We start from the raw sequence: 72,089 nt of genomic DNA, 5'->3' as shown, positions 1-72,089 counted from the left end.
TTAGAGGCATCTCCATTGAAATAACCCCTGAATTCATCCGTAGGGTCACTACCCATCCTCTTGGGTTGCCTTGGAGTAAAGATGAGAAAATTATTGGCCAGGCTACCAAGAGGAAATGTTTCCTAGATAATGAAACCCTTGATGAAGACAAAAATGGAATTAGGAGGGTTACTGTACCATATCCTTGGGATGAGGTTAGACGCCAAGTGATCAAATACATTTCTTGTGAGGGGAGGCACAACATTGTTTATGGATATCATTTCAGAATCCTCCAAGAATTGAGATATGGCATGGATACTCCATCACATCAAAAGTTCAATATCCCTTACTTTCCCCTTCAGTCCCTCATTGACTCCAGCACCAAGGTACAAGATAGAAATTCACAGCAGCTAGCTCACCATGGCCTAATCAAGATCCTAGTAGAAGGAGCCCTCCATACCCTTACAATCCCTATAGCGTGGGAAGTTTTCAGAGATATGATAGCTGAGGATGACATCGAGGCATTAACCTATGATGTCAGTCCTACTGCCAGTGAGGAGGGAGAACAACAAGGAGGAGAAGATGAAGCCAGTGGTGACATAGCAGAGTAAGAGAGGAAGGAGGAAAGAAAAGAAATAGAGGAGGGGAGAGTTGAAGAGACAGAATAGGAGGTAGAAAAGGAGACAGAGTAGGTGGAGGAAAAAGGGACAGAAGAGGGAGAAGAGGACGGAGAGAGGGTAGAGCAAAGAGAAGAGTCCCCTAAAACTCTGGAAAGAGAAGCACCAGCTATCATCACTACCCTCCGTACACCAGTCAAGCAGAAGCAGAAGATGAAAAGAAAAACCTCCATGTATTTCACGGCAAGGAAGAGTACCAGAATTAAAAGAGGCAAATTTTAGCCCTCATCAAAGACTCCCATTAACATTGAAGATTCACCATCTTCCAAGGTGAAATAATATCCTTCTAAGACACCCATAACCTATGAAAGGAGGACTACAAGATATTCTACATGCAAGGGAAAGGCAATTCTACAATACCCCAAACTAGACCTACAGGAGGCTAAAACAGTCCTATAGGAGACACTGTCCAAACTACAGGAGACACAAAAACTTGAGGAAAAGATAGGAGTATAGACAGGGGTGAAAGAGGAAGCACAAGAGATACAAGAACCTCACCCCCGGCCTAATCTTGACTCCTATTACAGACTACTTGAGGGAGGCAAGATAATACCATAAAAATTTGCAATTCCATTATTTTTTGAATTGGAGAAAGAGAGAGTGAGAAAACATAGGTGGATGCAGATAGTCAAGTCCAAAGAAGTTGAGGATATTGGCCACATGGAAGACAAACTCAAGGAAATGGGTAGGGAATTGAGTGGTCTCAAAGATAGAGAGGCCATTACAAGAAGTCACCTTGAGAATGAGAATGAATTTCTAAGGACGCAGCTGCAGGAGAAAGAGACTCATTTTGCATACATGTCCAGCTTATCCATAGAAGCATTACAGTGCAGAACACCAACCAAATCTTATCATCTCTATCTAAAGGATCAATGGCTTCAATTCCAAATAAAAACTTTGGCAAAAAGAGGCACAGTGCCTTTCCAAGACTACAGGAAGTTAATGGATTTGTCTGACCAAAGCACCTTTGAGGACAAAGCAAAGATGGGAGAGTTCTATCTACATAAAATGGCCCTCGTAGACCTGAATGTGTGGGACCCCAATGCCAAGCTAGGGGATCTACAATTAATGGCCATGGCCTCATGGATGAACCATGAAGAATTGAGGGCAGCAGAAATGAAAAGATTGTTAATAAAATAGTAGAATGAACCATTGATGATAAGAGCTGAGCCATCAAATCCTATGTCACTCATCAGCACATACAACCTGCTTTCCAATGACCATCAGATTTCCCCTAAATATCTAGCCAATGAGAAATAAGCCATTGCACACATTGAAGATATGCATAGGCTACTTGGGGATGACTCTGTGCATGCATGCATGAGAAGATTGAACACCCTACCCCAAAACTTGCAGATCAGAGAATACCATTCCCCCATGAGGCTGAAGGAGGCATTAGAAAGAGTGCCAATGTATAAGCACTCCATGCAAAGGCTGAAGGTCAACTGGATTGGCCTCAAACTGAGTCCTCCACTCATATTAGGCATGTTGGAAGGCAGAAGAGAAGAATAAGAGAAGGAGTAGTGGCAGGACATAGAAAAAAAGGTGGGATTTTATGGAGAACATGGGCAGACCACATCAGAATCCTGTAATGCTAAGGAGGCCACCATGGCCATGAAACACCAAGAGATTAACTAGGTTGCTCAGAGAATGAGCAACACCTTCAGTAGGGGGTGATGATGAGCCTCATAAATGGGTAATTATATCGGCTCATTTTACCTCCTAACCTAGTCAAATCAACCATTCTCTTAGCTTATTGTATGATTTTCTTATTATATTTATGCTGATAGGGTGAGTTGATTTGGTTATTATGCCATGTGGTCTAACATGTATTTAATGCACATTATTGATGGATTTCAAGGTCAAAGTCAAGGATATAGTGGTCAAACTGTAGCAGTAACTCGACGTAGATAGAGGATAGTACTTATAGGAGGGAATCCCCCTAATATATTGCTCCTCACTTCGAATTCCCCTTCATTCAGCTCGGAGTACAAGCAGCTGAATCATGCACTAGAAGGCAGCCGAGAAAGTGGAAGATGATTGATAGTTATCTCGAGTTTTGGTAGCCAAGCCTCCCTGATTTTAAGGAAGTTGTTCATAGCTTCATATGCATAAGTAGAGATGCCTAGGGCATCACTAGGATCGACTTTTTTCTTGTGTAAATTCTGCTCAAATTTCGAGCTTACTATTTTATGAGAGTTTTATGTAATCTTGCTATTTCTTGATAATGAAGATGGAATATTTTTTGAGCTAGCACTGAGTTACCTCAGAGGGGTGAAGCTCTTGGGTTAGGGCCTAATCCAAGCAGCCAAGCTTCTCTTTAGTTTTATTTGTATGCATTACTTCAGTTTGTAGATTAGTTTGTTGTTAGATGTATTTCTCTTATTGTTAAGAATAGGTTGCTTTTGATGATTTAGTAGCTTGCTTCCGTTTGTGCTTTTTGTAGCAGGTTAAGCAGTGATTGGAGAAGATTCAAAAGGCTATCAATAGTGCCTTGGCCTCTCTTCCTCCCTCTAAGACCATGATTTTAGGCAAAGACTCTCTTGCTTCCCCAAAAACTCAAATTTTCTTCGTTCCTAGGACTTCTAGTGTTTGCAACACCTTAGTAGGTTAATAGTCAAGTTTTGCTTTGCTTTAGATCTTATTTATCATGTTCACTTCCTGATTTGCAATATTTTTTTTGCATGCTTTCCTTTCTTACGACATTTCCTAGCATTTCCTTTTATACATCATAGTTTAGGCCATTTTAATGCAAAACTCTATTTTTCCTTGGATGCACTCATTTCATTGATTGCTTGATTTTCTTGGTTTACTGTCAGTTTCTATGCATTAGATATCTTCCAAAAGTAGGCCAGCTTACTAGCAATCACACCCTCCATCTGATCCATGCCCTATAGGTCTCCCAAACCTCACCTCAATTGTGACATAGTTTCCTTCATATTTCATAGAATTTCTTCCTCTCTCCTTGATCAAACCCAATCATCTTTCTCTCTCATGGTGATTCATGGTAGACCTTAGGTGCCCTAAACCTCATTCCAACCTTCATCCACCTTTTTCACCCACTCTCACACCCTCAAAACAGAAAAAATTGCTCTCGGCCTCCTCCTGTAGGCCTCCTGTATTTTCCTTGTTTTCCTCATGTAGTTTTCCTATGTCCTCCTATAAGTTTTCCTGTAGGCTTTCTTTTGAAGGCTGAGTGTGGGAAAAGCCTCCACAAGGCAACCTAAGACCTCCTAGGACCCATTCAAACCATCTTAAATTCTCCCAAGCTCCAAAGCCACCCTCTAACGTCACCTGTTCGTTGCCACACTCACACACAACAAATTAGATGCATGTTAAATTCACATAAAAACACATAAAAGTCCAAAAATATGTTTTTTTCTTATTTACTTCCAGAAATAGCATGGTTAGTTGTTTTTTACTTCCTTGAGTAGGTAATGGCATTTCTTTCATGGTTTTAATAGTGTTTTTGGCAAAATTAGAATTAGCTTGTTAATTAGGGTTTACTAGGTTTTGCTTTACATTCCATTCTTTCTCCTTTCTGCAGTTAGAACAACATCTGTAGAATGATATTCCTTTCCTTTCATCACACATAAAGCTTCTTTTGAAATATATAGATGTTGGCTTGAGCTCCTATTGATCTCACGCTTGCTGACCAAGTGACAACCTGTAGTGAGAACTAGTACTTGTGCATATAGCACCGACGCTTCCATGATTGTTACGAATTACTGGGTTGATGAAAGTAAAGTTGGCAGCCCAGGAGTTGCAACATTCTTGTTGCAATATTGGCGCTCACCACATAGTGGAAGTGATACAAGCAACCAATTATTTATTCTTTAGTTGCAATTACATCATAACATTATATGGATCCTTAAATTTTTTCTCTAGGGGAAAGGAAAATATTTTTTGAAGCATACTTGTAGTAGAAGGTGACATCCCTAATCCCCTCTCAAATAGGTTCATGTAGAGATATTTATTGAATTGGTCATCAGAGACATAGAAAGGGCTGAAGTAAAGAACAAAGACAAAAATGTCCTACACTAGGAAGAGGTAACAATAGCCCCTGACTCACAATAGCTAGAGCTTCTACAAGAATCACCTGTATCTATATCAATTTCCCTTATAAGCACCCAAATAGTACCCTATAGAACTAGAGGTGATTGTTCATGACATGCCATGAAGGTTAGCCTTGAAAATAGTAGGGTTTGAAGAGTGGAAATTCCCACAAAATAAGAAAAAGTAGATATAAAAAGGAAACACTTCATTGCAATAGTGAGAAAATAAATCCCTACCACCCTTTTCCTTGAGCCATCAATTATATCACCTTCGCCCCCATCGATTTTCCCTATCCTTTCCCAATAGAGAGACCAGAGTACTAGAGCATAGTAGTCAACTCAAAATCAAAAACCTCGAACACATAACAACATGCCAAGACAGAGCCCTTCTATAATTCCATTCATTTAGTCCCAAGTCTTGGAGAGGTCTTATTTGCCTAAGGAGAAAATGGAAATTTCACCTTCAGGAGCTTAAACTTACTACTAGTTTCCATGAGAGATGGATTCCATATAACTTGCATCATCCCAATTAAAAATTTTCCCTAATGAAATTTCCATAGGAAGGTAGCATGTCCTCATTTTCATTATAGATGGATTTCTATTTACCTCATATACAAAATTGAAACTCGTGTGGCTCATCATGTAGCTCATCCTTGAGCATAGGCAGATAGCTAATTCAGCTCTCAACCATCCCTAACTATCACCCCCATTTGTCTCCATCAAGGCATTAAGTGATGAGTCAACCCATCACTAAGAAAAAGGGTTCTTGCCTAATACATTATCACCTTTCTTACCAATAAATCCCCTTCAATAATATTTTTCCTAAGAACTTGCCATAATTTAATCTCTTACATCAAATATATATGAAATATAATCCATTTAAGGAGAGTGTAGAGCTTTAAATCAAATGAATATGTGTCAAATTATAATCTGTGAATCCCTAAATATGATCACCTTTTGGATGTGTAATGAAATTCCATGGATAACACTTTGGAGGAGAGCATAACCTTCCAGTTGCTTATTGCAATCCTTTCCCAACCTCCATGCATACGAAAATTTCAATTTTCCTTTGAAGCATACTATGACACCCATCGACCTACCATCCTTGTACATGTAGGTATTGTTGTACAATAACTAATTGAGGGTATAATTAGGAAATAAGTGTTCGGAATTGTATGTTTATCAGAGATACATGAAACATTTCATGTGAAAATGGTCTCTAATGTCATTGGTAATGAGGAAAACAACAATGATATTTAAAATATTTGGTTTCATCTAGAAACCTTTTAAATGATATTTTTGGTGTTATTTTGTTTTTAGTCCAAATATGATATGTTTAAGTGACTTTAATTTTAGTACCATAACATTGAGAACATATGTTGAACAATAATACGCAATTGCATAAATGGAAGAGCTAATATTTAGAGAAGTAGATGAATTTTAGATAACTCATGCCGATGGTAAGTTAGCTATTGTAAAAAATAGAGTCTCTTAATAAAACTCTTGCTTATAAATCCTTATTTCTATATTCTCATTTCTATGTATTTCTACAATCACGTGAGTTAAATTTTTTAGGTATAGAATATTAAGATTGTTTAGGTAGAGTAAAGTTGTAATAAGAGTGGTAATTTTCTATTGTATTAGTGAATTTATTGAATGTATTGAATTAGTTAACCATGGTTGTATTCACTTAGAAATTAACTTATGTTACTTAGAAACCACCATGTAGTTTCACACCTAAGACAACTTTGAGAGAACATGTGAAGAATATCATAATATGGTAGACAATTTTGAGGGAGGATTTCATGTTTTGATGGGGAGAAATCAATGAAGTGAAGGGGGATGGAATGGGAAAGAAATATATTTTAAGTAGTCTAGGATGCTTGTAGAGTGAAAATGATATACCTCATTTGGGATTATGAAACATACATGTGGCTATTGCTTTTCTCAATCATAACTAAAAATATAATATTAATAATTTTTGCATTGTATGTAGAATTACATCCTAGTTACAAAAATTGGCTTGCAGACCCATCAATTACCAATTGTTGATAGTGACAATGGTGCTAGCATAGATTTGAGTAAAAAATACTACACTATAAATATGTGTAATATACAAAGTCAAAATACACATAACAAATAAAACAAAATTTCTACGCAATCATTACCATTATGTGGAAGACTTCACTTCCTTCTTGGAAGAAACGTGTTCATGGGTAGGAGATGACACACTTAAAGTGAAAAAGGAAAACCTAAAATCCATTAAAAATATAATTATAGAAAATGAGGGATTCTTACCCATAATAGTAGTATGTTGGAGCTCTTCAATTTTTGACCCACTGATACTAATCTAATTTTCCATCCTCTAAAGTTGTAGTTTCAATTCAATTAACATGTCCACAGTGGAAGTGTTGCATGCAACTGATTTCTTGTTCTTGAGTTACAACTGCACCATAACATCATATAGATCCTTCAATTTTTGTTCTAGGGGAAGGGAAGAGTTTTTTCGAAGCATACTTGCAATAGGAGGTCACTTAACAAATCCCTTGTCAAAGGGGTGCACATAGAGAAATTTCTTGAACTAAACATCAAAGACATAAAAATCACTTGAATAAAGAGAAGTGAGGAAAATTTCTTGGCCCAAGAAGAGGGGAAAATATTTGTTGATTCACAATTCCTAAAGCTTGAACACAAAACACTTGCACTGGCATTAATTTTCCTTTTGAGGTCCTGAATAGTACCCTACACAACAAAAGGTGGCTCTTTATGATATAACATGAAAGTTACCCCCATCAATACTAGGGTGGATAGAGTGGAAACTCCAATAGAATAATACAAAGGAGATAGAAAAAGTAAATACTCTTTTCTAATAGAGAGAAAATAATTCCTTATTGTTATGCAACAAGATCAAAAAATAGAAGAAAAGATAGACCAATGACTTGAAAATTAGCCTCTTCGATGGGGAAACCTTCATTACATCACATAAATGAACAATTATTGGATGATGCAAATGGCAAGGGTTCCTTGGTCTATATAGGAGTCTAAGGAGTCACAATATAATCATAGCCTACATAAAAAAAATAATATAAGGGCACAACAATAACAGTAATGGGGTTCTATCAGGTACAACAATAAAAATATGGGGGATACAAGGGCACAACCATAAGAATATGTGGGATACACGAGCACAACGATAACAAGAAGGGGGATACATTAGAGTTATAGGGACCTAACACTTACCACCATTTCCCTTGAGCCATATCTTTTATCACCATCTTTTCCATTAATTTCCATATCCTTGCCCAGCAAACAACCCAAAGTACTAGAGTGCAATGGTTAACTCGCCATGGAAAACCCCAAACACAGATCAACATTCTAGGACAAAGGCCTTCTACAATACCACACATTTATTGTCAAATCCAAAATAGTCATTATCCATCTAAGGACAAAATTGAAATTTCACCTTTGGTAGATCAATTTTACTGTCATTTTCCATGAGGAAAGGATTTTGTCTAACTTGCGTCATCCCAATCAAACACTTCCCCTAAAAAAATTTGCATAGGAAGGTATCATGCCCTCATTTTCATTTTAAATTGAGTAATATTTAATGCATATACCATATTGAAACTTGCATGACTCATTATAAATTTAATCTTTAAGAACATGCATATAAATAATGCACCTCCCAATCACCCCTAACTATCACCACCAGTTATCTCCATCAACGGAATAGGTTATGAGTTACCCTACCATTGTTATAGCATCATTTAGTACCTTTATATACTTGATGCTCTAAGTCATGGCCTTGAGAAGCCCTTTTCCTTCAAATTTGGTCCAATTATTAGAAAACATTATTTTAAATTCCATACGTGACTATGCCCTTCCAAAAACACGTGCGCACATGGGTCCAGCTATACCCAACTGGTGTATATGATTTAAAATATGAAAAATATAAAATCCCTAATTTTTTTTCCAAGATTTACGAGTTACACTAGAAGCCTACCTACAGTAGCATGTGCCCTAGCTGTATCACAACTCAAAAAATTGTTTTGAGGTGATACAAATAGAACTCATGGGGAAGGCCCAAGGGGATAGAAAGATAGGATCTTGAAATTTTATCCGATTGGTCCCTGATCAAGTATGATTTATGCATGTGCCTTTTGCATTCCTAGCTATAGGAAACCCTTATTTCCTCATTGAGATGTCCATCTCCTTTATATGGCATCAATCTGTATGCATTTTAAAGAGGATTGTTGAGGCTTGGGTTGGACAGATTTGGAGGAAGGTTTTGTTTCGATCCATGGACAGATCAGGTTGTATTCTTCTACATTCTTTTGCATTCATCAATAAATAAGCTTTGTCTTGTTCTCGATGTTATGATCTTAATGCTTTAATTCATGTTATAATCTAATGATCTATGATTTCATGTTTTATATTTATATGCTTATCTGATTAACATCTATATCACGAATATGATTTGAACTACTGCTAGTATATATTATTTTCTTGAATGAGTTGCAGGTTTTAAAGCATTGGAGGAAGCAGAAGGTTTGCACCCTACGTGAATAGCCTCAAACTTACGAACTTCAGGTACTATCTCTTCTTCCTACTTTAGTAGTTTTAACATTAAGGCTGCTTGTTTTCTTGCTTCTTGGTGTATGCCCTTTGTTCTGTTGGGGTGCTCAACCTATACCCTAGGGTGTATTATTCCCGTAACATAATTGGCGACTCCTTTGGGGAATACATATAGTATTTCCTAGTTTGGGTTGTTTCTCTCTTGATTTGGCACTTCTTGTTTGGTTTTTTTTCTAGTATCTTTGACTTGTCTACAACCTTGGAAAAAAGTTTGATCTTCTAGATTAGGCCTAAATTTTTTATTTTTCTTTGTTGAATTTTCTATACATGAGCTTTAGTTTACATAGTTGCATATACACACAGTTTTGTCCAAAGAAACACGCATATACACGTGTTTCCTTGAGAACAATCACGTATACACACGGGCTTTTCACTACACAGTCACATATGCTTGGTTTTGAATGACTTTTTCAAATGTTGAGTCGAGTCAATGGTTTTGACTGATTTGTATTGCTTTTGTCTAGTCATTTCTTGTTTGGGAGAGTCTTGCTTCTTGCGAATTTTCAGTTTCCTATCTCTCTTTGACGAAGGACCTAGTCAACCTAGGGTTTCCTTTTTGGTAAAGTGTTGGTTTCTATGTTTGGGTTTAAGGCTTCTCAGTGAATTTCTTGGCTATTCTGAGCCTCTAGAACATAGAATTTGTTTCAATTCGCTTATAACCGAGCCCTTATATTACTTTGCCTTGATTTCTTGAAAGTTGGCATCTTTGGTTTTTTCTCGGCTTTTGAAAAAGTCTTCCTTGCAATCTGGAAATGTTTTCTTTGTCTTCTTTGAATATTTCGTGTTTGTTGGAGTTTTTGTGCTACTGTTCAGATAGTTTTGTTTGAGTTTGTGACCTCTTTTCACTTTAAGTCTTATCATGCTTATGATTTTTGTGGCTTGTGAAATTTGAGGTTCTTTATGTTTGAATTTGATCTTGAAGCATTTAGTAGCTTTTGTTTCTCAAGAACTCTTTGTGTCCCTAAAAAGGAAAAATATAAAAACATCTTTTGTTACCTTTCTTTTTCTTTTTGGTTTTGGTTTTTGTCTTCTTATCATTTAGAGCAAGCGTGAAATCTTTTCATTAGGTTGAATTTGCTTGATTTTGGGAAAAAGTTTGTGATTGAATTTGTTCTTAATTTTCTCAAGTTTTGGCCTCTTGATCGTTTTGAGAAACATATTTTCTTTCTTTAAGAGTAGTCCTTAAAATATTGCATTAAGAAATTTATTTTTCATTAGGATAGTTACATTGTAAGAATTTTTAGTTTTTGGTAGATTTTGAGTGTGTAAGCATGTGTTTTGAAAAAGAAAAAATATTTTTTTCTTTCATAGTTTGTTCATAGAACCTAGTAGAAATCTCTTTCATGGAAGAAAAAATTTGCATTTACATGTAGCCAGGTTTTCTATTGATTTCTTTTTGCGTCCATAACATCATAAATTTACACTTCTATTTTACCCCTGACTTAAGAAAATCCTTTTAAATCAAGAGCTAAAATTAAAATGAACTAGAATTTTTTGATTTGTCATAAGAACATCAACTAATCTAGGTCATTTAGGGCCTTCGAATACATGTGTGGAGGGTTAACTCTCCAAGTCCAATCTAAATTTAAACATAGAAGTTGATTAAAAGAGTGAAATCCAATGTCGTGAAGTTGACTGGGAAAGCTCTTCTCTTCAAGGAGTTAAGCATGAATGTGAATGAAGGGAAGGAAGAGAGATACCCCCTCTCTGACTTGCTCTATATTGACCAAATACTGTTCCACCTGATTGCCAATAGGAACTGGTGACCTTAGTTTCCTTTCCTAGGGACCACATAGGTGGCTAGGGGGGTGGGGGGGGATACGCATGGTACCTGAGGCAAACCTTGCATAACTCTCATTAGCACTTATGGAGGGTGCCCTTCTGAAGCTTGGGTACTTGCACCAAAAGAGGCTTTTGAGTGGAGGCCAGTGAAACTATTTTTGTTACCTCAACTCGTAGGCTGGGTCCATAATTATCCCAAACTATCTTAGGAAGGTCCTTTACATCACTTTCTTATATTTCGGTGTCCGGTCCTAATCACCCGAAGCGAAAAAACCTGAAAGTAGCTCGATTAATTATATCTATAGGGACATTTCAGTGAGTTCTCTTTGCTCCTAGATTGCAATAGCTTTATAATTTATTGTACAAGTTCTGTTAATAATTAGAAGTGGTTGATCGACTAGTTCATTAGTCCAGGAGGCTTCATCTACCCTCACCTATGAGTGTGGAGCCTTATTCTAGAGGGTGTAGGAGAAATTATGCTGGTGATTTTCAATCAATAGTAGTGAACGTATTGGAGATTGATCCTCCGCTTCAGGCTATAGTTTCATAGGGTAGACCTAGTGGAATTCATGATTTGGATAGGGATACTCCTATCCTTTCTAGGGTTCTCTTCCAGTCGGAAGAAAAAGTTGAGGTTGAAGAGATTCCTGAGTCCCTTATGGCTCCTTCTTCACCTCTTCCTCCTAATTATCTAGACATTCTATTATATGTCAAAACCCCGAATCCAGCTGAGTGATACTAGTGATCATACTCCTCTTTTTGTTCAAGGAGGAGGTACTATTGGTATATCTACTATCACTCCTGGTACTACAATATTTGGATCTACCTCCATTCCATCTTCGAGTGGGGGCACCCAAGATTTTGCTTCCCACATTGGTTCCTTCCCCTTTGTGATGACTTCTAGTGAAATTCCCTCAGTTCCTCTATCTATCCCATCCATTTTTTCCACAATTATGACTTTCATGGCTAGTGGTTTAGCCTCTTTTCAGGATTTTCCTTTAGTAAGTGGTCATATACCTCATTCACTCAACGTCAAAGTTATAATCCTTTTCAAGGATGGACTAACCCTTCTTTTAGTGGTTTAGGAGTAGGGAATTAGTTTCCTTTTGGTCAACATGGGAACATGAATTACTCCTCCATAAGTTCCTTCCAGGCTTATTCTCCCTTCGCCAATGCATGGAACCCTTATTAAGGGCTCTCCTCTTTTCTTAATACTTCGCTTGGGGGGAATATTCCTGGTTATGGTAAATTTTTTGTAGGAGTTGGTAAAACTCTGAATTCTTCTAGACCATAAGGTTTTCCTTATTGTTCAGACTGTTCTACGAGCATTCCTTGGCAGCCTGGTCCCTCTACAAATCCAAGATATTATTTTCAAAATCTTGAGAATCCTTCTCATAGTGGGTGGAATTCTCAAGCTCAATTATGCTTAGCATTCCTGGCAACCCTAAATTTTCCAGATGCCTCAAAATTGACGAACGATCTGATCCGATATAATATGGCTTGGCCTCTAGTTCCCACCATATTTTCCATCGGATATTCCAAAATTTGAACGAAAGTATGGGGAGGATCCAGTTGACCATATAACAACATTCCATTTATGGTGTTCATCTAACTCCCTAATTGATGATTCAATCAGGTTGAGATTGTTCTAATCCACCTTAACTCGAAATGCTACTAAATGGTATATAGAGCTTAATGGGGGTACCTTTGATTCATTTGGTGAATTGGCTACTATGCTTTTGAGCCATTTTTAGTTTCCCATTCGGTATGATGGTGGAACTGAGCTATTGGCTAGTTTCCAATAGGAAAAGGAAACTCACGTTTCTAATCATATTGAGGAATGGCGGAGAAGGAAAAGGCTCATCAAAACCTATATTCCTAATGAATTCCTTCTCAAATTGTTTTTAAAATCTCTACGACCAGAAATTTCTAAGGATGTATCACTCTCTAGCGTGTTCACCGAAGAACAAGCTATATTTAGATCCCAACAGATAGAACTTATATATTCTCAGTCAAGGATTCTTGAAAATATTTTTCCTAATTATCCTCAATCTAAGATCGATTTAGGGAAACCGAAGTCTGGTCCCCATGTTGAAGGTATTGTCAGATCGATCGATAATAGCATGACTAACTTGCTAGGTCAATTGCAGCAGTTCCCTTTACAAACTACTTCTTCGATTCAAGCATCGCCGTCAGTGCCTATTCCTTCTCAACCTTCAGCTATTAATGTTTTCCAATCTTGTAACCCCAAAGGAAATCAAGAATTTGATGGGAAGAAAGAGAGACGAGTTAAGAAGAAATATAAGGATGGGAAGGGTAATGCGAACAAACCCAGTAATAATAATGGTGATGGTAAAAAGGAGTCCAAAAATAAGTTTAAGTTTCCTTGCAAATTGTGCAATTTAACTCATATTTTACCTAAGATTTAAGATGCTCAGTGCTTGTTAGTGCAGAAGGGTTCTTCCTCCTACGCTATTTTGACTAACCCTTTTCCTAGAAGGAAACAAATGTTTGTTGGCACGAATGTTAATACCAGAAACCCCATAGAGGGAAACTAGGAAGGGGAAATTGGTGAACTGGAATGATTATGGTGAACTAGAATCGTATAAGGTTAAGGCCTCTCCTGATGTTCTAGAGGAACTCCATATTGAGAGGCTCGTACTTGAGTCTGTACCTTTGATTCTGAAAGGTGCTGCAAAATGTTCGACGATTAAACCTAATGCTAGAGATGCCCAAAACTACTCCATTATTGAAGATCTAACTCAAAGTCCTTATGCGATGTCCATGTTATAGGTACTCCACTCACGTCCATCACAAAGGAGTGCGATACATGCCACAATCAGGGTGATAGATCCAAGAAACTCTCTTATTGTTACATTTCACATGTCAAATATTAAGAAGAGACTACCTCATCACATGGATTTCCAAATTAAATATACATATCGAAAGATCAATATCTTTCGAACTGTAGTTGATGAGGGAGCTTCCACATGTGTCATGTCTATTTCATGTTGGAAAGCTATCGTATCTCCTCAAGTTGTTCCTTCACCTACTCTCTTGACTGTATTTGATGGTCATTCTCATAGGCCACATGGAATTATTCCATCCTTTCCCATTTTTGTTCGAGGTAAGGTGGTCAATATTGAGGTGGAAATAGTCGATGCAAATTTGGATTATAATATTCTAATGGGACAAAATTGAATTTATGCAATGGATGCTAATGTATCATTGTTATTTTACATTGTATGTTTTTTGCATGAAGGGATAATTGTTACTACTAATCAGAGGGAGTATTCTCTGAAAGAATCCAATGCATCTTCTAATTTGACTGTTCCTTTGTTGAAGAATTCCAAGAAACCTGTTGAGAATTTAGGATTCAGAATGTATTCCTCATTGATGGGTACTTTTGATCTTCCTTCTCCTATTTCTCAAATAAATTCCATTTCATCATCGAAGGTCCCTTCTCAAGGAGAGTTCTTCAAAACTCATTATTTTTCAGATCCTTGGCCCTTACCCTCTTCTACCACCACATTAGAAGTAGGGAAAGTGGGTGGAATGGCATATCCCATGTTTACAGTTGAAATTGATTATCAATTTATAGTTAATACTACATATTCCAATCCTACTCATCTTTCACTAGTGGATCTATATGGAGACATGGCTTTGGTTTGGACTCTTGACTCTACTTATTCTATGGATTGCCTTGATTATTTCTTACCATGTGAGGAATAAATCCTAGAAGCAATGAAAGGTATAGATAGACTGTGGGATGATTTGCATCATCGGTCATTTTTTCTCCAAGACTTGTGTGAAGTAGAATCAAGTATGTCTAGTCCTTCATCAATTGGTAATGTTCACACAATTTTAAACCCTTTGGCTTGAGCATTGATTTTTGCCGAAGGTAACATGTCCATTATTTTGGAAACCATTCCGATGAACATCTCTAAGAATCCCAATGTAATTGAGAATATTTTCATCAAAGCTAAATTCTCCCCTGAAGAAATTGAAATGTATATTGATATTTTTAAATAATTTTGTGATGTGTTTTCTTGGTCTTATGAGGAAATTCCTAGAATTGATCCATCAAAAGTTGAGCATGAGATCAAGGCTTAGAATACGAAGCATATACGCCAAAGGCTTCACTCGGTAAACCCTAGGAAAGTGGCAACTATCAAAGCCGAGGTGGAGAAGCAGCTTAAGGTAGTTTTCATATACCCCGTTCCTTTGATGGAGTGGGTCTTGAATCTCGTCTCAGTTGATTAAAAAAAGGAACGATCCACGTGTGCATAGAATTTATGGTTTTAAATAAGGCTTGTCCAAAAGATATTTTCCCCACGCCTTTTATTGATCAGATTATCGATGAATCTGCTGGAAATGTGATTTTCCCCTTCATGGATGATTTCTTGGGTTATAATCAAATTAATATCCGTCCTGAAGACTAGCATAAGACAACTTTTATTTGTGCATGGGGTACTTTTCAAAACAGAAATATGCCTTTTGGCCTTAAAAATGCTGGAGCAAATTTTCAACAGGCCATGTCCTACGCTTTCCATGATATCAAACATATCATTGAAGCTTAGTTGGATGACCTAGTTTCTCGTAAGGGAGAGGGTGCTTTCCTCATACACTACTCATTTGTTTAACAATAGATCTACTTAAATATTATTTTTCCTAAGAACATGCAACAATGTAATCTCTTACATCAAATCTATATGAAGAATAATCCATTGAAAGAGACTATAGGGTTTTAAATAAAATTAAGATCTGCGAAAATGGATGTGTCAAATTATAACCTTTGAATCCCTAACTATGATCACCTTTTCGATGTATATTTTCATTGCTTGGTAAACCCCTTGGAGGAGAGCATAAAATTACACCTAGTTATTGGAAGCCTTTCTCTGGCTACACAAATAGGATACTTTTAATTGTCCTCCAAAGCATTTTAAAACATCATTGCACCTACCATCCTTAAATATGTAGGCATTGTTGTCCAATAATTAATTTAGAGGAGATTTAGGAAATGGGAGTTTGACATTGTAAATTTATGGGAGCTATGAGATATTTTGTGGGCAAATGTGTTCCAATGATGCTTGTAACTTGCATAACAACAAAGAGACTATTTCAAAAATATTTATTGGTTAAAAGATGTTTTCATGGAGATTTTTGGTGTTCTATTATTTCCAGTATGTGTATGTGTTTCCATTATGATACAGGTGTTTTCCTTGATGGCAACTCACTTAGATGATAGATCATAGTGTAGGAGGTCAATAGCAAAGAATTAATGATCAGAGAGAGTTATATGCAGGTTCACCTTAACAAAGAAGTGTATACATGTGGGCTAATAGACCAAAAGGAGTGTATAACGTACACATGCACTTTCACAGAAGGAAAGGTGCATATATCTTGGAAAACTAAGTTTTGGTCCAAAGTATTTGGTCCATGGTATTTTGATCCATGGTATTGGTCCAAGGTATCGGGTCTGAGGCATTGACCCCAGGTATTTGGTCCAAGGTATTGGCCCTAAGTGGTTTTGGTCCATGGTATTGAGAAAGGCCTAAAACTATATAAGGAGAAGAAGATCATTAGGCCAAGGTGTGCAAGTATTGAATATGTGATGAAGTGTGAGATCTAGTATGTAGGTTATGGGCTTCTGATGCTTTGCTAGATCTGAACCAAGGATGCACCTATGTGGATGATGATGGATGATGATTCGGGATCCTAAGGCTTGGAACTTATTATCATTATATGTTTTGATCATGTATAGACTAGATCTGAATACTGACACATGTTGGATTCAACAAATGTTATGATCTGGGTATGACTGAATACTGAAATAGCTGTGAATTTTATAAATTAGTATTTGTAGATTTGTACATGTGTTCGCTTTGGTAAAAGTGTGTATACACGCTGGTTCAGTTCATCAGAGTAGTGTATATGAAATATGATATCTAAATTTCCAGTTGGTTCTAGTGGTTGTTGCAGAGTTTTGGGTTCTGCTCTGTGTTCTGGTGACTATGTTTTGATGACAGGGCTTCAATGATTCAGTTGTTGGGTGATTGAAGATTGACTATTTAATGATTGGTTAATGCAACGGTTGTATTGCAGTGGTCATTGATTTTGAGCTTCAATGTTGTTGATGGGTCCAGTATGAAAATTGGATGAAACGTGGCATTCAAATTATGGTGTTGTGATCCAAGTGTATCCAGTCTAAAAATTTATGAAACGTGATCCCTGGAGGAAGAGTGAGGGTTGGAGCCTTCTATAGGCTGACGCCTACGTACCAGTAAACATATTGGTCAGTACAAGAGCCAGGCGGTTGGAGCTCCCTTCCAATAGCAACTGGAAAACGAGAGAGGGTTGTAGACTTCTATAGGTCATCGCCTACATACTAGTAAATATATTGGCTAGTACAAGAGCCAGGGGGTTGTAGCTCCCTTCCAGTAGTAGCTAGAAAATGAGAGAAGGTTGTAGCCTTCTACAGGTGGGTGCCTACCTACTGGTATGATTCTGCATCACTATAAGATTATAAACAAGGTTTTTCTTATATTAAAAGGAAGACAACAGCAGGTGGTTTTTGTGCCGCACTCATTTTCCACCTTATATCTTGGTGTTCATGTGTGTTTCTTATGTGTGATGATATGTTCTATTTTTACTGCACCTAGTTACTGTTTATATGGTTAATGAAGTTCTAATGCATTTTTTAAAGATCAATATATGATGAATTAACTTAATTATAAGTTTGTCGGATATATGCTATTTGCATTAAACAAAATTGCGTGTACACACAAGTTCCCTTAACTGAAGTAGCGTATATGAATCTAATTATGGAAATGAAAAAGTTATTGAATTTCTAATATTGATTCACCCCCACCTCGCCCTCTCAGTATCATTTCCAACAATTTGAATCATAGTAGGTCCTTTGTTAGAAGCTTGATCGCTTGAAGGAGATCCACAGAAACAATGGGAAAGACGCTAAAGAAGAAATCACCTCAGAAGAATAACACAACTCAAAGGAATAGTGACAGCAGGAGAGAGAATTGGCCATTAGATGGAAGCAAGGATTCAGAGTCCACATCACCTCAAGATGAACAAGCAAATGAAGTATCAGATCAACAAGATCTATTTAACAAAAGAGAGTGTGCCCTCAAAGAGGAAGTTACCAGATTAAAAGCTCAGCTAGAGTGTGCCTTCAAAGTACGTCAAATTCTATAGGATGAAGTGATATCATTAAAAAATAAGCAAAATGAAGTAGATAAAGAACAAGAAAATGAGATTCTCAAATTAAGGAAAAAAGTGGAAGAAGGAAGAAAGGCTGAAGAAATCTTGAAGAAGCAACATATGGAAAAGGAAGAACAACATCAGATTGAGGTAAATATCTTAAAAAGTGAATTAGAAGAAAAAGATAAACTGTTATGATTTCAAGACAATACTAAGATTCTGGATGATATTCTTAGTAGTCAAAGATCTCCTGCTATCAAAACTAGTCTTGCTTTTTATGAATCTGTTGAAGGTGAATCTAGCACATAGGATGAGGCAAGGCACTCTAATGCAAAACCTAAAATTCTCAACAGGAAGATAAGAGGTCAACCCCATCAACAACCAAGGAAAGAAATTCTTTAAAGAAAATCTTTTACTCCTAACTATGGATGTGATAGACAGTTATTTCCTCCGATGAATAATGTTGAATGTTATGTATGTCATAATCTTGGACGTGTTGCAATGAGATGAAGAAGTAGAATAGTTCAACACCGTCACACAGAAAGATCATCACATTCCAGGTACTTTAAGGGATATTGTTTTTCTTGCAATATGTTTGGTCACAAAGCCATTGACTGCTATAGAAGGAATATGAAACATGTAAGATGTTATGCGTGTAACAAGCTTGGACATATAGCAAAGGAATGTAGGAGAATATTTCGGGCACCAAACCAAAAGGAGAAAACATCATCACAGTCAAAGATATGGAAGAAAAATGAAGTACAGTCAAAAGAATGTGGCATGGCATAGTGCACAAACATAACAGATTTTGGGGGAGCTGAAAGTGTGAAACCTCATTGTTCTAAATATAATACGCAAGTTTCATGAAGACTAGTCATGTATATATGCGAGTTCGAAGCTACATAGTCACATATATGTTGGGTTGAGGAAAAATAGTGCGATAGACTCAAGAAAAAGGGTCTGATATGGTTCAATCAATTATTTTCTCTGTTTGATGATGGTTACAATCTGTTGATGATGTGTGGAAATGTGTTGGTACTCATAAGATGTTATTTAGAAGTGATTTTTATCCTTACAAGTTAACCTAATTTATATCTGATTCATGATGATGCCTTGATACTTCTTGTTTATATATGCATGTTCAGATCTGACAGTGAACAGATAGAATAGGTTCAGGGGGAGCATATGCTTTGAATAATGCACTGTTGGCATTATGGTTAGAAGTATTTGTGATGATGCTTATGTGGCTAAATGATACATCTTGCTATCTTAGATGATAATTATTGTTGGTTGGTCAAGAGAATGGTATTGTAGGTTACAGGTTTCGATGATGTTGATAGATGCTTATGGTGCAGATCATATATGGTGTATGATAGTTGTTGATGACCATCATGGTCTTGTCTAGATTGTTGGTCTTTGTTATAAAATTCATGTATATCATTTGATGTAAAGGTCATGTAAAGACCTAATTTGTAACCCCACTATGCATGGGAAGGATGATGTAATAATTTCTATTTCAGTCATGTATAAACTTTTGGTATATCCCCACTTGGTTGGGTGGATGAGAAAAAAATGACGTATCCCCAGTTGGTTGAGAGATTGATGTATGTATGAGTCATTGGTGATAGGAAGGTCATACTCACTTAGTTGAGTTGTACAGTCATGTTATTCTTTCGAAAAATATTTTTGCAGACTCTGCATGTGCTCAGGGGGAGCAAGGATGATTGGTATATCTTAGCATGTACAAACGGGGAGTTCGATCAGAGATTTCAGCATGTACTCAGGGGGAGTATGGACAACATAATGTATATCAAGGGAGAGAATATCTTGGTCTGCCCTTTTCCCTTGATGTCAAAGGGGGAGAGTGACTCGGTGCTATTGTTGCCATCAAGTCCAAAGGGGGAGATTGTTGGCATTATGATACAAGTTTTTTCCTTGATGGCAACTCACTTAGATGACAAATCATAGTGCAACAGGTCAATATGCAGGTTCACCTTAACAAAGAAGCGTATACACGTGGGTTAACAGACCAAAAGGAGAGTATAACGTACACACACACTTTCATAGAAGGAAAGGCACATATATCTTGTAAAACTAAGTTTTGGTCTGAAGTATTTGGTCCATGGTATTTTGATCCATGGTATTGGTCCAATGTATCGGGTCTGAGGCATTGACCCCAGGTATTTGGTCCAAGGTATTGGCCCTAAGTGGTTTTGGTCCATGGTATTGAGAAAGGGCTAAAACTATATAAGGGAAAGAAGATCATTATGCCAAGGTGTGTAAGTATTGAATATCTGATGAAGTGTGAGATCCAGTATGCAGGTTATGGGTTTTTGATGCTTTGCTAGATTCGAACCAAGGATGCACCTATGTGGATGGTGATGGATGATGGATCGGGATCTTAAGGCTTGGAATGTATTATCATTATGTGGTTTGATCATGGATAGACTAGATCTGAATACTGACGCATGTTTTATTCTGCAAATGTTATGATCTGGGTATGATTGAATACTAAAATAGCTATGAAGTTTATAAATTAGTATTTTCATAACTGTACACGGGTTCGATTTGGTAAAAGCACATATACATGCAGGTTTGGTTCATTAGAGTAGCGTATACATTATGAAATATGATATCTAAATTTGTAGTTGGTTGTAGTGGTTGTTGCGGAGTTCTTGGTCCTGCTTTGTGTTTTGGTGAATGCGTTTTGATGATAGGGCTTCAATGATTCAGTTGTTGGGTGATTGATGATTGAGTATTTAATGTTTGGTTAATGCAATGGTTGTCTTGCAATGGTGATTGATTTTGACCTTCAATGTTGTTGATGGGTCCAGTATGAAAATTGGATGAAACGTGGCCTTCAGATTATGGTGTTGTGATCCAGGTGTATCCAGTCTGAAAATTTATGAAACATGGTCCCTGGAGGAAGAGTGAAGGTTGGAGCCTTCTGTAGGTCGGTGCCTACATACTGGTAAACATATCAGCTAGTACAAGAGCTAGGGGGTTGGAGCTCCATTCTAGTAGCAGCTGGAAAATGAGAGAGGGTTGTAGCCTTCTGTAGGTCAGCGCCTACGTACTAGTAAATATATCAGCTAGTACAAGAACCAGGGGGTTGTAGCTCCCTTCTAGTAGTCACTAGAGAACGAGAGAAGGTTGTAGCCTTCTACAAGTGGGTGCCTATGTACTGGTATGAGTTTGCGCTAGTATAAGATTGTAAACATGTTTTTTCTTATATTAAAAGGAAGATAGCAGCTGGTGGTCTTTGTCCCGCATTGGGTTTCCACCTTATATCTTGGTGTTCATGTGTGTTTCTTATGTGTGATGATCTGTTCTATTTTTATTGCACCTATTTACTATTTATATGGTTAATTAAGTTCTGATGAACTGTTTAAAGATCAACATATGATGAATTAACTGAATCGTAAGTTTGTTGGATATACGCTAGTTTCATTGAACACAGTTGCGTGTACACGCGAGTTCCCTTAATTGAAGTAGCATATATGAATCCAATTATGGAAATGAAAAAGTTATTGACTTGCCAATACTGCTTCACCCCCCCCCCCCCCCCCCCCCCCCCTCTCAGTATTATTTCCAACAATATGTTATGTTTAAATGACTTTAATTTTAATGTCATAGCTTTAAGAGGGTGTATCACAAAATGTTGCACCTTTTGTAATGTAGTAACTAATATTTAGAGGTCTAGCTGAAGTGTAGATAACTTATTCTTGTGGTTAGTTATCTATTGTAAAAGTAGATTCTTTCAATAAAACCCATGCTTATAAATTCCTTATTTCTACAATCTCATTCATATATATGTCTACAATCAAGTGAGAGTTGATTTTTGTAGGGTTAGAATAATTAAGGTAGGTTAGGTAGAGTAGAGTTGTAAAGAGGGTGGTAATTTTAGTCTATATTAATGAATTCTTTGTAGGGATTGAATTAGTTGACCATAGGTGTCAACACTAGGAAATTAACTTATGTTCCTTAGCCACCACCATGTAGTTTCACACCTATGATAATTTTGAGAGAGGCGGTGAAGAATATCATAATGTGATATATTTTTTTGAGGGAGACTTTCATGTTTTATCAGGGGGAAATCATTGAGGTGAAGATAGATGAAATGAAAAATAGATACAGGTTCAATAGTCTAGCATGCATTTAGAGTGAGGAGGCTATACCTCATTTGGGATTATGATATATACATTTTGCTATTGTTTTTCTTAATCATATTGAAAATACTATATTGATAAATTTTGTGTTGGGGGCATATCATTACATCCTAAATAAAAAAAATGGGTTGTATACCATCAACTACCAATTTTACATAGTTCCAATAGTATTAATATAGATTTAAAAAAAAACTACTTCACTATATAGCTGTGTAGTATGTACATTAAAAAGACCCTGTTGACAGTGTTGGGACCCGCCAACATGAAGGGATCTCCCCGGTATGAAGTCCCAACTAGACCTCACACTGTTTGGTGTAGGATTCCCATCTAGTATGATGGCCTAGTTTCCATTATATTAAAGATTTGCCTCAACTCTTACTTGTCAGCATAGGACAATGGTCTGCTCTGTCTTCCAAGAAGTGAGGTTCTCATGCCTAGTGAGTGTAAGTGTCACTTGTGTCAATGGTTCTTTCTACGTAGAGGGAGAGGGTGGGAGTGAGTCCCAAGTCGGTTGGGAGAAGTCCCAACACTGCTAGGAACACAGAACATAATAGGACATGCACAGCTCCCGATGGAACACTCCACATGGATGCGGCAGTCACAACATAAGGGAAGATAACATGTATAATAGTCAGTGGATTAGTCTACACGAGTACAATGGTTATTATAGAAAGTTCCATGTAAAGGGTCTGTCTCATTTCCGGGAGAGTAGTCTACATAGGTGAGACAACATTAGCAGCATATACAACACATTTTCATTAACAGATTATGTATTACAACAAGTGAAATAGTTCAAGTGTTCAACACAGGTTGAAGCAACATTCATTACAAGTGTTAAAGATTAGTCATACAACAAATACAATACATGTGTGAAAATATGTTGGCCTGTTAGTAGGCTTCTGAATTAAGTGAAACTTCCAAGACACATTGTTTCACCATAGATCACTAAACCCATGTGAGGGGTGTTGGAGCCACTGCTTACTCCTCAAAGAAAATATTATAGAGTCTCTTGGTTATATGGGAGGAGTTGATGTCAGAAAAAGTCCTGGCATGTACAAAATGAGGGGGTATTTATAGCCAAGGGTGAAACTAACCCTTGTGGCTATTCGAATACCCTTATGACTTTTTGACTTCCATAACTTTTCGACTTTACATGACTCTTTATACAACAAGTGGGTCTCTTGGACTTCCATATTACATTACATTGATTGAAAACATGGTCCATAGTAGAGATGCGGATTATATGACTCATGACACAACTTGACATGATAGTGCTAGTACGTTCATGCTCCTCTTGGAGTGCATGTCTAGCTGTAGTGCTGCTAGGTGATTGATGTATTAATGGTGTGTTACAACTTCACCTCCAGATGGCAAATTGTGTGGAGTCTTCGTTGGTCATTGGTTCACTTGATCTTTCTTTGGTACATTGCTCCTTTTTTGTATGGTGGAAGGCTTGAGAGGATCATCTATTCGCGAAAGGTGCATATTTATCCGTTTATCCATCTGTAAGCACATCTTGCATGTTTTCTCGTCCGTCTATCCACGAGCACATATTTTCATGATCATTTTTTCGTGAGCACATATCTTCACATTCATTGTTCATTCATCTGTTGGTGAACATGTCCTCTAGCATGTGCTCCCTTTGTTCATCCCGTTCGTCACCTCTCCATGTTTATTGGTGTACCTGTACCTATAGTCACTCATGAGGAGATGATATCAAATCCAAAAACCCCCTAGTCTACCATGACACATGATCATGTTGGATGTAGGTGACCAAGAGAGCCACAAGGTTGGGAGGTGGGATGATGGCTCTGGGCACTACTGGCGAAAACTACGCAAGAGTCACTAGGTGATGAATATAGGCAATCCAAGTCGACAGTGACTATCTCTAAGGTCTAGCTCGGTTGGAAGACAAACATGCACAAATTTTAGGAGGGACAGTCTAGGCTGCAGGAAGGCAAGGTAGAAAGAATCTGTGCATTTTCTGGAATGAGTGGACAGCAAGGAATTGACAACAAAATTTTCATAATATTCTGGAGGAAGGGGTCGAGATGCATGGAGGATCAACAGGGAGAAATTGCATAGTTTTTTGGAGGAACTGGCCGGGAGCCTGGAAGCCAAAACTACATGATTCTTGGAGGGAACTGGTAGCTAGCTATTGGGTCACTGGCAACAAAAACTATGCAATTCCCTTCGGGAACAAGTACTCAATTGTTGGGAACTTAGCAACAGAAACTACACAATTCCTAGAGGGAACTGGCAGTCTGTTGCCTAGAGTTGTTGGTGAGAGAAACTACACTGAGGCTAGGAGGTCGGCCTACTGATCATCTTTGTGTAATTTCTGAGCTAATAAAACTATTGGACAACATGGGACTTGCTAATGAAAATTTGGCAATCTTATAAATGAGCAGTCGGTCAACTGTCCGTAGGACTTACTAGATAAAATATGCAATTTTTGGAGGGAGACAATGATGAGCATTAGGTGTCTATCTAGCTTGTGTGTGCAACTTCTTCAGTTAGCAAAGAGGGCAAGATCAACAGCCTCTGTGCAATTTTTGAGGGGAGTCAGTCTAGGAGTGACTTTCGAGTCCGCTCTCCGGGTGGCCAGTATGAAGGTTGATTGAATTTCTTGCAAGAAGCGTAGCTTGAAAAGACTTGCTTGGTGCTTCTGCATTCTTATAGGTGAAAGGTGATTGAGCTGATAGCAGGGTGATGGTCCAACTATCAGACGGGAATCCGATCCTCAGAACTTCAACAAAGCAACTAAGTGTGTAAATGAGAAAAAGATGCATATGTGATCTTGCAAACACACACTTACATGACTTGACAATGAGACGACTCAAACCATCCATACACACATACTCAACATGACTGACCGACGATGTAAGTGACAAGTGCGACACTTTTGATTGATCATTGGTCAACCATGAAGACGCTTATACGATAGTGAATTTGATTCCATGTGTGAGTGCGAAAGATTCATTCATAGCGAACACAATAAGTACACATGAAGCGAAGACTTTGAGTATAGCTAGAACATGGTCGCAAGCATGAGTTTGACATCAACATGAAAACTTGGGTGAAATGATCAAGCAAGGTGGGTGCCAAGACTTAGTTGAGCTGAGGGAGTGAACTTGAGTGTGCATAGGTATCAAGTGAAACCATCAAGAGAGGCTCTGAAATTTGGTGTAGGCCAAAATTTTGGAGGATGGTTATCGCCACTACAGCACTTGGTGACACACTGGTAGAACTCTAGCTTCTCTATTTTGGTTCATTGATAGCATAGGCCTTGGTCTTTCGGGGAGTGTTGAGTTGCAGTGTGGATTACTCTAGTTTTCCCACTTACCCCATGGACATACATGGTTCACCTTTTACCAACTCAGTCAAGTACAATCAAAAGTTCAGCGGGATCATAGTGTTTCAAATACGTGAAGGGTAGTTTAGCTCACGAGTTGAAGATTTTCAAATATAAGTTTTCATCTCTAGTGTTGCTCCACTACCAGTAGGCCTGGAGAGTACCTTGGTGGAGTCAGATAGGAACACATGCATTGCTCCACTGCCAGCGAGCTTGGTCAGTACCCTCATGGAGTTGCATGCTTCACTCCTTTGTGCAGGAAGCCTTTCTCTTCTTTCGCCTTTGTATTTTTTAAAGAGCACTATGCATAGGCACTTTTTATTTTTGGGTCCAAAGTGGGATCCTAACTTATTGAGAGAAGAAAAGGTTTTTCCTTCAGAGAAGAATGTAAGACCTCTGACATAGGTTTGATCATTTAGATTTTTCCCTTCTCCGTCTCTACTAGTTGGATGAGCTTGAACACATAGAGCAGAAAGCTTAGCACAAGAATGAGGCTTCCCAGTGTGGAGAAAGGTTCATGGCTAGACCAAAAATTCCCTTGCAGACAAGTTATATTTTCCATCAAGACTTCATTGACCAAAGGTTATAACCAATCATAGAGAATACGGATACAAGACTGGCCAAGTGCTGCAATGTCACAAGTCTCTTCAAATCTCAACCACAAAGTCTATTCAAAAGCCAAAGCACAGTAGTTGGCAACACTTATTTTCGAAACCAAAAATAGTAAGAAAAGCAAACAAAGTGAAAACAACAACAAGCAAGCAAAGCAACCAAGTCAGCAACAAAACAAACATGCCAACCAGAAGGCAAAGACAAGTGAAAATGAAAACACTACTCCTACTCCTACGTTAAATGGTAGGGGTTACACGAAATGAAATTTCTGATGAAGACACAATAGGAATACCTGACCTGCAGGAAAAAAGATACGAGGGATTAAAACAGATAAAAATAGTGTGCAACAAAAAATAAAAAAACTTGAAAAACTTGCACACGAGAGAAAAGGTCTCGCCTATGGGTGGAAGAGCGTGTCACAACCACCCAACACAAATGCTTACCTCTTCCATGACTACCGTTTTTCAACAAACCTTGGAGGTCTCTTGTGAGTGTGTGTTGTCCTACACCAAGTTTCTCAATGAGTGTGAGGAAGGACTGAAGCTTGTTACCTGCAACATGACTCGCCAAGTAATATTATTCCAGCCATTCAGCAATTTGATCAAAAATTTCACGATGGTTGTTTTGAAACATTTGTGATCTTTGAGAAGATGGATTCCCAATTTGAGAGATGGGATCACGATGGGAATATGATATGGATAGATAGATCTGGTCATTCTCATCAGTCATGTCAAGACAGTGAGGACTTTCCATAGCCATTAGTGCAGGCCAAAGTGCCTCACTTGCTTGACATAAGTCTAAGAGGAAATATGTTACATGATGAAGATCATAGTGCCTAAAGTGACTTTCGTTCCATTTATTTTTGGGAAAGTTATAGACTACATGACAATGACCCAAGATAGAAGAGAAATCAGATCAGTGAGTCGAGATGTCAAATTTCCAGTTTGACATGAACAAATAAACCTTTTGAACGATTGTGTGAACACTCTAAAAGAGGGAACCAAGTTTGTTGTGCACTAGGCATGATAGAACACCCACCTGCAACAAGTGAGAAAGTGCACAGGTATCATGGTCATCACAGAAATGTAGAAATGATGGCAACACTGTGAATGTGTGAAATTGGTTGGCGTGTGGCAAAAATGAGAGTAACTTGATTGGCACGACAAGTTGTGTGCTCGTCATCACATAGGGAGATTGCTTGTGTGATGAGTGGGAAAACTTGATGTGCAAAATTTGCAAAAAGATCAAGGAGCTGATTACAAGGGATAACATCTGATAAGTGTGCTTCTAGATAGAGATGATCAACTTCACTATCCCATGATTGGATGAGGGATGGACACTCCCAACCCGAATTGGATGTAAGATAGGTGGATGAATACAGACATGTTGTAATGGACTCATGGATTCGATCATTAGTGAAAAAATGAAATTTTGAAACATCATACTCCGAACAATAAACATTCTTTACACGAGGATCTACATTGAGTGCAACCATGCAAATAGATGGGATGTGTGTGAGAAATGAGATCTGATTTGGTTTGACGGGCTTACTAGAGTCGCGAGGTCCTGAGATAACCATCAACGGATGTTGAAGTTCCTCATCTCCCTAGCACGTCGAGAAGCTTTCCAGAATTGAACATTTTCATTTGGGATGTGAACTAAATCATGCATGGCTTAACGATGGTTGTTGTTACTAATTTCAAAACTTCTCTTAGGATGACGTCCATCTCTATCACAGGATTCATCAAAATTTTTGGCAAGATGACAAGATGAGTTTCCTTCTTGCAACACACAAGATGATGACGAGTGGGAAGAGTCTTGTGTGTTGATACTATTTTCATCATGGAAAACCTCATTGCCTTGTGTCGATTGAGGAGATAACTTAGAAGATGAAGAAGCAAGAGAATGAGGAGTGTCTCTGACACATGTTGATGCGCTATGAATGATAGGACACACATGCAAGTGAGGTGTAGAGCAATCTTTGTTAATTTTAGGTATGTTCTATGCTAGAGAAATTTATTTAAATTTTCACAGTTAGCAATCACATCAGCATTAAGATAAACTACAGATAGAACATGAATATGAAACGTAGAAGACAAGCCAAGACAAAAGGACACAAGATATGGCATGAGCCAGGGACAAACCCCACAATGTGTGGGGAAACACTTTGATCAAATCTTCTCTTATCTTCAAATTTCAGCAGAGAAAGAGAGAGAGAGAGTACATTTACAACAGAATTCAACACTTTGACTTATCTAGATCTAACATAGATCATTTCGCGTAACGATGAGATCAGTTGAAGACATTCTACTTCAACTGATTCTCGAGGCGACTCCTTCACCTATCATTGTGCTGCATCTCATCCATTTGTTGCACCTTACCGTCTAGCACCATCATGCTACTCATGATCACACTTATCATGACTCTGTGTGTTGCATCATTCATCATAGTTGCACCATTGTTGTACCTTTATTGAGATCATGTTGGCTGTAACTTTTGAAGTTGTTATAGTAGCCTCTTTCCAATGATGAGATCTATTAATATCTTCACTGTGCTCTTTGTTAGATAACATCATTTAGGGCTTCATTATTATAATGATAGTTTCATCATGTTACGTAATTACTATATTTATCATTATGCTACGCATATCATCATAATGTTGCTGAAGGATTTCATAGATCCTCTTTGCCACAGGAATATGTTGATGATACATATGCCAAGGATCTCCTCATTGAACCCTTATCTCATCATTGAGTCATAGCAAGACAGTAATTTGCTTGACTGTGGCTCTCAGCAGCTTCATGCCTTTACTCTGGCTCCATGCATTGTTCATGTTGTGGCATGCATAGAGTCTTCATGTTGTGATTATACCATGGTGCAAATATCAGTCACCTTTGACAACGGATAGGGTTTATGTCTGCGCGTATAGTATCCATGCTGTGTGTATACCATGATGCTCATGATGCTCTACATATACATAACAGTGTATATGTTAATGTCTGCATATACATAACAATGTATATGTTAATTTATGTGTATACCATGATGCTCTGCATATACATAACATAATGTCTGCGCATGCGTAACAATGTATTCCCTGTGTACACATGACATTGTTGAATTTCCATGACTGCATTATGAAATCATATAACTTCATCATATACAACTTGTAATCCATCGTGGACACCGTGTGAACTATATATAATTTCCAACGTAAGGATATCTCTATCTTCCTTTGCCTGCAAATCTTTATGACCTGCATATGTGTCTTCATTGTCAGCAGAGACTGCTTTTATTCCTTCCCTTACTATGACTAGGCTCCACTACAACGTATAAGCTAGGGCTGCATATAAGTGTGAATATTGACTGTGGACAGCAAGACCATTGATGCGTGAATATCTCCCATGATGGCATGAAACCTGCATATCCACTATGAACAGTGTATGCCAATATATAGGTTTGCATGTGTGACTGTAATTTAGGGCCTTTCCTTTGGCTGCATATGAGGCCTCCTTTACTGCGACCAGATCTCTGCAACTAAGGCAACGTACAATAGCCAGGGAAGCACTTTGAAGACTAGCGAATCACTCATGGTGTCTCTCTCCTTCTCCAAAAACCCAAGACGTGGAGAGGAGATCACACATGAAGAGGATGTCTCTAATGACTCCAAATCCTCTCTTATTTATACTAAAAACGTAGAGGTTGAATAGACACGTCGGTTGGGATTCTAGAGCCTACATAAGAGCTCGTCGGGTTGATAATAATTACATAAAGAAAATAAATTCATATCTCCATAAATACTTATCGGAATCGGATGATCTTTGGATCAATCCTACACCTCTCGATGAGAGTGATCCAATAAAAATATCGGCTGCCATAAATAAGCTGACCCACATGGAGTTTGGCCCTAGTTTCCAATTTAACACTCCCTCTCAACTAGGGAGAACTCCATCTGCTGATCCATATGTCCGACTGTACTTGCTCTGCCATTAGTGCCTTGCACTGCTCTGCCTAGCTCTACTCAGCTCTGCTCTGCTGGCTCAGCTCTGCTGGCTCTACTCTGCTCAATTGTCTCTGCTAGCTCTGCTCTGCTCTACTGAACTATGAAGAAGAAGAATTGATCGAGAATGAGACATATCATTCTCCACTAACCCGAAGTCAGTCATAGAGTGGGTACCACTGGTCCGAGACCAGTCTCAACCGACTCGAAGTCAGCTTCATAGCAAGTACCAATCCTACCACTAGTCCTAAACCAGTATCGCAGTCTCAGAGAGTGTACCACTGGTCTCAGACCAGTCTCAACCGACCCAAAGTTAGCGTCATAGTGTGTACCACTCTCACTAGTCCCAGACCCGTACTACACTGACATGAAGTCAGTCTCGGATTATGTACCACTGATCCCAGACCAGTCTCAACCGACCCGAAGTCAGTGTCATAGTAGGTACAACTCCTACCACTGGTCCTAGACCAATATCGTAGGCTCAGGAGTGTACTACTAGTCCCAGACCAGTCTCAACTGACCTAAAGTCAGCGTCATAGTATGTATGACTCTCACTGGTCCTAGACTAGTCCTGCATTGAAATGAAGTCAGTCTCAGAGTATGTACCACTGATCCCAGACCAGTCTCAGCTGACCCGAAGTCACCGTCATAGTATGTACAACTCCTACCACTAGTCCCAGACCAGTATCGCAGGCTCAAAGAGTGTACTACTAGTCCTAGACCAGTCTCAACCGACCTGAAGTTAGCGTCATAGTATGTACGACTCTCACTAGTCCCAAACTAGTCCTACATTGACACTCAGTCAGTCTCGGAGTATGTACCACTGATCCCAGACCAGTCTCAGCCGACCCGAAGTCAGTGTCATAGTATGTACAACTCCTACCACTGGTCCCAGACCAGTGTCATTGATCCCAGATCAATTGAGGCCATCCTAGCTTAGGGAGTATGGTAGATAAAACGATGCATCCATCGGTACTACTATGGTCCCTAACATCATTTCCCTACTCATTGATTAGATGAGAGGTACTTTTCATGAGTCCTAGACTACATGGGTAGGATGCCTCGACAGGAGAACTTAATCAATCCTGTCCTCACAGGAGAACACATCAATCCTGCTACAATCACCATTGAGAACACATCAATCCAAGCCGCCATGGAGAACACATCAATCCAGGCCTCACAGGAGAACACATCAATTCTGCGCCAATCGCCATGGAGAACACATCAATCCAAGCCTCACAAGAGAACTAATCATCCTGCTACACAGGAGAACGAATCATCCTGTTCCACAAGAGAGTGAATCATCTTGTCCCACAAGAGAGCGAATCATATTGTTCCAGTGCACACCATGAGGGGAGGGTGAGTCACCCTGTGGTCATATGTTGCTCCAGTAAGAATCGCAAGCCCCCAAAGCTCCTAGAGCTCAATGTATGCAACATGCGAGACCCTTGTACAAGGGTTTCTGGACGACTGCAAGTCGTTTGGGAAAATCACAAATTTGATCTTTCCACAGGGCTGTGACAAAGTGTATCGACCTGTACATCATCTTAATGCGATGGAGCCTCCTTGCTCATTGACTTACCATATCCCAGATAAGGCAGTATCTGATGTTTACCTACTGGAGCAATCGTCGAATACAGGTTTTCTCATTAATTGAATCCCACCTCCGGTTGTCACAGATAATCGTAGTGGTATTCATCATGCGTACAAACAGCTCACTGAAGAGGTTCAACAACCATACTGCGTCACGGAAGGCCATACTAGCAGCAATGTATTCTGCCTTGGTGGTGCTCAAAGTCACCGATTTCTGCTTCCTACTCATCTAGGATATCAAGGTAGATTCCAAAGAGAAATATCACTGAGAAGTGCTCTAGTGATCCTCCACACTGCCTTCCCACTCATCATTTGAATAATCATGTGGTTTCATATTTCCGGCAATGTATCTCAATCCATGAGAGATTGTGCCCTGAAGATATCTCAGAAGATTCTTGGCACCAATCCGGTAATGCTCAACCAAATCTGCGCTCACCATGCTAACTGCAACACATATGTTTGGACAAAGGTTCTCCAAGAACATCAACGTGAATGAATTTATGAAACTCAGAGGCGTTTCTGAAATCAGGTCTGACATCACTACCATATAACTTCTTGAAAGTTAAGATACTCGAGGTAGTCACAAGCTTGCAGCTTATCTTTCCACATTCAGAATCCAACTCCCTCTATCTCCTATAAATGAGAGGGTCTGCACCTGTTAGACATAGGTGCCGGTAGAAGAGGTTTATCATCCACAACCTTCGAGTAATGGTTTGGATCGGTTTCACTCCTAGTGAATCTCAACTACATTTGACAGCTATCAATCCTCTCATACTATGCCCAAGGTGTTTTGCTTCAAGCCATAGAGGGCTTTCTTCCACCTATATACATGAGATTCCCAATCATGACTCTCAAAGTGCTCGGGTTGTTCCAAGCCTGTGGACCTGCTACATCAGGGGAATGGTCCCCTTATAATATTTTCCTTTGGTACATTTCAGACATGTACCTTCATGCTCCTTTTCTAATTCATGCATTCAAGTCACCATCTGACTCATAGACCTGTGGTGCTGAGTCAATGGACATGGTCCCCAGTGGACTTCCTGCAACTTGATACAACACTGAACTCAAAAAAATCTTTGAAAGATCTATTTTCAAACACATACCTTTCCATCCATAAGTGCCACCCTGTAACCTTTGAGTTCCATTTTCGAGATGCACACCAGGTTCTTCTTGTGATCAAGTACATAAAATAGATTCTGGGGTTCCTTGCTTTGAAAGAGTCAACCATTTCCTTGATGACCTGCATTACTAGTCATTCCTTTGATCATTGAATATGTCCCATGAATGATTGTTATCTTCATCAAGAGATGTGTCTCTGCTATTCGAACACTCCTTCGCATAACAACCGAACCTATTTCAACAAGGCATCCACCTTTCCTTCCACCCTTAGATCCGAAATTTCCAATGAAGTGATCTTTAGATGGGCCATCAGAAACTTCTTCTGCGCCATTCTGATGACATTCTCTAGTTTGACTTCACCCTAGGTGAATTATGAGGAACCCATTGATCCTTTTGTCTTGTCCCAACTGTCTTCAGTGATTGCTTTTTCACTCTTGCTTGGACATTGTCTTCACCTCATATTTGATGCCATGTTAATTTTAGGTATGTTCTATGGTAGAGAAATTTATTTAAATTTTCATGGTTAGCAATCACATCAGCATTAAGATAAACTGCAGATAGAACATGAATATAAAATTTAGAAGACAAGCCAAGACAAGAGGACACAAGATATGGTGCAAGCCAGGGAGAAAGCCCACAATGTGTGGGGAAACCATTTGATCAAATCTTCTTTTATCTTCAAAGTTCAATAGAGAAAGAGAGAGAGAGAGAGAGAGTACATTTACAATAGAATTCAACACTTTGACTTATCTAGATCTAGCATAGATCATTTCGCATAACGATGAGATCAGTTGAAGACATTCTGATTCAACTGATTCTCGAGGTGACTCCTTCACCTATCATCGTGTTGCATCTCGTCCATTTTTTGCACCTTACTGTGTAGCACTATCATGTTGTTCATGATCACACTTATCATGATGTTTCCCATTGCATCATTCATTAGAGTTGCACCATTGTTGTACGTTTACTGAGATCATGTTGACCATACCTTTTGAAGTTGTTATAGTAGCATCTTTCCAATGATGAGATCTATTTATATCTTCATTGTGCTCTTTGTTAGATAACATCATTTAGGGCTTCATTAGTATAATGACAATTTCATCATGTTACATAATCACTATATTTATCATTATGCTACGTAGATCATCATAATGCTACTGAAGGATTTCATAGATCTTCTTTGCCACAGGAATACATTGATGATACATAAGCCAAGGATCTCCTCATTGAACCCTTATCTCATCATTGAGTCATAGCAAGGCAGTAATTTGCTTGACTGTGGCTCTCAGCAGCTTCATGCCTTTACTGTGGCTCCATGCATTGTTCATGCTGTGGCATGCATAGAGTCTTCATGCTGTGCTTACACCCTGGTGCAAATATCAATCACCTTTCACAACGGATAAGGCTTACGTCTGCGCGTATAGTATACATGCTGTGTGTATACCATGATGCTCATGATGCTCTACATATACATAACAACGTATATGTTAATGTCTGCACATACATAACAATGTATATGTTAATGTCTACGTATACCATGATGCTCTGCATATACATAACATATGTTAATCTCTGTGTATACATAACAACATATTCCCTACGTACACATGACATTGTTGAATTTCCATGACTACATTATGACATCGTATAACTTCATCATATACAATGTGTAATCCATTGTGGATAGTGTGTGAACTATATATAATTTCCAGCATAAGAATATCTATGTCTTCCTTTGCCTGCGGATCTTTATGACCTACGTATGTGTCTTCATTATCAGTAGAGACTGCATTTATTCCTTCCCTTACTGCGACTAGGCTCTACTACAACATATAAGCTAGGGTTGCATATAAGTGTGAACATTGACTGTGGACATCATGACCATTGACGTGTGAATATCTCCCATGACGTCATGAAACCAGCATATCCACTATGAACAGTGTATGCTAATATATAGGTTTACATGTGTGACTATAATTTAGTGCCTTTCCTTTGGCTGCATATGAGGCCTCCTTTACTGCAGCTAGATCTCTGCAACTAAGGCAGCGTACAATAGTTAGGGCAACACTTTGAAGACCAGCGAATCACTCATGGTGTCTCTCTCCTTCTCCAGAAACCCAAGATGTGGAGAGGATATCACACATGAAGAGGATGTCTCTAATGACTCCAAATCCTCTCTTATTTATACCAAAAACATATAGGTTGAATAGACACGTCGGTTGGGCTTCTAGAGCCTACATAAGAGCTGGTCAGCGTGATAATAATTACATAAACAAAATAAATTCATATCTCCATAAATACTTATCGGAATCAGATGATCTTTGGATCAATCCTACACCTCTCGATGAGAGGGATCCAATAAAAATATCAGCTACCATAAATAAGCCAGCCCACATGGAGTTTGGCCCTAGTTGCCACTTTAACAATCTTCGATATGGAGGTCTGCTTTGACCAGTGTGCATTCCATATCTGAGTTAGAGTGTAGATGAGATGACAATAGATCATATGATTTTCTTGGGTGTTCATCACAACAGACAGAAGCGTGGGAGTGATGATAGCCCAAGACTGGAGGTTGCTCGAAACAATAAGTTGTGCATAATGTTTCACCAAGATTCGTGGATTAAGGATTGATCAATAATGGAAGCTCAATGTTTTGAGAGGAATTGATTATGCCTTCATGATCTTTCTCGTCCACTTGTATGATGTGATTTCCTTTCACATGACTGCAACTTGAGTGAGCCGCTCGAGAATCAAGAGAGTGTGGGTAGCTAGGTTGTGAAGTAGATCACTCAAGCAAGTCATGGTGCAAGAATTAATGGCTTGTAGATGATGGAGGATGGCAGAGATGCATATTATAATCAGTACATGGGTTAGGGACAATGATGTCCTCTTTCGGAATGGAGGGATGAGTTTTTATCATAGGCTCTCTAAAAATTCTGGAATTTGCTCTATTGGGGCGGGAGATAGCTCACCAGATGGATTTGGAACATGCTACATAGATTTATTAGCTTTGCAACTACTGTGAGGGGGGACCCGCTGCACATATTTCTTAGTTTTGTGGTTGCTGCGAGGGGGCACTCTCTTCGAGACATGAGGTGTGTCATTATCCAAAAGAGTTGAAGAAAAAGGGGAATCAGGAAGTTCATTGTTTCAAGAGACATGAGGCAAGCGTTTCATCTCTTGGCTCATGAGGTCAAGGTCCACAAACTACTCAGGAATTTCATGACATAGGTGAAGGAAGCGGGTAGCAAATTCCTCAACTGATTTTCTAGGCATCATTCTTAAACGAGAGATTCTTTCACACACATCTTGGTGGTCACACTCATCAAAGGCTTAATGGAGCTCCTTGAGGTAAGTGAGAAGGGAATGAACAGAAGTAGGTGATAGGGTATGACACCACCGATTAGCACGACCTTCAAGGATGAGTAAGAATAGGTCGTAAAAAATCTCATCGTTATCGATTTCATGAGATTCACAGAAATGAAGAAAATCAAAAATTTTCTCAGCTACGAACATTCTATCCTCACAGTCAAACATTAACAAGGACAAGTTATTGAGAGGCTCATTTGGGATTGATAACTGAATAAAGGAGAAATGAGAGAAACACCCCAAGTGCACGAATTATGTATTATTCACTGGGTAAGAGATTCAACCTAGATGTACTAGCTCAACATGTCATTTGGCCCTCCTTTTAGCACAAAAATGTTGATGGAGTTGGACTTGCCAAATTCAGGGGATCTCCTCGGTATGAAATCCCAACTAGATCTCACACCATTCGGTGTAGGAGTCCCATCAGGTACGATGGCCTAGTTTCCATTACCTTAAATATTCTCCTCAACTCTTACTTGTCAGCACAGGAGAGTGGTCTACTTTGTCTCCGATAAGTGAGGTTCACATTCCTAGTGAGTGTAAGTGTCACTTCTATAAAAGGTTCTTTCAGCGTAGAGGGAGAGGGTGGGAGTGAGTCCCACATTGGTTGGGAGAATTCCCAACTAGGAACACAAAACACAATAGGACATGTGCAGCTTCTGATGGAGCAATCCACATGGATGTGGCAGTCACAACACATAAGGGAAATAACATGTTTAACACTCAATGGATTAGTCTGCATGAGTACAATGGTTGTTGTAGCAAGTTCCATGTGAAAGGTATGCCTGATGCCTGGGAGAGTAGTCTACATGGGTGAGACAACGTTAACAACATATACAACACATTTTCATTAATAGATAATGTATTACTACAAGTGAAATAGTTCAAGTGTTCAACGTAGGTTAAAGAAAAATGCATTACAAGTGTTAAAGATTAGTTTTACAACAGATACAATACATGTGTGAAAATGTGTTGGCCTGTTAGCAGGCTTCTGAATTAAGCAAAACTTCCAAGACACATCGTTTCACCATACATCACTATCCCCATGTGAGTGGCATTGGATCCGCTGCTTACTCCTCAAAGAAACGATTACAGACTCTCTTCTCTATGTGGGAGGAGCTGAGGTGAAAAAAAGTCCTGGAATGTACAAAATGAGTGGGTATTTATAGCCAAGGGTGAAACTAACCCTTGTGGCTGTTTGACTACCCTCATTATTATCGACTTCCATGACTTTTCGAATTTACATGACTCTTTGTATAACACTTGGGTCACTTGGACTTCCACGTTACATTACATTGATTGAAAACATGGCTCATAGTAGAGATGTGGATGACATGACTCATGACACAACTCGACATGACAGCATTGGTCCATTCATGCTATTGCTGGAGAGCATGTCAATTGGGCATGATGTTGGGTGATGGATCTCTTCATGGTGTGTTACATCTTCACCTCCACATGGAAAAGTGCGCGGAGTCTTCGATGGTCGTTGGTTTTCTTGATGTTGCTTTGGTACGTCGCTTCTTTCTTGTATGGTGGAAGGCTTGACAGGCTCATCTATTTGTGAAAGGTGCATGTTCGTTTGTTTATTTGTTTGTGAGCACATCTTGCATGTTTTCTTGTTTGTCTGTCTACGAACATATCTTTGCATGATCATCCATTCGTGAGCACATCTCTTCACATGCATCATTTGTTCATCCATTAGTGAACCAATACTCCTAAATGTGCTCCCTTCATTCATCCCATTCATCGTCGCGTCATGTTCGTTGGTGTACCTGTATCTGCAATCACTCATGACGAGATGACATCAAATCCAAAAACCTCCTTGTCTACCATGACACATGATCATTTCATATGCAGGTGATCGGGAGAGGAAGCAGGGTTGGGAGGCGGGATGATGGCTCCAAACATTGTTGGTGAAAACTAGGCAAGAGTCATTGGGTGATGAATATGGGCAATCCAAGCTGACAATGATTGTCTGTGAGGTCTAGCTCAGCTGGAAGACAAAACTGCACAACTTTTGGGAGGGACAGTCTGGGCTACAAGAAGGCAAGGAAGACAGAATCTGCGCATTTTCTAGAATGAGGGGGTAGTAAGGGCTTGACAACAAAATTTGTGCAATTTTCTGGAGGAACAGGCTGAGATGCATAGAAGGTCAGCAGGAAGAAATTGCATAGTTTTTCGGAGGAACTGGGTGGGCGCCTGGCAGCCAAATATGCACAATTCCTAGAGGGAACTAGCAGCTAGCTACTGGGTCACTAGTAGAATAAACTACACAATTCCCAATGGGAATAGGCAGTCAGCTGTTGGGAGCTTGGCAGTAGAAATTGCATAATTCTTGTAGGGAACTACCAATCTGCTGCAGGGAACTACTGGTGAGAGAAACTACACTGAGGCTAGGAGGTCGGCATGTTGATTATCTCTGTGCGATTTTTGAGCTAAGTAGACTACTGGACAACAGGGGGCTTGCTCATGAAAACTGTTCAATTTTCTCGATGAGCAACCAGTCGACTGTCGGGAGGACTGACTGGAAAAACTGTGTAATTTCCTAAGGGAGACAGGGACAAGCACTAGGTGTCTGTCTAGCTTGTGTGCACAATTTCTTTAGTTAGTAGAGTAGGCAAGGTCAACAACCTCTACGCAATTTTTGAGGGGAGTTAGTCTCAAGGTGACTATCCTGTCCAACTCTCTAAGTGGCCAGGATGAAGGTTGATTGAATTGCCTGTGAGAAGTGTAACTTGAAAATACTTGTTTGGTGCTTTTGCACTATTCTGGATGATAGTCGATTGAGTTGATAGCGGGTTGATGTTACGGTTATTAGAAGGGAATCCGATCATCAGAAATTCAACAAAGTGACTAAGTGTGTGAACTAGCGAAACATGCATACGTGATCTTGCAAACACACACTTACACAACTTGACAACGAGACAAGTCAAACTATCCATACACACATACTCAACAAGACTGAATGACGGTGTAAGAAACAAGCACGACACTTATGATTGATTGTTGGTTGACCATGACAATGCTTGTGTGATAGTGAATTTGACTCCATATGTGAGTGCGCTAGACGCTTTCATAGCAAACACAATGAGTACAAACGAAGCAAAGACTTTGAGTATAGCCAAAATATGGTCGCAAGCATGAATTTGGAATCAACATGCAAACTTGGGTGAAATGATCAAGCAAGGTGGGTGCGAAGACTCACGCGAGCTCACGAAGTGAACTTGAGTGTGCACAACCATTAAGTGAAACCCTCAAGGGAGGCTTCGAAATTGGGTGCAGGGCAAAATTTTGGAGGGTGGTCATTGCCGCTACAAAAAACCCCCACCTTTAGATGGAATAGAACTTCCATGTACTGATTATAATCGCATAAAATAATTACCTTCATTTTCAGAGGAAACTTCATCAATAGTAGGAGATGGTACATTTAAATATATGAAGGAAAAGCCGAGAACCATTAAAAATATCAACTACATAAAAATAAGAATGGTTACCTAAATCAGTAGCATGTTGAAACTCTTCAATTTGTGATTGAAAGATACTAATATCATCTTCCTCTCTCTATAGATGCATTTTTTATTCAATTAATATGTCTACAGTGGAAGTGATACATTCAACTAGTTGCTTGTTCTTGAGTTAGAATTCCATCATAGCAATATAGAGATCTATATATTTTGATTTCAAAGGAAGGGAAGAGGTTTTCAAAGCATAATTATAGTAGAAGGTGACTTTCCAAAGCCCCTATCAAAGAGGTGCACCAACAGAAATTTCTTTAACTCAACATTAGGGATATCGAAAGGGTTTGAGTAAGGAGAAATGAAGGAAACTTCCTTCCCCAGGAAGAGAGGATGATAGCTCATAATTCACAATCCCCTACACCCATATTAATTTCCATTATAAAACCTGAAACATACCCTACAAAACAAGTGTATTGCCCCTAAAAAGATTAATCTTATCAAACTTTTATGATTTATTTTCATATGTATGGAGGATTTCCATGAGGATAAAAACAATTAAAGTTGAACATTTTTATGAGAATGTAATAATTATTATTATTAGTGAAAATTTTCTATTTTTGTTTTACTTATTATTATTTTAAAAATATAAAAGGAACAATCACATGAATAGATAGTCTTACAACTATCATGAAATAGCTATAAATTAGTTGTAGTACAAGAGAGGAAAATCACCACAGGAGAAAGGACAAATCCCCCATCTTTGGGGAGATCTTCCCTACCACTAGAATTAACATGAAGAGATAAAAAGGGCATGGGTGGATGAAGAAATAATGCAATAGAGCAAGGAAATCAGAACAATGTGGTTTTAGTGGGAGAGATATATTGAACCTACACAGAATAAATTACATCGTAGACTTAAAAAAAAACTGCTAAGGGTTTAGGAGGTAAAATTTTGAAAGTTACTAGTTAGTTTCTTGATAGAAAAGGAGTATGGAACTAGAATAGAATTGTGAATACAATAGTTCATTAGTTAGGAGGATCATGGTAGCTCCTATTATTTTTTCAAAAGAGAAAATAAGTAAAATGATTGTTTTTTTATGATTTTATTGAGAAGTTTAATTATAACATTTATGTATGTCCATATGTAGGGAGAAGGAATAAATGTAACAATTAATAAGTACATGGTGTCCTATCAACGAGGGTTTGTATTCTATTAAACTAGTTCTATGAAATTAGTTGCGTAGTTATGTTAAAGAAAACTTTCATTTTAAATCTAGAAATAGATGTTATACTCAAAACCATGAACTAAGTAAGAGACTATTATAGATCATCTTCATAAATAATTTATGTACTTAATCATGAATGATAGGGTGGGCATGTTTATGGATTGCCACTAGAAAAATATTCTCAAGCCATTCCTCAATAGTATGTAGACCCTATTGTATTATGAGAAACCCTTGAAGTAATAAGTACGAAAACCTAGAAGCAAGAAGTTTGGTACTTAAAAACTTGTGTACTAGGAGTTTCCCTAGGCTAACTGGTATAAATGTGTATATGTATATATACATATACAAATAATATATAATCACTAATAGAGTAGTTACAAATGTACATAAAATCCCTATTCATGTTTCAAGAAGATGGATGATTCCAAAACTTGTTAATTATAGATAGTAAATAAAAGAAAATTATTCATGAAACAAAGGACGAATAAAAAGCATATAGTCTTCTTCTCTATACATATAGATGAAATACATTAATACTGTAAGTACAAAAAAAGGGTTGAAAACAACATTCAAAATATATTTTTCCACAACAAACTTTAGGAAGTATTTTAATAATAGAAATAAAACAAATTAACAAGTTCCACAGTTTGGAGGACAATCAGCAAGTGAAGTAAGAAATAATTTATTCAAATACAACCTAATCAAGATAATATAAGATAACTATATGTAATAATCCTTTTTTATACATAACTAAGAACATTCAATCAATATTCTCCAACATACTACATACAATCACTTCACTGATTTTAAATGGATTACCCAGTAATATGACGAACTAATGTAAAATTATAGCAACGATGGGTCATTAAGGAAAAAAATTAGAAGATGACATTCCAGAAGGTGAACATTTTGACCAAACCTAAACCAAGTTAAAATAATGCATAAGTGAGCCTAAGATATTGCAACCTCTTTTCAAAGAAAAAATAGTTGAAAAATAGAAGCCAACGAAAAGTTATATGGCCATGACTACATCCATTCTAAGTCTATATTCAATGCTCTCCTGAGATACAGGTAAGATTGCTAAGAAGAAAGGGGGTGAAGTTTAGATAACCTTTGGTACCTAGTAGATGACTGAGCCGCAAAGTGAGAACATTAAATACAAACCTGGAAGGAATAAGTGTGAGCATGTAACAAGCAAGGAAAACTAGATTATGAGTTTGTAATTATAAAACTACATCTCTTTCTAGCCAAAGGAAATATTTTAAGAGATTTTGAAAGCTCAGTTTCCTAACTATTAAGCCTTTCATTTCAGTGAACCTTAGCCCTATACAAAAGAAATGTTCAGGAATAAAAACTAAGTTATAAGATAATCGAAGAAACCTTTCTCTAGAATACATGAGATATGGTACATGAAATCCTTACCATGATGAAATGTTCATGAGATAGATAATCTCCACAAAAATGTCAACATAAAACCATGTAGAAGGAAACACCCCGAATTAAAATAAAATAAAATAATGAAGGGCTTCACAAATGAAAAGCTTAGAAAAATGGAAAACCCTTGGGATTTTAGCATATTAAAGTAGAAATTTTTCTTACAAAATTGTTAAAGTAGTCACCTATAAGAGAAAACTTGAGGAATAATTGGGGTTGGAAACTAGAATAGGGTTCTCTCGTCCGTGAAACCATAGAAGGAAAAGAAAACGAAGAGCTAGGAGAAGCAGAGAAAACCTTTGTGGAATATACTGTGACAAACCCTAAAAATCCTTAATCATCCAAGTACAAAGTTGAAGACCTCAAACAATGTGAGAAGCCTCTTAGATAAAAGATTTAACCTGATTAGAAAACTCCCCAATTTTTCCAAGAACCATTGTTCGACGTAATTACATGTGTTCCCTATAAACAAGGTTAAAAATTAGAACTAACATATAAATTAATATAGAACCCTAAAAGAGGGAAAAGATGTAAATGTAGATATTACCTATAGCTATTGGAGTGCTAAAGACCTTAAAGGATGAGGCTACAACAAGAGGTATGTATGGTAACATTAAGGGAACCTAAAACATAGTAAAGAAAAAAAGTTAAGAAGATATTCAATAAAACCTAACAGAGTTGCATAGCTCATTATGTTGAAGATTGAGAATTCAAATGGAATTTGAAATCATAATTGGGGGTATTTACCCTAACCATATGCGTCTACATCACCACCATTATAATAGAAAAGCAACATTTGGACCATCGAACTCATGTGGTCGTGTGAGTAAACGAGATGTCATCATAGAAAAGTTGTCATGTTTGCTAAGTCATGAGATTTAAACATGAAAATATTTACCTTACAAGAAATCACAAAATATGAACTTTGGCTTGGGAATGATGAAGCTTGAATGAACCGAATTAACACATAAGTTACAAATATAAGCCTCCCTTATTCCTTTTCTATCAGAAAGGGAGAGTGGCTAAGGGAAAAAAAGCCTTACAACTTAATATACATGTACGTAGGAAAAACAAATTAATCTAAATAAATTGAACTCTCATCGTATAGCTATGATTGATATTAAATTAATATAAAAATAAGTGTTTACACATTATGGTATATCTTAAACTTCAAGAAATGTATATAGAAAATTACAATTGCAATATGAAGGTATACAAGTACCAACATTTACTTCATATATTAAAAAAAAATATTATATTGTATTATAAAGTTAATGTTAATAAAACTAGAGGTCTCTTACATATGGTATCACACGAATAGGTTACTATATTGTGGCTTATGTGCCCAATCGTAATTTTATATTTAACAAAATAAATTATTTATTTTACATAAAACGAGAAAGTGAAGAGAAGAGGGAGACGAAGTGACAATCGAACCACATGTAGGAACACATATTGGAGAATAGAAAATTTCAGTACATTTGGGAGAACAAATACCATTATTTATAATGGAATTACAAACATAGTTAGATATTTGATAATAAAGTTAGCTAGTGTTTGTGTAGATAATGAGAAGTTGCTAAAGCCCAATTTTGAACAAGAAAAACTTATTAAAAACTTAACTGAGTGATCCAATGCAAAAACTGTGGAACCAATAGTGGAAGAAGACCGGGGAGAAACCTCCATATGAGAGAACTGCGATAGTGTAGATGAGAGTAAGGATGAAAACATAAAAATGTGAAGAAGTGAAATGTAGCTAAAATTCTTTCTAATCAAGGGAAGAAACCAAAAGTAGACACGCAAGGGGAATTCAAGAAAATTAGACCGCCAAGTTATGAGAGAGACTCAGAGGAAGAAGTAGTAGAGGCACATTTACTCAACATAAACTGATATTTCCAATCTTATGATTATCCGAATAATTTGAAGGCTAAAATGGCTACCTACCATCTACATGGAAATTCATATTTATGGTCGGAAGAGTTAGAACGATACATAATTTGGAAGACAAGGGTGTTAATTGGGAAGAATTTTAAAGATTTTGAATAATGAGTCCAAACAGGTGAGTCAATTGAAAATTGTGTATAATAACTTGTTAAAGGTTTCTTCATATGTTATTCCATGCATGATTTTCAATTTCAAAGATTCTTCAAGGAAAGATATTTAACGGAAATATATTATGAATAAAAGGAAAAATAATTCCACGAATTAAAACTTGGTCAAATGACTATGCATGAACTAGTGATGAAATTTACTCACCTTGTAAGATATGAGCCATGTGAGGATGAAGAAAAATCCAAAGTACAATGATTTATCAGTTCTCTTCCTCTCACCTTTAAGGAAAAAATTGAATACGATAATGATAAAACTATGGATGAAGCCATCCAAAGAGGAAGAACATGTTATCAATAGGCTAAACAAAGAAATGAAAATGTAAAATCTTTCCCTAGTAAAAGGTAAGACAAACTTGCAGAAGGAGGAAAAGGTGTTAAATATGTCTCTTTTAAAAAAATTGTTAAGGGTCACGAGAGTTGAAATTTCAACGAAAGCAATAACCAGTCACAAAAGACTCAAAATTAGTCTAAAAGTAGATAAATAGATCTAAATAGTAAAAAATTTAGTGGGAAGGAAAAAGAACAACTGAAGTGTTGGGGTTATGTGGAGCCTCACCTCTTGCATATTTTTCCATATAATATGATATCCATTCAAAATATCTAAAATATCCAAGATACTTCCACCATGAATGATGTGGATAGAAGTGTACACAGAATTAATGTGACATTGGAATATCATCAAGATTATCACCAATCCACAATGTTTGAGATAGAAGGTACTCTCTTTAACCAACATGTTATGTTTTGATCAATCCATGTGCCATTTGAGCTATACTAGTCCCAGAAAGTAGAAAAATGTATATTCAATTCAAAAAAATACAAAAAAACTTGGTTGGTCCTATTGTTTACTATCACTAAGAGGAATGTCACCAACTAGGTAATGACCTATCCCATTCAATTAAATGGGAATGAAACAAGCACAAACCTGAATATTTTTTCCTTCGGATCCTATGATGTAATGGTGGTGATGGATTTGTTGGAAGAGCATAGAGTGGTCCTTAACTATTTTGGAAAGACTATTACCCAAGCCATGGATGAAGGAAAGATATGAATCATAAGAGGTATATCTATACCTGTTTCTATCTAGCAGATATCTACCTTATAATTAAAAATGTGTGCTAGAAAAGGGTATGACTTGATTTCTATTCAATTAGAGGATGTTTAACAAAAGACAAAAATCAAAACCTTATATGACTTAGAGGTGATATGTGAATATAAATATGTGTTTCTAGATGAGATTTATGGGCTACTATTGGTCATCGCAATTGTCCTTTCTTTAACCTTATCTTTTCCCTAACTATGCTACCTAAAACTCTGTTTCACAAATAAATTAAAACCCTTACAAATGGTTCTTGGTCTCTTTTTGTGATTTTATTGGATATGGACTATAAGGGCTTAATTGTTATTAAAAATGTTAAATAGGCTTAATTTCCTTCGTGACATATCTTTTTGTATTTCCTTAAGGAATGGTGAGTAAATTTCATTAATCAATGTCAAAGTTCAGTTGGTGCAAGATTCGCAGTTCATTTACCACCCATCATTCCTGTACCAGGTGGATAGTTGGCTCATTCATTTCAGATTTAATCCAACAACACTACACTTTTTAAGGAATGACATGCATCTCTCGTCGAGGGTTTCTTCCAATTGCTGCATTAGGTCTGGAGCATTATGGATGAGCTAAAGACATGCTTAGAGCGTTATGGATGAACTAAAGATGGAGGTCAATCACTTTTCAAATGCATTTCCCTGTTAAGTTTTCATCACGGATGAGAGCTGATTTTTATGTATAAAATAGGGATTCTAGGATAGGCTTAGTTAGTGATAGTGTGAAGAATTTCTGATACACTTTTTTTGTAATTTTGTAATCTTGTATGGTCATCTCTCTCTAGGCTATATCCACGGTGTTACAATGTATATTTGTAGAACACTTTGAATAAATATGGAGCTAATGGTAGTTTCATATTTTGGTTCCTGTCATTATCTCTAATGTTTCCTTTGCGTAGTTGATTTCACAATTTCCGTAGAGGGAAACAAGTCGGTTGGCTAGGGCCAACAAACCCAACTTGTTCTCCCTATCTTTAGTAGGTTATTTAGATGTAGTTATGTTAGTGTGAACAGAGTGATGAATCTTTCCATGCTTGAGCTTGTAGATTTTATGAAACCCTTGTGAACATTTTGTGTGTAATCTCAGATTTGAGAATTCTCCGTGTGGCTGATTCAATTTCCAGTTTTAAGTATTTCCTTACGTTCTTGAAATTATCGTACTATTTTGTTCTTTCTTTTTTAGAAATGTTTTTTGAGTTCTTTTTGAGACATTAGTTAAGGTTATGAGTTTAAAGATTAAATCATTTTCTTTCTAGCATATTTGTACTTTTACATAAATACAAACTTCGGCGAGATAATAAAAACTCTCCAAGTAAAGATTAAAATTGTAACAATTTCGTATATGAATGTAACTTGAACATTATTGATTACACGAATCATTTATGGTGTCTCTTTTTGAGATTAACAATTTTTATGGAATTTATATTTCAAAATAGATTTTATTAATTTTTATGACCAGATCTACAAAGGATTAAGTCCCGGCTTTTGGATAGGTACTATTATTTACAATGCAAGTGTGTTTCCTTTTTTGCTATTGCAAGATCTCCTTTCCATTATTTTATAGTCATTTTCATTGAGAATTTTGGATTTGGTGTCTTTTCATTAAATTTCAAGCTTTAGTTTTTCCTCTCTTTTTTCATTTATTTCCAACTATAACACATTTATATTCAAGTGAAGGGTAATTTGACTAGAGCTATCCTAGTGTAGGAACAATGTGTTCTACTGTAGGAACAGTGAATTTCTGGTACAAAGAAAATGAGTCCTTAGTACATGAATAGACCATTCCGGTATAGGAACAAAAAATTCTAGTACAGGAACAGAACATTCCAGTACAGGAACAGAGCATTCCTGTACCAGAACAAAGTATACCAGTGCAGGAACGAGACTCATTTCAACATAGACATGTAGTTTCTCTAGTACAGGAATTAGATATCTTTACTAAAGGAAACATATTCATAAGTATATTTGAAGATCATTCCTTTTATTCTTTTTAAAGCATTGGAGTTTTGATTATAGGAACATATTTCATTTTCCAATATTATTTTCAGATTGATTACAAGGCATGCTTTAATTTTTCTAACAATGTTTCTTTGAAAATATTTTTTCTTGAATTGAATCCAGTACCCATAGTGGCTTGGTGTTGTTTTGCTTAAGGTTTTATATGCAATTTTGTTTCCTATTCATTCTGCAAAATTTAGTTAAAAGGTTAGAAGTAGGGTTTATAAAAGTTAAACCAGAAGTCTTTGGAATTTCTTGTGCTTCACCTCTAACCTTACGTCGCCCTAGGTTGACAAATTAAGTGTTGAAGGAGTATAATGAACTGTAACTCTTGCATCGAATATTTTGGTGTCGTTGTCAGGGAGGCGATTGGAAGAAATCTGGTAAATATTTTTTATTTTTATGAAATAGGGGTAAGTCTGCTTTATTTTTTCACATAGTGTGCCTCTATTGTTTGAAGGAATTTCATTTGAATTAATTTGTGTACTATCTTTTTATTGCAACATTTGATTGAGTTTTCAAGCAAGTTTTTTTCAATTGTTATTTTTGGTTGATATATTTTAAAATGTATGGATAAAAGAGGTAGGGGTATGAAGCCTACTAAGGGCCAAATACATAGTGATAAATCAGAAAATTTTTCTCATATTGGGCCTTTTCTTGCAGGTAGAAATCCAAGCAAACGCAGACCCACCATGTTGGTACTGTATACCTAGACTTTAGAGAGAGTATCTTAGGAATTTTGCAGCCAACAGGTGGAGGGAAAGGGACTACTGGAACCCAAAATATCATATTAAAACATAGTCCACTTTCACATTATGTGGAGAGTGGTTTGATTGGAAGAAGAATGATGGAGGATCATGTTGGAGGAACTAGTGAGAAATAGCTAAATGAGGAACAATCCACTTTTGGGTTTCCCAATGTGGATTCGAATGGAGTAGTTCAGATGAAGAATATTCCACCCTTTGTTCTCCCTCATTTCCATAGTAAGGTACACAAGCACCAAAATCATTTTTTATTTGAGTTTGATATACTGTGTAGAAGCTATGATTATTCTTCAGATGTCCAGAAACTAAAACTATTTCCTGTAACTCTCAAGGAATCTTTGTATAAAGGTTCCTTTACTTCATTCCATTAAAGAGATCCCCATATGTACTAAAACCATTGAGGATTTGTATCTCAAGGAACCAAGGACAAAAAGAGTAGAGTCTCATACTATCCAGTTTGTTGGGAGAGCAGTTGAGTTAATGACAGGGAGCGCTCAAATGGAAAAATATGCCGACCCTAGAAACTGAGCTTCTTCTGTCTAGTTAGGTGATGTCCTTGTCTACAATGTATTAATAGACCTAGGAGAAGATATCAATGTTATGACTAGGAAAACCATGGAACGACTTCGGTTGGAACACATATGTCTTGCTGGCTTGAGGGGGCTTGGACCCATGTTCAAAGTTAACTGCGCTAACCAAAAACACCCTACATTACCAGTCCTTTCAGCAACAACCTGCTTAGCGCAGGTTGTAGTCTCACTCGAGGAAGTATTGGGGGATGTTAGAACCAAGTTTTTGCATCCAAAAGGATATGTGATGTGGAGTTTGGGTGTTTCTTTAGTTTTAGTTTTGATCTGACCTTCGCGAACCATTAGCCCCATAATTCCCAAACTTGAATGATTTTTAGCTAAATGGAGTTATTAACTTTGTGTAAACATCTAATCATGCATAAAATCACATATAATACTAGATCTAGATCTTTGTGAAGTAATAAATACAGAAATATAGATAACTAGCTTTCAAGTGTACACAAATATAGAAAACACTTTAAGTATACAAATTGGACACATAATTGCTTCAAATACTCTTTATTACTTCAGATCTTGCAATATACAAGCTTTCTAGATAATGTGAACGTAGCTGCAAGGGCTCAAACACTCAGCTGCAGACTTACCAAGGTCTTCGCTCCTTAAAATGTGGATATTTTACAATATCTTATTCAAAACCTTACCTAAGGGACCCTGTCCAAACACACCACCAAAAAAAATATGTGACTCATCCTCGAGTCACTCCGTTGGTATGCTTTGCATCTTTCCTTTCAGGTTGTTGAACGATGACTTCACTAGGTAAAACACCTTCGTGCACTGTACTGTTACCTGTCAAACTTCTTTGACCAACTTCTCTGTAGTCAATCCTTCTGCTGCTAAGCCAATTGTCCATTTTGTTTGTTTCATACACTTGAGCATGCCTTCCATAATATGTGAGAGTTGATCTGCTACTTCTTCCCATGGTTTCATCCATGTAGTGATATTTTGTATCTTCTACCACAACTCCTCAAATTGTCCTTGTCAGGATGTCCCCCCTTCCAACTGGGTGAACAGTTGCATATGGGCTAATGTGTGTGCCATTCCCTTTATTCCATCATACTATAGTTTCTTATCCCAGATGGCGACATTGATATTTTCCACTTGTGCGTCCTACTCAAGCGAGGCCCACAGTACTAGAGTCTCTTCGAACAACTGGCTACAATCCTTGACTGCAGCATTGAGCTTTTTCCTATCTATTCTGATGGCAACCTCATGATACTCTCAGTCTATGGTGGCATGGTGGGTTGCAGCTTCAATTGAAGCTCAGTGATTTGCATATTCAGATCGAAGTGAAATTTATCCACCTACACCTTTGATTCTCTAAATTCATATGCCAACTCCTACATGTTTTTGTTTAGAAGCATCCTAAGACTAAATTTGGCACTCGGGAAGCTCATTGCACACTTTGGAAATGGACTGCTCCAGCTGCACCCTTCTCCAAGCTGCCTCATTGCAATCTTGGAGAGCTTTGTTATTTGCATCACACATCTGTTGATTGGTGATCTGTGAAACCTTTATCACCATGAGAGACTGTTGATCTCACACCTTAATCTCATCTTTTGCACCCTCATGTATCTCATTGAGTGTGTATAGGCGAAGCATCATGAGGTTAGTAGTCACATTGTAAGGAGGTTGGGCACTCTCCCACTCCACGACATCATTCAGGTGTAAGGATCCATTAGGCAGGGGTACAACGTGGAGCGTTGAAGCGAGTACTGACTGAACATTACCCGATGTCATTGGTTTCTCACTCATTTGAGACTGGCTTGCTTGAATCACACTCGCTTGAACCTAACTCGCCTGACCTTGCAATTCTTTGAAGCCCTCCTAAACCTTCGCCGAAATGGACTGGTATTGTTGTTCAATGTGGCCCTAGATATCTTTCGTTGCAAACTTGATATTATCTCCAATTTCATCACGGTCTGCCTTAGTGAGGACAATGGTCTCCATGCTGGCGAACGTATTATATTGGTGCTTCTTAAGTGCATCTCCCACACTTAACTTCTATCATTGTCTGAGAATAAAGGGAGAATCAATGTCCTTTGGGTCTATATAGGGGTCTTTTCTACCCTGATTAGGTTCTTCTGTATGATTCTCTTCTTCTTTCTCGCGCTCTCATTCCAGTGGAGTATTTTTTTCTAGTTCAATGATCACTGTCTTCTTTTCCTTCTATTCCTCTTTTCTATTCCATTTTGCACCTTGTTTACTAGTCCCTATTGTTCCCTCTACAATATCTATATTAAGGAGGCAGCCAGTCATCTACTCAAGGACTAGCTAGGTGATATCGTCTTCGGTGACCAGAAATGGAAATGTCATGCATTTCTTCATCAAATCGCACCTCACCCAGATGTATACGTGGTGGAAGTCAACCTTAAAATCAAAGATGCATGGAAATTCCATAAATATATTTGGTGACAACCTTGGCTTTTGGTTAATCACCATTGGCAACTCCATCTCAAATAGTACCAAGAACATCTTATTTTCTATTACATGAGTAGAGTCCTTTGTTTCCCACAGTGAGGAAAATTTGGCAGGCTCGCACAACTCTAGATTCGTTATGGGGAACTATGAATCCTCTGGTGTCCTCCAAGCTATCAGCGCGATCAATAATAACATCCATGCGTAGTGGAATTCTTTTTTGTCCTCCTGCACTTCACGACAATCATCTAGGAATTCTTGACACAAGTATTTCACCTTATTGAATTGAACCCCCTTGTTGCACTCCATAGCCAAGGATACTACTTGTGCCAGGACTTCATTAGCAAGACACTTTCAAATGCTTTTTCCTACCAAAATCTGTGCAACAAACTGCATAGCCTCATTCGAGATGGAACTGATGGCATATCCCCCCGAATTCTTAACCAACCCAAAGTCACTTTTCATTTGATATGTGATCATTCTCTCCTATGAATTCACCACAAAATCATATGTGAGGTTCATGCCTTGATATGGAAGCATTGTGGTTCTTTGTATCAACATGTCATCAATGGGGATGGGCTCTCCCAACTAGAGATGCCCATCATGGACCAACGCCAACAACTGGCACACACAAATAGTGTTAATGATGCTTCAGCTAAAATGCGGGACATACAACATGTTTAGGAATCCTCCATGCTCCATACTGGCTGCTAATTTCATTGGTTCAAGTCTTGTAAGGTATGCTTCCTCATAGTATACCATCTTTAGATACCTGTTGGGTGCCATCTGTGGAAATTTTGCATGGTCACCCAAATCCTAATCTTCCATCTTCATTTTTGGTACATAGGAAATACGTCACCCTCAATAAGTACTTCCTCTAGAAGCAATGGCATGAATACCTTGAACTTCACATAGTCGAGATCCTTAGTGACTTTGGAGGTAGGCTTCTATGGTGGCATATATGGCGAGAGCCGAGAAATTGGCTTCGTGCCTTCTTTGTTGAAATCCTCATACCCCTCATTCAACTCTTCCTCATCCAAGTCCTAAGGCTCCATAGGCTTCTTCTTTTTATCCATCCTACCCTTCTGCATTTGCTCAGCTCGAACCATCCACTGCAATTGCCGGACCAAGGGTTGCTACGACTTTTTCTGCTTTTTCTCTCCTGCCTTGGAGGTAGTAGGCTTTGGCCTCGATGACTTGGGTATTGTAACAGGGGCTAGCGGTGTTTCAGTCATGTTATATCCTAATCCTCTCTTCAAGAAATCTTGGTCAAATTATTCCCAACTCAAGTAACCAAACATTTAGCAACACACTCGACTCTTTAAGCACAAAAATACATAACAATTTCTCAAGAAGAAAAGTTTCCAAATGAGGACTGGGGTGCGATATTTATAACCCAATTAAAATTCAAATTGTCTATTCCCCCTTAGATATTCTTCACAAGTGGATTTTGTGTCACATTTCCCTAGATTTGCGCCTTAAATTCTTTCCCCCTACTCATTTTAACAACAAAGTCACTTTCAAATCAACTTTAGTTGTTCCAACAATCACATTCTGGGAAGGTTGCACGGAAATCCTCCTTGTGGCACAACTACCTCATCACAGCTTCCATCTATGCCATCTTCTAAGACATTGTGCAACCTTCCTTCCTCGTTAAAAATTTTCCTTGATAGAGTAGTTTATAGTCCTACACTTTCTTTCAACTGTTAGAAGCACTAAGACTTTCCTGCAGCCATGTAGTCATTGTGCAGGGGTAGGATCGTCCATGTAAACCTTCAACCTTCTCATATTAATCCTACTAGGGAATACTTCTCGACTCAGTTTTGCGTGCTGAATTGCACCACCATCTGAAATATCCTTAATTACATATGGTCCTAGTGAGTGCATCTGAAACTTCCCCAAAAATTTGGTAAATTTGCTGCCATACATCAGGACCTGCCTTTCTAGAGCTTTTTGTACCTGCTAACAAAATCTAGCCAAGAAGTAGTCTTTCTCTAAGGTAAGCATTTGTGTTAGGCGTTCCTGCATTACATCACGATCTAAAACCTTGGTTACTGCTACTATCCTTAGGTTGGGCACTATGTCTTCCATTGGCATTACTTCTTCTTTGTAGATTTTAGTCCCATGCAGAAATTACTTGCATACGAATTCTGAAAACATAAAATAAATAATGGAAACAACATAAAACATAAAATAGATATACAGAGATATTTTCCCCTGCATCCCAAAACCAGGACTACCAGATTGATTTTTCATTATGTTCCTTTCAATGTTACGATACATATATATACATGTCGAAGCATCCATAAGGACTAATCCATTAACCCTAGATTAGAACATAACCGTAGTTCACTTGACCAGATCTACAAAATACCATGGACAGAAAACCATCATGCTCAAAACCATGTGTCAAATCCATGCACAAAGCCATAGGTAGGTCCTCGCACCTAATATAGGGTCCAAAATTGTATTTTGGGCCACTCCCCTTGACCCCATGTATGAGGGCTACAACCACCCTGCTTACCCCTTGACAGGGGGACTAGCCACCCCCAGCCCCCCATGACCCATCAACATTGCTTGACGCAACATACAAGGTGGGTACCACCCCCCCTGTGACTCCCCCGCATGTGGTGTAGTCATGGAAAGAATATAAAACAACCCAACATTCTTTTCCATAAACTAGTCGGAAGGGTGTTTTCCCAATCAATTTTTTATATGTAGTCCTATATGCCCATAGAATGGCTGGTATGGCCACATTCGAATCATTCCAATTGACATTGTAGACCTTTGTGAGGGCATTCTCCAAGATCTTATTGAAATCTTCGATAGTGCCATTCACCTGGGGATGATATGGCATAATCTTTGGATGGTACATATGGAACTCTTTTGTTAAAGATGCAATTGTCTCTTCCAAGAAATGTGAACCTCTATCACTCATCAGAATCTTCTGACATGCAAACCTTGATAGAATAAACTCAAATATGAACTTCGCAGCAGTGTTCGCGTTGCAATCCTTCACAGATTATGCCTTAGCCCACCTGGTTAAGTACTCTGTCACAACAATAATATAACATGCTCTCGTCTTTTTCCCTGGTGGCTAGACAGGTCCAATAAAGTCAATTTCCCATTTATCAAATTTTTATAGTGTGACTTGTGGATTTAATGGAAGTTCATCCCTTCGCGATGGCCTTCTGGTTCTTTTACATACATCGCATGCACTACAATATTACTTAGAATAATTATGTAACGTAGGCCACCATAATCCTTCTCTAAGGATCTTCTGCACAATTTCCTTGCCCGCATAGTGTCATCTAGCGACACCACCATGTGCTTGAGCTAGAATATTTTGTCTTTCATATTTAGGTACATATTGGCAGAGAACTTCATCTGACCCCATCTTATATAGTTTCCCCACAATCATGGCAAAATATGCACCCCTGACAACTAATTCCTTCTTTTGTTGTGTCATATAACCTTCAGGAGCTACGCCAGTAGAAAAAAACTAAATAATGTCTAAAAAATACTCATCTGCAACACTAAGAGCAAAGGGTTGTGCATGAGGTAATCCTTCATCAATATTTGTAGGCTCATCTCCATTATTGATCCAATAAAGGTGGTTTGTTCCAACATTCAATCTTCACTATCACATCAAAATAATATTATTAGAAAAGGAGAAACCACCTATAGATTCTCCCCCCCTCACCAACATAGGATTATTGACAAGGTACTTCTAAGCATAATGGTTTGTGTACATCTTAAAATGAACACCTAGCAGATAATGCCTAAAATTTCATAGTGCATAAACCATGGCCAATCCTTCGTGCTCAATGGTTGAGTATTTTTCTTGCCCTTAGATAGTTTTAGACTAGCGAAGGCAATCAAGTGATATATATCTCCTACCCCTCCTTGAGTTACTATGGCTCCCAACGTTATATAAGACACATCCATAATGACATGAAATTCCTTCTTCCAATCCAAGAATACTAGGATTAGCATTGTAACCATGTTTTCCTTCAGAGTATCCAATCTCTTCTGACAATCACCGTCCTAGAAAAACATAGCATCCTTCTTTAACAACTTCTCCATGGGCGCAATGATCTGCGCATATGCCTTAATAAACTTCCTATACTACCCAGTATGACCCAATTTCACATGCAGTTCCTTTATGTTCCTAGGGGGCTCCATATTGATAATTACATCAATCTTAGTAGGGTCTACCATCAATCCTTTCTTGCAGAAAACGTGGCCTAACAATACTCCATAAGGTACAAAAAAAAATGCATTTCTTCAAATTCAAGGAGATCTGAAACTTCCTACATGTATCCAACATTAGGCGCAGACTAGAGACATGTTTCTTAACCAGCCCAAAAACTGTCCAATCATCGAAGTAGAATTCTAAAAATTTATGAATGAATTCCTTGAACACTATGACAACCACCCTCTAAAAGATCGCAGGAGCATCTTTTAGTTCGAATTACATGACTAATATTAGAACCACCTGCATTTTGTAGTGAAGGTGGTCTTCCTTTTATCCTCTAGTGCAATCTTAATTTGGTCGTAGCCCGAGAATCCATCTATAAAAGAATAAGATTCCTGTTCGCCAACACTCTCAAGAAATTCATATGTAAATGGAATAGGGAATGGATCATGTACACATGCATCGTTCAACTTTTGTAGATCTATGCAGATCCTGATATCACCCTTTGTTTTCTTCTCTTGGACCACCATAGGACTGGCCCATTCAAATCCTTATACATGCTCACTTATTCCATCTGTGAGCATATTGTTGAGTTCCTCCCTTACTTTTTCCTTGTCTTTGGGGTTCATTCCATATGGGCATTGCTTAACTGGCTTCGCATCAAGTTTCAAATTGATATTGATCATACCTAAATCTCCTAATATCCATTTCAATTCAGGGAACTTAGTTGGAAATAATCCTGATATTCATGTACTAATTTAGCGACCTTATCCATTGTATCTTCATCCCAGTAGCTTCCAATGTTCATAAGTTTTGGCTCTTCTTCTAAACCAATGTTTACCTTTTTTGTACATACTGGTTGTGAAATATCAGGGATCTCCACATTAGGTCCACCAACTTCGCATTGTCCCTATGATTCAAGGATATTAATATTCCTCATATCCTCATAGCCTTCCTCTATCATGACATTGTAACATTCTAAAGCATGTTGTAGCTACGTACTACAGTCAGGCTGTACCCGTGTGATAGGATGTACAAGTGTTGGAAAGATTGTTTCTTTAATTTCTTGAAGCGCTTCATCAATACATTCAAACCCATCTTCAAAATTGAATGTCAGCAAGACATTTCCTTCATTTTGTCCCAATCAACAGTCTCGTGTCGCAACTCCATCTCTAAATACCAATTCTTTGGGATAACATAAAGGGTATGAATAAAGATATTCACCCACTCAGGTTGAGGTATCTCACACCATACATTAGTCTATCATGCCAAATTTTCATGTGGATCATCCATCCTTGTGTATTTTTTAGTGATTCGGGTGTTCACGTAGCCAAATATTAATCACATCATTCTACGATATTCCTTCCAGTCAACAAAATTATCCTTGTGTGTACCCCACCATCTTGCATGTGTAGCTCTTAATGCTAGATATAAGGCTTCAAACCAATGTTCCTCTGGTACATCCCTTTCAAAATGATGAAGAAATATATTGACATCATTCAAGCCATCATAATAGGGTAACTTAAGTACCTCGGTAGATACACAATGTAGCGAATTTGTAAGTTCATTACATTGCAGCATAGAAACCTCATGCAATTGATTCTTCCAATTTTCTAACTCTTCGTCTGAGTTTGATTGGTAGGAACTCTCCTTCTCCGAGCTGACTCTTCCATCCATAGTGAGACTAATCCAATATTAATTTCATGTAGTTAACGTATATATGTGCTCAATGCCTTCATCTTCACAATAGTCACGATTTGGTTATGTGTATTGTGTACATTCAACTTGATCCAATAGAACAATTACTTCCAACTCATTCTTTTCAAATACCATGCTTGGTTTCTTTAAGATTTAATTCATGTCAAAGGCCCAATCAATCATGATCAATGATGGGTATGGATTATTGTAATTGACAATCTCAATAACTTCCAAATTGGCCACTACTCTTAAACCTTCAATACCTACAATTACTCCATGCATGTGCCCCATTGGAATTATCTTTTGCTGATTTTCGATGTGCAGTTGAATTGGTGACCACTATAACTTAGGATTTTCCATAAATTCCCAAGTTTTCTTTGGCAATATGTTAGCATCAGAGCCCAAGTCTTAGTTTACCTGGTCCATTTCGAAATCACCCATCTACGCAGTCAACCGCATCTCCCTACCAGTTCTCTTCTTACTTCGGTTCATCTTATTGACTATGCGATGTTCTGGTAACGACTTATCCTTGTTGGCACAATTATCTAGTATCTCTTCTAGTCCTTCTACTGCCTTATGATCCTGTAATAACTTCATGTAGGTTTTTAGAAAAAGAAATTAGCATCGTAGGATCTGAATCTTGCGTTGCAGTAGCTTCTTTAGGTTTCTCCTTTCGTGAGACTATCGACATCTAGTTCTGAGAGGTAGAAGCACCCAAATCCATAAAAAAATTTCTTGCCTCCATGAACATCTCTTTTTCTCTATGTAAATTAAGCATTTCATTCTTCTTACTAGCTTTTCAGAACCATGAATCTGATTCGGTCTATTTTCCTTCGACCTTGTCTTCACCAGTGGCCACACCGCTTTGGATGACTATGTTGATACTGGGATCATCTTCACATGGATTGTTATCATCATCTGAACATTTTGTGTTGGTTGTTAGTTATTCTTCTCTTGCATATTCGCTATTAACATAGGGAAATCTCCTATAACATGATCAAATTGATGATAGTATTGACAATATGGGTGCTTTGGATTTTGACAGTCATGCGCAAAGTGTCCTGGATCTCCACAATTGTAGGAAATAATCTGGACCCGACCTCATCCAGATCCTCCTCCTCCTCCTCGTCCCCATCGTTAGAATCCTTCACAAGCTATAGGTGAGCCTTGATGATTCTACACATGGTTTTCAACTTGCATTCTGTACAATGGATTCTTGTCCATCATTAGTTCATAACTTCGACAATTCCTCTCATGATGACCAACCAATTTACAAAAGTTACAAAAAAGTTGCTTTGGATACTATATAAATTTCTGTAATAGGGAACAATTATATGTAGAATGTTATCACAATATTTGGCAGATGCTACACCAGGTACTTGCTCCAGTGCTTCATCCAGCGAAAGATTCTAGCTTTAGTGGGTTAGGACCTCCCGCAACTATATAATCCCATAATATAGGGCACTAATCCTTATGATGACCTTCATCCTTACACTTTGTGGAACAAACGTCAAAATGTTTCTCTGACTTAACCTCCTTGCCCTTCTTCAGATCCTGAAGCTCCATATGCAGGCTTGCTAGTTGCGACTAGATCTGCTGAACTCCTATATTCATATCCTGGATCGGCTAAGCTTCTAGATTCATTGTGATTTCCAACACCTCAACCTGAGATGAAAACTTCTACTGAGATAATGGCAATCTTAAGTGAGGTAATAGTGAAGCTATATACCAGTCCCCGTGTTTTTCATCTAAAATCCGAAGGCTAGCTTCACTGAGTAGGCACTTCAATCATTGATATATATCCAACGTAGACTCATTAACCCTCTACTTGATCTCCTTAATTTCAGTCACACATTGAGTTTGCGACTTCGACTTCCTAAATTCCACACTCAACGCATCCTTTTTGTTAGCCAATGAAGCAGCCGGATGAGACAAATTTTATCTTATGTACTAGGTAAGTGATATGTATTGTAGCACTATAACCAGTTGCCCTTTCTTCATGTCATCATCGTTGGCCTGCTGCACTTTCCACAAAGCCTCTGTGATGAACAAAAAATGATCGGGATCATCTGATCCCTAACCTCTAAACACATACCTTCTCACTATATTTTCCATACTGAATAATAGAGGTCGAGGCGGAGGTGCAGGTGTATGTGGCGGAGGTGAAGGTAGGGGTCGAGTGGATTGATGTGGAATTCAAAAAGTACCCTGATCTACTGTTTGCGCCACACTTGTAGGCGTACTAGGGTTGCTTCTTTCTTCTTCATTTTTAGACTGCCCCAATAAGGAATTGTATTCGCTTTCGTCAAATTTGTTTAGATATACTCTGAATCGCTTTCCACTTCACGTAGATCCAGTATGACACCTCTTAAACAATAAGGTAAATTCATAATCCCCTTTTCACACAAAATCGTTTCAATCTAGGTTTTTAGTGATTTTAGGTACTTATCTCTCGGACCTTTGAAGAATCATCGCTTAGCTTTGTTATAGGACACAAATGTATCTATTGCAAATTCAGTGATGAAACTGCCCAATATTCTATCAATCAAGTAATTGAAAGCCATTGCAACCTTATAATTAGATCCTTTAAAATGCTTAACTAATTCTGGAGTCCACGCAATAGGATCTCTATGCTTCCAAGTAGTTTCACTATCTACCAATTTGTAAAGACACTCGTGTAATTTGCAAGGGAATGTCGAAAAGAAAACCTCATTTACTTTTGTGTAGAGATACCTCTGTAACCAATTTTATTTTGACAAGTGTGGATTCCTATTCTCCTGAGCATCAAACTCGTGCAACTTCTAATCTATGCACTTCTCGATTTCCTTCTTAGTTGGTATCCAATTGGGCCACATCACACATCCCTTAGATAGATCCCAGTCCCATCAATGGAACCATTTGTTGGCTTGAGGGGGTTTGGACCCAAGTTCAGAGTTAGTTATGCTAACCACCAAAACACTACACTATCGACCATTTCATAAACAACTCGCTCAGTGTAGGCTGTAGTGTCACTTGATGCACTATTGGGGAATGCTAGCACTAGGTTTTTGCATCCAAAAGGCTATGTGATGTGGAGTTAGGGTGTTTCTTCAGTTTCAGGTCTAATCCAACCTTTGAAAACCTTTATCCCCAAAATTCCCAAAACTTGAATGATTTCAACTAAACAAAGTTATTAACTTTGAGTAAACATCTAATGAAGCATAAAATCACATATAATAGTAGATCCAGATCTTCATAGAGAAATAAATACTAAAATACAGATAACTAGCATTCAAGTTCGTGAAAATATAGAAAACACTTTAAGTATACAAATTGGACACAAAATTTCTTCAAATATTCTTTATTACTTCAAAGATTCCATATAATATCAATCCAGATCCTGCACACATAGCTTCAGGGGCCTACACAATCAGCTGCTCAGTTACCAAGGTCTTCATGCACTCAGTTGCAAGAGCCTTCCTCTTCACCAAAAATACAAAAATATTATACAGAATTATAACATATCAAAATACATTCTGCAAATTGATTGATTACTTTCCTTAGACTCACAAAGACACCCTTTTATACACTTTTTCCCATTACAATACAATGGTCAGTGTTTCAGGGAAAAATAGTGTCGATTTGAACTGCTAGTCCCACTAAGATGGGTAGCTATCTTAGAAACAAACAACCAAAGAAATTCAAGATTTCCTTTAAGTGCAATAGATAAGAGGGAAGAAAAGAGGACCAACCTGGATCTTCTGCTTTGATCCTTGCTTGATTTCTCTTTCCCTTGATAGAATTTGCCACTCTTTTCCTACTTGTCCCGCTTCAAAGAGTAACCGTAGAGTAAAAGTAATAGAAAACCATCAAATCATATCTATCTAAAACATCATAAACAATGCAGAATTAGAAACACATTGATCATATAATTGCATTCATAAACAATAAGATTCACAAATACATGATTATATGGAGGAAAAATCAAAGGACTTTATTAATAGTAGAAGGGAGGATTACAACCCAGTTGTCTGATCTAGCATCATCCTCCCAGCATAGAGGCCCTCTTCACCTCATGAAAAGCAAGATCACCCAACAATACAATGTCTCTTCTCATAGATAAACCAATAGCACTTCCTTACATATTACAAAATTCCAGCCTCTAGATCTCTTAGATGAGGGATCCATTTATAGATGTATTGTAAGGGTGTGAGTTAGCTCTGGGTTTTTTATTAGCGTCGTTCCACTGATAATTCTTGGTTCCACTTGGAGATTTCATTGATCTCTTACTCATCCCTGTGCGAATTTAGAGAGGCAAGTGTCACAGGAGAAGTTTCTAGAACATTCCATGAGCTTCCACTTAGAAAATTGTCTTTGTGATTTGTCTATTCTCGCTCATTGCATGCCACAGAAGGTCATTTTAGTATGCATCACACTTGGCTAGTGTGGCAGCCAGTATGCATCGCACCTTGACCATGGAGCAATCAATATGGTCTAGTTTTGTTCAATTCTAAGTAGTTTTTCAGGTGGAACTTCTAGGAAATGATGTAATCAGTTGACCATGATCCTTTAGGGTGTGAAACAACACTTTTAGGGACTAAAGAGCCCTTGGTTTATGGACATATGAGTCTGGGGTTGCAGTGCCCAAATATGTTTATAACATCTTCCCCCTAAAGCATGAGGTCGTAAATCTTCTCATGTCGGGTGAAATGATTTATCATGAGGATCCGAGGTATTCAAACTGGAAGGTGACCTGTATAAGATACAATACAATACATAATCATCATATTATTTTCATGATCTAGCTGAGGCGGGCATTCCCATGCTCAGCTTCATAAATTCACTTTCATGTACATAGGACAGAGTGATTCTTCATATGAAGAGTCATCTTCTTTTGCTTAGATGACTATTTCTGTAAATTTTGTGCACATTTGATGTCTTCATGTTCCTGAATATATCGCAGCCCAGATGGATGAAACTAGATTTGGGGTCTTCAAACTCATTCAATCTTTGCCCAATTGTACAATTCAATCCATGCGAAAAATATGTTATGAAGTCGAACATGGAAGGACATCTCTTGATTACTAGCCAATAATGTCAGCTATTAACAAGCGCAAGAGGAATCACCGATAATGATAATGACCCTCAAGGTACTATACTACAATTCACGTGGTGTGAATATATGAGATGGTGTCGAACACCACGCAAAATCTTTCGGTTGAAGGTCATTGATGTAAACCTGTCGCCGGAAGTGAGAAACTTCCCATTGAAGCATGCAAGATTCAAATTACTGAAAGGGTTGTTTGTAAGTCAACTTCTAGGATAATGAGTTGATGTTGACAAGAAGTGACCTGTCATAGGAGGGCCTTGATGTATCCCACATATACGATGTGAAACGAAGCAAATGATTTTTCTGGAGGTGAAAACGATCTGATGATATAAGGTTCAGGAATGGCGGTCATGAAAAATGAAGGGTGGAGGTATTGCAGTGGATGAAGCGATTGCTGGATGGTGAATTCTCTGAATGACTTCTCTTGAACATGTCGGTGACACTGAAATGGACTGGAAGCGTTAACCCCATGGATGGTAAGGAATACCAATGGTGATATGGTGAAAGGAAAAACCCAACCCAACTCAATCATGGTGATGGAGTGAAAGTGTCATGTTCAAGAGGGACCTGCTACCAATAAAGTTATTCAAGTTTTCTTCCCTTTTTCCCTAGTCATTGCTGACCAATACCTCTTTATTTTTTTCAAGCTTGAGGAGGATAACATATGTTTGGTCTATAATTTTCCCTTCGGGCAAACTTGTCACTCTGTTTTTAGCGAGCTTAGCGTTAGTGAGACTCGTTCTTGTCCGGGTGGATAAGTTTGTTGCTATTGTTTTAATGAGTTTAACAACAAATATAACTCGGTCCTTTTCTTATCTAGAGGGTTCGAAAAGGGATGAAAAGGAAACTCCAACATTACTTTTTCATGGCATAATCCCTTAAGTCCGAAAAAGTAGAAAATAATACGAAAGGGATGACTTTTCGATCGCTTTAACAAGCCGAAAAAGGCAAGCACTCGATCTTTTTGTTTGATAATCCCTCAGGTCCAAAAAGATTAAAATTTATTGGAGGGATGGAATTCCCATTACATTAACGAGCTGGAAAGGCCAATGGCTCGACAATCTTTTTATATTTAATGAGTCTAAAAAGAGTTTAAAAGGGACTCGTTTTTTAGGAACGAGTGGTATTTTCGGGTAGCAACTGGTTCTAGCTAAGTTTGGAACTTCTCAAAACATGGTTTGACTTCAGTATATGCACTCCATTACAGCATCATAGCGAAGGAAGGATACATTGTATGCTACACTATATTGTTGATACCTCTTAAGTTTGTACGAACCCTGGGTTGATATTTAAAGTTGGTAGCCTTGGGAATTGTAGCATTCTTATTGCAATACCAAGGCTCATCACTTTTTCGCACCATTGTCAGGGAGGTGTCAAATTATGCATTGTTTTCTTCCCTAATTGATTCATTTCTTTTTACTTTTTGCAAATAAAAAATTGTTGCATTAGGTATATTTAATTTCAATAGTAGAAAATTACATTACATTATAGTTTTCATTCAATCATAAAAACAAAAACAAAAAAAATCTCCAACACCAACCCACCCCCCATTTGATCACATGGTGCAGTAAGAGCCATATCACCATCCACGTTTGCAAGTAGAAGAAGAAGAAGATGACAAAGAATGGAGAATAAATTGATGGCGATGATGACAATGAGGAAAATCCTATTGGATTTCCCATTCAAGACACTGATGGAAGTGTTCACATGAAGAACATCCCTCCCTCTTTTCTTTAAAAATTTCATGGTCTAAGGTCAGAGGATCCAGAAACCTTTCTCTTTGAATTTGAGATTGTTTGTAGATCTTATGGTTACTTATTAAAAGCTCAAAAACTGAGATTGTTTCCAACAACTTTGAAGGATAGATCTCTTATATGGTTCATGAGTTTAGGGACTAATTCAATATGATCATGGAATGATATGAAAAAGATATTCCTAGAGGAATATAAAGATCATGATCTTAAAGAAGAAATATTTAGAATGAATCAAAGAGAAGATGAGAGTCTAGAGGATCTAGTAGAGAGGTTCATGTATAATGCTAAGAGGGAAAATCTACACCATTTAGGATCCGACACACTAAAAACCATCTTAATTAAAACAATTAGGGATGAATGGATTGATCTCCTTAATCTCATGATTAGAGGTGATGTATATCAATTGTCATTTGAGGAAATTTGTGAAACATGCAAACACATATGAAGAGGAAAAGCAAGAGTTGGTAAATCGGCATCAAGATTAGTAAGTCAAGCTAAACATAGAAATTTGTTTGATGATTTTAAAATAGAAATTCTTAGCAATCTAACAAAACAAGTAGAAATGTTAAGAATACAATATGAAGGAAAAGAAAATGTTGATATTTGTGTTGTAGAATCACAGGATGTTAAACATTATACATCATTACCAAGGTTGAAGGAATTTCACCAAGAGAACAGTGGAGCAAGTTAATCGCTAATGCAACAATGTTATACAGCTCCAAGAGGACCATGGCAGCCTATTCAGCCTGATATGATGCAAGAGCCTAATTCCAAATTTCAAGGTTATTCATATCCACCTCAAAGTAATTGGAACACACCTTTTTCTTGGCCACATTGGCCATCTCAACCTCAAAACCAATCTTGGCAACAAGGTTGTCAAGGATGGGGACCATCCACAATATCCTCAATATTCTCAGTATTTTTCTCAATATCCTCCATACCAAACTCGATGTTATCCTTACCATTCACCTCCACCAGAACCACAACCCCATCCACATCCATCTCAAATATGCACTCCCACTCAACTACCCATACCACCATTTCCAAACCCACACATTGAAGTAGCTCAAGCCACTTACAATGCTGAGATACAACACTTCCAAACATATCCTCTTGAGATCAATGGTATTCACCATAAATCAGGAAGAATATTGCAAAAAATAGATTCTCTTGATATCCTTGAAGGAAAACATGCAGAAGAATAAGATTCAAAAGAGAATATCAAAGAACCATGGGCTGCAATTGATGAAGAGCTGACAACAAAATAAAAGAATGAGAAATCTACCTCATGGTTATCATCAAACCGTCCATGTGTTCAAGAGAATAATCAACAAAAAGAGGAATACTTGAAGGTGATGAAATAAGAAGACCTCCAAGATGATCCAAATCAGCAAATGGACCAGGGATATAACAACTACACTGAAATATGTTTCTAGACAATCACTAAGTTGCAACATCACTCTCTTCCTCGACTATGCTTGATCCTTTCAAATTCAAATTTCAAGCCTCCAGATCATTCTGTCTATGATCTTGATGTGCAGATGGCTCCATTGGAAGTATTCTTATACTTGAAAGTGATTTTGTTTTTCATGTATGGTAGGGTAGAAAAAAAAAGAAAAAAAAAGAGGAAAAAATGAAAATAAGAGAAAAAACTAAAAATCTCATGTGAAAACCTTCTTTGAGGTGCCTCAGATTGGCTCATTGATTGAAAACCTTCATGAGGTAGTCAATGGGTTGAGAAAAAAGAAAAAAATGAAAGAATAAAATATTGTAGGTGAAAACCTCCTTTGAGGTGCCTAGGCAGACCTATTAGTTGAAAACCTCATTGAGGTGCCTACACAGACCTACTAGTTGAAAACCTCATGAAGCAGCTAGTAGGCCTAGATGAAAAAAAAAAGAATAATAGAAATCCTTGATCGATGCATCTCTTTGATAAATGCATGTACTCTCCAACATCTCCAAGCAACAAGAACAAGTTGGTCAAGCCTAGTTAAAAGAGGTCAAATTTTGACTTTCTCCTCCTTTGCTCAAATGCTCCAACAAGGCCAAGGCCGTGCCAATCCATCAACCTCATCTATTTTCACCATCAACCCATCATTCTTAAGCTTCTACCATTTATTTTTCTTGTTGTCCTAAAAAACTACAGGATGCTCTATTTTACTACACGATACAAAAATACATGGAGCGTAAAAATTTTTTTGCCATAACTTGAAAACCATACATCCATTTGCCAAGCTGCTTCAGGGGGAGATTCATATGGATGATAGTAACATGCCCATGCAATTTCAGAAAATTCCAATGCATGGTTTCCAAGAAATTGGCATCCATCACCTTCACCCATTTTTTCATTTTCTTGAGAGCCGTGCATCCATTGACCAAATTGTTTTTATGGGAAGGTGCATAAGGATGATGGAAACATGCTAAAAAAGTTTCAGTTCAATCCAGTCTACTGTTTGGGAGATATGAACAAAACAAGTCATTGTCCTATAAACCTATAGCATATAGAACAACACCTAGAAAGTTGGCAGTGAGCAGTTTTAAAGGAGATCCAGAGGTCAAAGAAGCTATTCCAGAGCTTAACAACAACATCAGGATCATCAGCATCACCATCCAACACCTGCACATCAACATCAACTCAATAGCAGCATGCATGTCTCTCTAACAACCATCAGGTATGTACATGTATGAAATATTCTTGACCTCTTCTCTTGAGCATATTATAGTTAGAAATGTGTTTTCGATGCATGGGAGATGAGGTTTTATAAGCTAAGGATGGGTCAACAGTCTTAGCTGTCTTCAACTAGTTGATTGCAGCTCACTTCTTCACTCATGCAAGGTTGAAAAGTCAAAAGGGTGATGATTCCAAAGAATGAGGTTAACAGCTAAAAGAAGAAATTTTTGCAAAGGCCAAGTCACCATAGCACTCCAAGCCCTCCATCCACTTCATATTCACTATCTATTCATCATTCATCCATCCATTTCATTCTTGAAAAAACAGACAAGAGTAGCCTCTCCATTTTCACAAACCTACATTACTCCCTTTCAATCGTATCATCATCCTCCAATCCCTCTTCATCATTTCTCATCACTCCCATACAGTTAGAAGACTCTGAAGGAGGAAGGGATGACTACTACAGGAAGGCATAATGTTGCTACAAGAAGGAAGAAAAGAAAATTGTGCTAAAACCCCAAAATGACAATGCCTAAGAGAGACCTACAAAATAGAGAACTCCAAGGTCATTAGGAAATCATTTAGGCCACAGGGAGAAGCAGAAGGCAACAAGAAGAAATAAGGCATTCACCATCAAAATATAAATCAAACTGCAGTGATGAAAAGACGTGTTCCAAGAGGTCTCCAATATCTTTCTAGCTTTTGTCAAGGCCTAAAAATGGGAGAAATGCATGGGAGTCAAGTTGAGGGCCTGCCCTAACCTCAGTTTATCATTTATGCTCAAAACTAGTTTCCTGTAGTTTTAACAGGGTTTCCTGTAGTTTTGATAGGAATTCCTATAGGATGTCTTAGTTCTCATCTAAATGAATTTTGAAGGTGTTAGAGGTGTTCAAATGGTGGAACAAGGTAGAACAAGGTTGATAAGGGTGTGGAATACCTTTCCAAATTGGAAAATATTCAAGAACCAATCTTGAATTAGGGGAAGAAGGCAAGCTAATTGTCTCAAGAAATAATGATTTTTCTTTTCAGAAATATGTTTTTGGGCTTTTACTTGTAGAACTTGTAGCCAATATTCTTAATGCACAAGAGAGTGGCCACCAAGGCCATTGATGAGGCACAATGAGGACACTAAGTTGAGGAAAGGATGAGCAACACTTTCAGCGGGGGGGTATGATGGGCCTCTAAATTAGACATAAATTAAGGCCCATGCCGCTAAAGTAAGCAATAGCTTAAGGCCTATGACCATCCTTCAGCACATTAAACCTCTCTTTTTGCATTAGATAATTTATTATTAATTTTAATATATTCATTTGGAAGGTTTATGAATAATTGGATATTTGTGCCTACTATTACTTCTTTTTGTGGAATATTATGAGAATATTGGGAATATGATGAAGAGTTGGAGGAGGAGATCATCTAGGGACTCGTTCCCTACAACTGGAGGATCAATAAGAAACAATAAGCCAACAAGATATTATAGAATTATGGCACAAATGGTGGAACTCCAATGATTGAGAAAATCTAGGAATGCGTTCCACTAATCAAGGGAGCAGATCCACCAATCAAAAGGACTAGATCCACTAATGAAGAGATTTTGGTGGGGAAAGCTTCCTCCATTCATGGGGAATGATTCCTAATCATTTTGTATAAGTACCAAGTCGAATTTTCCTCTAGGGGACTTTTTTTTGGATCCCCAAAATTTTAGATTTTGATTAGTGTTATGATGTAGAGAGCTTGTAGTTTTGCAGATCCATTGTATTTTTGGCAGAGATGTAATTCTTTTGATGATAATAATGAAGATTAGTGTCATGTTCAACTTCTAGATCTTGTTCTCCTCTATAGGTCTCTGAGTTTCCTTGGGCTTGGCCATCCCAGGAATCTCAGAGCCCTTTTTGTATCATTGTCTTTCCTTCTTTATATTGCTTATTCACATGCATCTCTAGTTCTTATGTGTTTCTATTTCTGAATTTAGTTTCTTGTTGTAGGATTGATTTAATGGTTAAGTGATATAAATAGAGATTGAGTTGTCAATGTAGTTAGGATAGGATTTGATTCATAAAAGAGGAAAGAATGCAATGACAGAGAGCTTAGATGATCGAGAATAGAGTGAGTAAGCGAGAGGTGTGACAGAGATAGGGTTTGAGAATGAAACATAGGTCAGACAAACTGTTTTAATTGGGTCGAGAGAGCCAAGACTCTGTAATTTCCATTTTGTTGAATAATTGATTGAAGTGCGGTGTGGACACACTATTTTGGTGCAGGAATTCATTTGTCTTTGGGTATCAGTGTTCTTGACCTTAATCAGACATTTTTCTCTATTTATGTGTTTTATTGGTAAAATCACAGTCGATTAGAGTAAAGAGTTAACACTAAGATTTACCACTAAGCCCTTCGTTAAACGTCTTTCCTTAGGTTCCGTATCAATTAGCGTGAAGAGTTAACAATGAGAGTTAGCACTAAACCCTTGGTTAAGTATCTTTCTTTAAGTTTTGTATTAATTAGCATTAAGAGTTAACCTTGAGATTAAGTGCTAAACCCTTATTTAAACATCCTTTCCTTAGTTCCATATTGAGCACGTGGGCAATTTTCCAAGGATGGCAAGTGGTATATCGTGCGCCCTAAAGGTGGGAAGCAGTATTTAGAAATTTCATGTGATTACCCTTAGCAGGCAACACGTAGCATAAGAAAATATTTTTTCTCGCGTGCTTTCAAATTATTAACAGTCGTGCAAGATTTCATGTGAGATTGCATGACAGTGGTTTGATTGGAGGTCGCATCGATCGTGGAGATTAGCCTTGCTAGTTGGCGAGTGTGTTGCGAAATAGCCATTGAATCGGATGGGTCAGATCCGACAGTAATGATGTTGGAAGTTGCATACAATTTAATCTAGATTTCGGACACAATGTTTTATGGACATTGATTTAATTTAGTTGAATTCCAGATTGATTATAGCCATTCGTTATGAAAAGATGAGATTCGACGATAATCGTGTCAGAAGATGCACACGATTTAATCTAAATTTTGAATGCGATAAAATTTTGAATAAGATTAAATTTATTTGGGATCTGGTCATAATGTGAAAGGGTTGAGAAACACAATGTCTCTTGGATCTAGCGAAGTGAGATCAACGATGAGAATTGAAGTGCTTGACAAATTTAGAGAAGTGGGACCCTCTGGGTGAAAATCCATGTACAGAGTCTTTTTGTGCATGATGATTGGTCGCAAAGCTAAACCATAGTCGAATTACAACCTACCACCTCATTTTCGTTAAGACAGAATGACAAAAGGAAAAAAAAAAGTTATTTTATTCATTTACATGCACAACAGTAGAAGGTTTGATGGTTTGAATCTGCATGCTTAGGACAGTAGGATTGCATACATGTTAACTTAGCATTATTTTGCAGCAAATCCTCCTAGGAGTTAGTTAGAAAATGGTGTGTTTTAGCATTTGATTTCACTCTCTTTCCTTGTAATTTCTTTCTTGCAATAGGTTAAGATTCCATTTCAAGCATTTCATTTTATGCAATTATTCTAGGATTTGACTTCAGTACATGCACTCCATTACTTCATGACGGAAAATGAAGGACACATTGTATGATGCACATATAGTGTCGATACCTCTTAAGTTTGTATGAACCCCGGGTTTATATTTAAAGTTGGTAGCCTTGGGAGTTGCAGCATTCTTATTGCAATACCAAGGCTCATCACTTGACAAGCACAAATCTAGGTTTCTGGAAAAAGGTTTTGCACAGAACGAAGGGGAATATTATGATGAAACATTTCCCCCATAGAAAAATGGGTTACCATCTGGACACTCTTTGCCTAGTAGCTAAGAATGGTTCGAAAGTCCATCAAATGGATGTAAAAATTGCTTTCTTTAATGGAGATCTGAAAGAGAATGTTTTTTGGTCCCATCCAAAAGGATTTGTTGTGAAGGGACATGAACATAAAGTATGAAAACTTGTCAAATCCTTGTATGACCTCAAGAAAAGAACTGCGAGCTTGGTATGAAAATTTAACTGAGCATCTTCTGAAACTCAACTTCAAACATTATGATCTTGATGATGCAAATTTGTTTGTCAAGAATGTTGGAAAAATAGTTGTATATTTTGTGGTATATGTAGATGATATTTTGATGATAGGGAATAATGATAGCTACATTTCATCCATAAAGAAGGAATTGAGGAAAGGTTTTCAAATGAATGACTTGGGCTATGTTCAATACTATATAGTTATTGAAGTAACTCAACATCCAAAGTCTATATTCCTTTCTCAAACGAAGTACATTGGAGATTTATTAAAAAAAATTGGCATGGCTGAGTGAAATCCTCTAACTACTCCAATGGAACAAAACTTAAAGCTCACATCCATTAAAGGAAAAGAATTTTAGGATGCAACAAAGTATAAAAAACTTGTGGGAAGTCTCAACTACCTGAATACTACAAGACTAGACATTTTGTTTGTTGTCAGAATCCTCTCTAGGTTTATGCAAAAGCCTTGCTAGGGACATTAGTCTACTACAAAAATATTTCTAAAGTACTTGAAGGGAACTCAAGACTTTGGACTCAAGTATACACAGGTGGGTAACTTTAGCTTGATTGGATGCTCTGATTCAGACTTTAATGGAGACAAAGAAATTGGGGTATCTACTTCTGGGTATGATATGAATCTTGGATTAGGAGTTGTCTCCCAGAGATCACGCAAACAATCAGTTCCAGTAGATTGCACAACAGAGGCAGAATATGTGGTAGAAACTTAGACAACAAAAGAAATTGCGTGGTACAAGAAAATTCTGGAAGATTTGCAAGTAAACAAGTACATTCAACTCCACTCATGATTAACACATCTTTGCAATAAAGTTTGCCAAGAACACAAATTTCCATGATCAAACGAAGCACATCAATACAAAATACCATTTGATTCGACATCATGTTGAGGCCAAGACAATCCATCTATGCCATTGTTCCACAAATGAGCAGATTGCAGACATCTTCACCAAAGCACATCAAAGAG

The sequence above is a fragment of the Pinus tabuliformis genome, chromosome 7 (assembly GCF_031772625.1).
Source record: "Pinus tabuliformis cultivar Carrire ecotype Pingquan chromosome 7, CPIR1, whole genome shotgun sequence".
NCBI lineage: Eukaryota > Viridiplantae > Streptophyta > Pinopsida > Pinales > Pinaceae > Pinus > Pinus tabuliformis.
The sequence above is the reverse complement of the archived record's forward strand: the minus strand, read 5'-3'. Positions refer to the sequence as shown.